This window comes from Neodiprion pinetum, chromosome 7, assembly GCF_021155775.2.
Source record: "Neodiprion pinetum isolate iyNeoPine1 chromosome 7, iyNeoPine1.2, whole genome shotgun sequence".
Lineage (NCBI taxonomy): Eukaryota > Metazoa > Arthropoda > Insecta > Hymenoptera > Diprionidae > Neodiprion > Neodiprion pinetum.
In genome coordinates this window covers 11,930,283-12,002,371 of record NC_060238.1, presented here as the reverse complement: position 1 = coordinate 12,002,371, position 72,089 = coordinate 11,930,283, and the positions used below count along the sequence as shown (strand labels likewise).

The 72,089-nt window shown below is 38.6% G+C and overlaps 3 protein-coding genes across 3 annotated transcripts; 2 read left to right on the top strand and 1 right to left on the bottom strand.

Annotated features, from left to right (window-relative positions):
* The first annotated feature begins 21,663 nt into the window (after positions 1-21,663).
* On the top strand, positions 21,664-23,820 carry LOC124223665 (uncharacterized). The gene has a single exon (XM_069137935.1). It carries the CDS (start codon positions 21,664-21,666, stop codon positions 23,818-23,820), a length of 2,157 nt encoding a protein of 718 aa, XP_068994036.1.
* A 697-nt stretch (positions 23,821-24,517) lies between these two features.
* LOC138191292 (uncharacterized) lies at positions 24,518-32,240 on the bottom strand. The gene is made up of 3 exons (XM_069137934.1): positions 31,630-32,240; positions 26,666-26,900; positions 24,518-24,640 (listed from the first exon to the last, which is right to left on the bottom strand). Exons 1-3 carry the CDS (start codon positions 32,238-32,240, stop codon positions 24,518-24,520), a joined length of 969 nt encoding a protein of 322 aa, XP_068994035.1.
* A 13,111-nt stretch (positions 32,241-45,351) lies between these two features.
* On the top strand, positions 45,352-46,032 carry LOC138191291 (uncharacterized). Its single transcript, XM_069137933.1, has one exon. It carries the CDS (start codon positions 45,352-45,354, stop codon positions 46,030-46,032), a length of 681 nt encoding a protein of 226 aa, XP_068994034.1.
* The last annotated feature ends 26,057 nt before the right edge of the window (positions 46,033-72,089 follow it).

Sequence of the window (72,089 nt, the reverse complement as noted above, 5' to 3'; positions counted from 1 at the left end):
CACTTTATTGAATTGTTACTTTCGGGTTCTACGTCATTATCGTCATTCATTGTTACAGAATATACTTTATCTTTTACCAGTTAAATCACTTCAAACCATTTATTTTAAACGATGACCTTTTCCCATTTTCATTGTTATAAATTAGCCTCAACCATTTGAACAAGCCTTACAGACCTGTATAGGACTAGGCAACAACGTACCCACATTACCGGCTTATCGAAAGTAGGTCTTTCTTAGTTTTAATTTTTATCTATTGTCGTTACGTGGGAGCATCTTTGATTATGCTCTAATCATTAACTATCAGCGCTCAGTACACTCTCACCCCCACGTAACAAAGTAATGATGATGATGATGATGATGAGTGGTCGATCGTTGATTGGGGTGAGGATGAGGCGGCAGAGGAAGAAATAATTATAGGCTTTTCCGAAGCAGCATGCGAGTTCTCGCTGGAGGAGCTTCGGGAACTAGTTGAGGACGCGCAAGCTGCTCGAGTGGGGCCAAACAGCCTATATTATATAAATTGTGGTGATATATGTATGGAAATAATTATAGAAAAATGGGAAGATGAAACTATCGCAATGATGATGAATGTAGACAATGATAGCGATGATGTTGATGATGATGCTGATGACAGTGATCATGATAATGATGATTATTTTGAGGAATAAAATTGACAATTATTTAACTATTCATCATGTATTTTACCGCAAGTGAAATTTATAATGTTTTCACTTTTTTCATCAGATAAATTTGTATTAAAAGAACAGATAAAACTTATAAAGATATATGCATAATTGTATCAAATGCTAGGATATATATTGTAATAAATTCTAATTCCTAGATGAGTAAATAATTTTATTGAATATTCCATTTTAATTCCATGCGTAAACTATAATATAATTGTAATGAATTTTACTGGTATTCTTGCACGTATTGCGAGCATTTTTACGCAGGCGGTTGCATTCCAGACAGTCTTTTACTAGAGGATTTGGTCCATCCACTATATGGCCATCGGGTTCCGGTGTATAATGCAGGAGACATCTGCGGCAGCTGGTAATCTTGTCATCCATTTTCATATTCTCACACAGTTTATTCCACACATCATCGATGGCGTTTGATGCGAACGTGTAGATGAATTCTTTTGGTAGAAAAGCAATATGCTCAGACATCATTGCCCTTAAACCGTCCAATTCTTTGTACAGACGGAAGGAGTTCTCGAGGGAGCTGGTACACTCCTTAGTCGCTACACATTTTCAAAGGCGCAGTTGTATGCCGGGATGTATTCAGGGTTATCATCATACCAAATTGATCCTTTCTCTACATGCTTCCAGATATTATTCGATGAAAGTATCCATAGTTCAAGTCATGCCAGGGTGCCGCTTCCACATACCTCAATTTTTCCAGTGCAGGGGGTGTAATGTGCAAATCTTCCATATGAATAACCCTCGTTGTACCATCGATGATCTCCGTCGGCCATGCTTTTTTCTCGTCCCCTTTGACGTATACTTAACACGCATTTCCCACCATTTTTCTCACAATCTTCGATACATCCTCGTGAGATTTGTTGCCGGCATTCCATGATATTCCGTGGTGACTGTGTGTCAATCAGACAGTAGTAGCTCTAGTAGCTTTACATTTAAGTGGTAAGCTTGCCAAATCATAGGCCGGCCTGAAAATGATGTAATCCAGACCCTGCCCGTTTACGTTGATGACTGCGACTTCCTTGGGTACAAACTTCATGTTAAGGCCTATAAAACATTGCACGTCTAGGATCATCGCCATCTTAAGGAGTGGGAATGTTGCGCTTGATTTTACCGACAGACGGCATGTGGAAGACTGACTATTCCATCTCCAGCACACCCACTTTTATCCCCTCGTGGATGAATTTTGTAGAAGTAGAGGGGATCGCATGGTTTATTTATGGTACATTACTGCATGAAAATTCAAACTTGTGGAATTCCCCACGAAGGTATTTCATTTGCAGATGATTTTCCCCGGCCATGTTACACATTTCAGTCAGCTGATCGGAATCTTCTTGTAGAACCCTTGCGATTCTTGGTGGTAAAAACACGTTGTATTCTCCATCGATCGTCGCCAGAACACGTACCCCAAATTTCGTTCTGACTAATTTCGAGTTCCGACATCTCCTTGGTTGGCAGATTCTCCAGGTGGCTGATGTGGTTAACTTTTCTTAGATCCATTGCGTTTTAATCAGTTTTTTTTTTTTTTTCACAAGTAAGAACAGTTCACGATGCAAAGCAACGATGAGAACAGAGTGACTATCGAAATAGGCTCACGTTTCATATACCATCTCCCCCCCCACTACAATTTTCCGTCGGACAAGTCTCGACACGCATTTTTTGCGAAGAATTTTTATCGACCCACCCCCCCCCCCCCCCTTTCACCCAGATTGGTTTATTGACAATACCACTCAATGTTTCGTGGAAAAAAAATTTCACGATATATTCAAAAAGCATTCAACCGCTGTTTTGAAACGTTTTATTTCACCCCCACTACCACTTCCGCCCTATAAAAACACCCTATTCCACAGGTCTCGAACTGCATTTTGTGGGAAAAATTTGACGACCTATTTAAAGCATCCAACCGTTATTTTTTTAAACGTTCACCCCCAACCACATGATAAATAAATAAAAAAGTTACCATTTTGCGGTGAGCATTGGAAACATCACGCAGAGTCGAACGATGGAATATTGATGGATTAATAATGCGATGGAGGGGGCGCCACATACGACAAACCTGCGGCAACACCCGCTAACACCAATCTGTCTGTGATCTGTAAGATCGGAGATCACAATTTCGTCGGTAAAATGTTCACCATCTAACAATAAAAAAATTTGAAATGTCTGCTTATCCGACGGTGAAAAAATCAAAATGGCTACTCATCCGACTTAGCAAAAATCAAAATGGCTGCTTATCTGACTGAGTAAATAATTCATTGTCAAACTGTCTGTTGGTAAATTCGGGAAAAAATACTAGTGGCGCCATCTATGTTAACGCTTCAGCCGGTAACAACATCGTGGATAAGGCTCACCATCGCAGTGGTAACATACCAACTATCGGTGAGGTAGGAATCAGGATAATCTGCCGGTACGCCGCCATTTTTCTTTATTCAGAACTCTCATATCCCCACTACTATCGATGCAATTGCAAATTATGATTTTTCAAATATGCATCGTTTTCAGGAAATCAATTCATTTTTTTGCCGTAATCCAATAATTTCTTTATTGTAGCATACAAACTATTAAATGACCGGTAGAGTTCGTAGAAATTGGAACATTGACTTGCATCAACATATTAATTATTTCACTCAATAGTATTGTTATCAAAATGAAACCAGTATTCGAAACAATTCACAAAATCGTAGAAACATCCTTGCTTCCAAACAATGAATATTCAATGATTTTAAAACGTCATCGTATTAGAATAATTGTACGTTTCTTCCAATAGACTTATTTGAACATTGGTGCAAATAAGTGTCATTATTGAAGAGGATGATTTTTTTTCGTCTCAAAAAAATAATTTTTGTTTTGACAGAAATATTTCTTCGGATTAAAGGTCATTTTTCTTCATATCGGAAAATACTTCGTTGCATTCTAATAATGTACAACTTCATTTAAATTATGTAGTTTTCGATTGATGGCACATTTCGTCTTCTTGAAAAAATGTGGCCTTCTCAGACATAAGTAACATATTTCATTGTTTATTCGTTTTGTAGGTTTGAATGAGCGATCGCTATATGTGAATTCATTTTATTATATAAAATGCCATATCGTCTCCGATCAAAAAAATGTCCCATTAAACCTTATAAATATTATTTGAGTGAACAAACAGTTTGTCTGGCATGAAGAATGTAGCGCTTGGATAAAAATATCAAACAATAAAAGCAATTCAGTAAAGTTTGTAGCTTGATGTTTATTTAATTCATTCAAATTATTTTTTATTTGCCTTAAGTACGGAATTGATTGATCAAAAACTACATAAATTGTCGCTTTGAGTAAATGTGCTTTCAGTACTATCCAGACGCATGGATTATTTGGATCAATTAATATTTACTAAATCCCATAACTTTTTTTTCTCCGTATAGTTGTGTCAAATACATATTCTACGTGATAACGGTTAAAAATCGTACCGCTTGCACATTGAGTCAGTGATATCCATGGTGATTAACATATGCATCATTATGTTCTCTAGGCCCAAGCAATGCGACATGAGAGCAATCAATAGCTCCAATAGCGCCTTGAAATGGTTGACGTGCGGTGACAAATTATGATGCTGCTCGTTGCCAGTCTTCCGGAGTTATAGGAAATTGTACCCATAGCCTTAGTAATCGTTCATTAATAGCATTTGTGACATCATGAATGCACCGGCTCACTGATGACTGACTTAATGAGATACCCCACTGGTCTCCTACTGGACGTTGATAACAAACGGTAGCATAAAATCTCACAGCTGTTAAACTTGACACATGAAAATACTAAATATAGTTTACAATAAAATGCAAATGGGTAATTGGCATGCAAACATAATACCTGCATATGTGTTTGGACTGAGAATCCACTGTCCCTCACACTTTGTGAACTAGGCTGTAGAGTGTCAATCAGGTCTGTTGTAAGTTGTGGGTTTATGCGGTATAATTCAATAAACTCTTCATTTGTTGAATCAAATGGGTCTTGCTCTTTTCGCATCAACTTGCGTTATAATGTTCGTTCTGAACGCCTAACTCTATAATCTAAATTTATTATATCTATCGCAAGATTACCCTCTGCCATCCTATGCAAATTTGAATGAATTAAAAATTTAAAACAACTTGTATTATACCTCATAATAAGTTTACACGGATGATGCGTGAACATCGGAATGCTTCATAAACAAACATAACCTATCAGTGATCAGATTTCATTGAATCGATCATTTGACTTAAATGATAAAAACATACATAATACATGAAACTTGGCACTTACCTCAACTATAGTCAATATATTTTAGTATTAATAACCGAATAAATTAATTCACAATGACACAGAACGTTCTTGTGACTCCGTATAATGGCTTCTTACTCTTTTTCTTTAAATAAGGGCGTCTATTGCGCGTAGCTTATGTAGGTAGTACTATAAAACACAACCTTAAAGCCCAAACGAGCGTTCTTCAGCCCTCGTTAAGCTAAGCAACATTCGTCGATAGTTAGGGACGCGGTCGTTCGACAAATATCGACATCACGGCTGTAGAGAATCACTTCAAACGAAAAACGTCGATAGCATTGGTTAACGATAGCGATAATTATCGATAGCGAGTCACAGAATCCGGCTACGGGTCGTTTAGCTTGTGGATTTTGACCTCCAGGACTAGCGCTCCGTAGTTATTGTGCTCAAGGTTCGCTACCTGGTGACACTTTCAGGTGATGAATGGGACAGTATTTTGGTGCTTGCAGACCTTACGGAACTCCGTTAGAAATGAAAAATCCATATGCACGAAATAAAAATACGGTATTAATAAATATACAAGAATAATGATATTCATCGTATTCATTTTTGGTACACTGTAACGTCGTTGTTTATTAGAGTGTTTCAAAAGAATCAACTATTTTTTTTTTTCGAAGAACATTGAAAAATCTTCTGAGTGTCCTTCAGAAATGACCTCGGTAAAATATGAGCTCTTAATATTGATATTTAGAAATATGTAAATTTGACAAACTGGTGAATTTGAAAAATTAACGACGGAGCCAGGAATCGAACTTGGTATCTAGAGACGCTTTACCGGAGACTTACTCCACTAGACCACCTAGCCGCCCTGACTCTGTTGTCGTTAATTTCTCTCATCACCAGTGAGTTCAAATTTGTTTACCTGTGCCCGATTTATGTATGAGTAAGAATTTCTTCTCTGCATGCACGATGTAAGGACACTGTAGTGTGTAGATGTTATGTTTACCCTTTTTGAATCCTTTGCTTCCGATGAGAAGCCCGTAAGACGGCAATGCGGTCTAATAAATGAGATGCTGGTGTGCAAATCATTAATCTACGAGAGAATTTTTGTTCAAATATGTAAATTTGGGCAACTGGTGAATTTGAAAAATTAACGACGGAGCCAGGAATCGAACTTGGTATCTAGAGACGCTTTACCGGAGACTTACTCCACTAGACCACCTAGCCGCCCTGACTCTGTTGTCGTTAATTTCTCTCATCACCAGTGAGTTCAAATTTGTTTACCTGTGCCCGATTTATGTATGAGTAAGAATTTCTTCTCTGCATGCACGATGTAAGGACACTGTAGTGTGTAGATGTTATGTTTACCCTTTTTGAATCCTTTGCTTCCGATGAGAAGCCCGTAAGACGGCAATGCGGTCTAATAAATGAGATGCTGGTGCGCAAATCATCAATCTACGAGAGAATTTTTGTTGAAATATGTAAATTTGACAAACTGGTGAATTTGAAAAATTAACGATGGAGCCAGGAATCGAACCTGAAATCGAACGAGAAATTAACGACAACAGAGTCAGGGCGGCTAGGTGGTCTAGTGGAGTAAGTCTTCGGTAAAGCATCTCTAGATACCAAGTTCGATTCCTGGCTCCGTCGTTAATTTTTCAAATTCACCAGTTGCCCAAATTTACATATTTGAACAAAAATTCTCTCGTAGATTAATGATTTGCACACCAGCATCTCATTTATTAGACGGCATTGCCGTCTTACGGGCTTCTCATCGGAAGCAAAGGATTCAAAAAGGGTAAACATAACATCTACACACTACAGTGTCCTTACATCGTGCATGCAGAGAAGAAACTCTTACTCATTGATATTTAGAGGTGGCGATTCTCAATTTTCTGTTTCCTATTTAAATAACATGGGAAAAATTTTTTTTTAAATTTAGAATTTTATTGCTCAAAAACAATTCAGTGTAAAGATATAAAAAAAAACATATTCTCGTAGGAAATTTTACGCTCTACAAAAAAGATCTCAATAAAGATTTTCGTAAGGTAATTCGTTTCGGAGTTATCAGGCCTCAAACATCAAACCGTTTGAAATAATGATGTTATTAATTTATAAATGCTACAAAACTGACTCATATCGTTGATTAATGAAATTCAATCATCAACATCTCATTGGAAGTCCATAGTTTCAATATTACAATCAATAATATTGTGTATTCAAGTGATATGAGTCAGTTTTGTAGCATTTATAAATTAATAACATCGTTAATTCAAACGGTTCGATGTTTAAGGCCTGATAACTCCGAAACGACTCACCTTACGCAAATCTTCATTCGGACCTTATTTGTAGAGCGTAAAACTTCCTACAAGAATATGTTTTGTTTATATCTTTACACTGATTCGTTTTTGAGCAATAAAATTCTAAATTTTTAAAAAATTTTTTCCCATGTTATTTAAACGGGAAATAGAAAATTGAGAATCGCCACCTCTAAATATCAATATTAAAAGCTCATATTTTACCGAGGTCATTATTGAGGGACACTCGGAAGATTTTTCGATATTCTTCGAAAAAAAAAAATTCTCGGTTTTTTTGAAACACTATTGTTTATGTTATCAAGTCGAATTTTTTTTAATGATTTTTCTCTCTCAGTTTGAGGTCATACCGACTGATGTGATTTGCGATATATAGAATTCATTAAACAGTTCTTACGTATATTCATTGCATCGTCCGAATATTCAAAAACTTGAGGGGAGGCTGCACTCCAAAATTGACTCTAGCTAATATTGGGCATACAGAGCTGTAGATTTATTTACTGGCTATTTTTCTCGATAGAAATAACCACCTGAAACGGTAAATTGATTCCGTCATTTTCAGGCCGTTTTCAACATGTTTATTTTTTAAAAAAATAATACATCGAAAATCCAATACGATTGATTGTTGAGAACCGTCTTCTGAACATGTAAAAAACATTGGCAATTCTTAATCTTCACAATTGTGAGAGGAGATGAATTTTCAAGGAGTTTTTTGTTAAAAAAAAAACTGTAATTTTAAATTTTCATTATACGTGGACGTAAAATAGATTATATAACATCAGAAAAGTAAATTAATAACATCGTAAATGTCATCAAGGATATTTTCCGATAAGGATTAAAAGGCCCCAGCCTCATACGTACCCAGCAAACCAAAATATGTATCATACACGTAAATGGGATATAACGAATGTTACATAATGTGTAACAATCATATGAGAAAGTATCTTACTGGTATAGCTCTATGTCAGCATCATTAGAATGTATCGGGCATGTATCGTATACGTGATGTTAAAATGTAACAGATATGTATCATCGATATCTTAACCCTTCGTACCAGGTGTCTTTCGTATGACAGTCGTGATCCTTGTGATGAGAGAAAATCTCACGCTATTGCGCAAGCGCCAAGAGCGAAATTTCGAATTTGCGCAGGCGCAAAGAGCGAAATTTTAAATTTGATAAACTAATGTGAAGTTATAATTCTAGTATATTTCATTGTGGTATTTCATTTTTCTTAATAAAAAATGATTATTTTTAATGTTACTAAATAAAAAACTATATCATTTCGGGTGAGAAAATAAGAATCACAAAATTTGTTATTCATGCAATAAATTTATTGTATTCAAACAAATTGATAGTAACATACTTTCAAAACATTAGTGATGATTAATTTGGAAGCATTCGCCGTAAGTTAGTTTTTTAATAAATAAATAATTTATTCATTCAAAATAATAATTATTAATGTTTATTAGTTTAAAATTACGCTGAATATTATCAATAATAAATAAATAAATTTTAGTCAGAAGATAAACACAATGTTTCAAACATTGTAACATTTTAAGTATCACGCAATATATTTTTAAAATTAACCATAGCTCTTCAGTAAAAATGACGAAGTTTATGTAATATCACATTTCCATTTACGTACTAAGTTCTAAGTCATCTTTAGAAAAAAAAAATTCCGATGACATAAACAAACAAATAATTTGTCAAAGAAAATTGCGCTCCATAAATAGAAATTGAGTTGACATACAAGTTTTTCTTTATAAATTAAAATTAAATTATAATTTTTATCTATAACTATGATAATATCAGGTTTAAAGTCATATAATTAAAATTTAATTCCAACAGTTTGTCAGAAAATAACCACACTGTTTTAAACATTGTGACATTTCAAGTACTTAGCAATATTCTTTGGTAATTACGTATAATTTTTTGGTGAAAGTGACCAGATTTAAACAATATTGCATTTTTACCTAAAATCTAAATTATAAGTCATCCTTGGAAATCAGATTTGAATCACAATCGGTACAACATCTCACTGTATGTTGATTGCAAAATGGTGTATTGCAAGATGAGCAACTTTTAGTTGTGTAACTGTTAGCTCTGCGTGGACAATAACAGCACAAACGACGACTGGAGTCATGAGTTGGTTTTTCAGGTTTAATGTTACCAATTTTTAAAATCACCAATCGTAATTCTAACTTCAAATTAGGCAACTGACTACGAAGGATCAACTGTGGTTCCACTAGTTGAAAAAATAGCTGTCGTAAATAGTTTCTTCGAACAATTTTCTCACCCACATTTTCTTCGTAAATAATTCGTGAGTTAATCCCAGCAATATTTAAAATTGCGTAAAATACAACCATTGGCCATCGACGCGTGTCACGAGCAACGTCGTAATCTCCTTGAAGCTGATCAACAACATCTACGCCAGCTTTTGTCTTATTATAAAAGGTGATTATCTCCGGCTTCATTTTTTCTCCAGTACTCTTGTCAATACCAGCAGAATTATGCATAGTGGAATACATCAAAACATTCTTTGATTTTTTCGGAATGTACGAAACTAATACGCTACTGTCTGTAAATACAAATTTACTGCTACAAATACTTCGATTTTTAATTTTTAACAATTCCCGTGGGAGTTCACGCTTGTTGCGTCGAATCGTTTCAACAATAGTTGTTTTGTTTTTCAACAAATAATTAGCCAGAGGTACAGAGGTAAAGTAATTATCACATGTGATATTTCTTCCGGTATTAAGTACAGGAGCAGTTAGTCTTTTGACAACATCAATTGCTGAGTTAGATTTTACATATGGACTTGGTGGCTGTTTGCCGCAATAAATTTCCATATTGTACGTGTAAAATCTTTTAGAGTCAGCCATCGAATAAATTTTTATTCCATATCGTGCAGGCTTATTCGCGATATATTGGCGAAATTTACACCTACCACGGAAAGCTTGAAGCATTTCATCAATGGTCAAATAAGCATCTGGAGTATAATTTTGCTGGCAACGCTTGATGAAACTATCCGAGAATTCTCTAATTGGTGCTAAATTGTCCAACTTTTTGCGTAGCTCGCGGTCATTAATATCATCAAATTTTAATGCTGCCAACAAGTTACAGAATCGAGACCTAGACATTACAGCACGATAACAATCAGGAGCTGTCCCATCAGTAGACCAAAGCTCTTTCAAATTAACACGAAAATCTTTGTGAACACCAAGCATATATAACAATCCGATCATAGCATTAATTTCTACGCAAGACGTTGGTTGAATATCAACTTTCTTTTTCTTCGACAAGCGAAATTTTTCCAAAAAAAATGTTGGTATAAACAACAATTTGTTCGATAGTTTCAGCCGGTAAAAATAAATCTCAACAATCTTTTGGTGTTTTTGCATTTTTTGCTAGTTTTGTAGGCCCAGATAAACCAGTAACAATATTTTGTCGTTGAGTCCGAATCTTTGAATTAGGTGGATCACGAAACCACTTAGTACTTTTATCTTTGCCGAGAACATATTTAGTATTAACAGCTTGATTTTTCGCCGTGTAATTGTTGTTGTCATCTGTATCATTGTCATTATCGGAGTCTGCTGCTGATTGTTCTGTATCTGAATTATGCTCACTATGTTCTGAGCCACCATCAGACATAATATCCAGATCGGAAAGACTTTCCTCCTCAGTTAGTTCATCGTTGGATAATCGACTCATGTTTCTTAACTCTGTACCTGTCAATACAAGAAAATTAATTTTTTTAATTTAATGCATGAACTGTATCAATAAATATGAGTATAGAAAATACAAAAATTTTTTATTTGATTTTGATAAAAAGCGAAAACAACTTAATAAATGGTGTTTTTATAGTCCTATAATTGCAGTATTTAATATTTTTTGTACAATAAAATATTTAAAAATTCTTATTATTCATAAAAAATCATAAACATATCTTTGTAGATTACATATGGTTACATGTTTACAAAATAATTCATTAAGATGAAAATATAAATTTAAAAATTTACTTACTTATTTAATACTTAAAGAAGATATTGTCACTCAAAATCAATTTACAACAATACTTAGTGATTACATTTTTTTAATTTTAAAATAATAAAACAATAACTACAACAGCATAGAAAACACGGAGTGACATGGAATATTTATATATCTATATGTAATTTCAAATATGGCGACTGGAAACTACGGAAATAACCGAAGTATAACGAAGCCATCCGAATTGAGGTTTTTCTTATCAACGACTTGACTGAAGTGATGAGAGAAATTCTCACAGCTGTCAATAAATATTTTTTTTTGCTTTATACTTTTGAGTTTTTAAAAAAGTTTTATTGACTATCATGTAAAGCATAAAATTCAGTGAAGGTAAAAAAAATTTCAAATGGTCATTCCATTTAAAATTATAAAGAAAAAAAAGTTTTAAAATGAGCGTGAGAGATTCTCTCTACGCGACGGGTACGAAGGGTTAAAGATGTTACTCTGACGTACCAATACATATTGTTAATAGATCAGACACGTATTACTGATGTGACTGATACGTAATGATGAAAGTAGGTGATACATATGAACAACATATGAGCTACATATAACTGCAGTGACATTAGTGTACTAACAAAGGAAGGTATTCCAAAAATCGCAGAAAATTGCGTATGAATACAAATGATAATTTACGCGTTTTTTGAATTTTCCCGAAAAAAAAATATTGGCTGAGGTAACTAACCCCGAACGCTGTTTATCTTGCGCATATGCAAAAAATCGTCAAATTCGAGTCAAAAATTCTGAAAAAAATATACAATACGTACGAACACGAAGGAAATATTATATATAATTATATTTTCTCGAAAAAAAATATTGGAGGGGTAACTACCCTTGAACACTGTTTATCTTGCGTTTACGCGAGTAAATGGTCAAATTCAAATCTAAAAATCTAAAAAAATATACAATGCATATGAACATGAAATATGACGCATCGTCGGATTTTCTCGAAAACAAATATTGAATGCAACTATCCTTAAACTGCTTTGAATTGTTGAGGTTTTTTTTATTTTCTCACTGTATCATCAAAGGTTCAAAACTGGATCATCGGGAACAAAGACAATGTAATGTTTCGAATGAATTTTAATACGTTTTATTCGTGTTACTTGTCATAACGAAAAATATAAACGCAACATTATTAATTTTCGAATCTTGAACAATAATGATAGTCTTCGAAAATGTGTTTAAAGCACAAGGATTATTTACATCATGAACATCGAATAACAGCAACGCTAGTGCAGCCTTCGATTTCGCAATGGGTCTTACAAGAATCCCCGAAACTGAGATCAATTGAATTTTCGAATTTTTCCGGTTTTTCATCAATGTATCCAGATTTATACCAAGAGTATCTGAAAAGATTAATGTATCGCGTAGAGGATAATTTATTGATTATGGACCAAAGATTGCAGATTTACAATGTTATTTCTTAAACGTAGACTGATTTCATGATTTGTCAGAATGGCGCTGTCTGCAAAGTCTCGCACGAAATTTTTCGAAATTCTAAAACCGTATATATCTAGAGGTTGGATTTTTCCCGTCGTCCCTGTTGGTATTAATTTTAGAATACTTTTTGCTACTACTGCAAGGCAATGACCACTAAATGAATCAATTAGTGATACGCTGCTTTGTCCTACATTTGGAAAACATATTTCCATTAAACAAGTTTCAAAGTGATCTGAAATAAATGAAAAGAAGTGAATGCGGCTTAAGGTATATTATTGTGAGTCGGAATGTGAAATAAAAATTATGTTATATTTATACCTGAAATAAGTTTCCAGATTTTGATGCCGCTATATAAATATTAATGGGTCTGAATAAATTCGCTTCTACAACCGGCCCGAACTTGCCACTTTTATCGTTTAACACCAAAAAGAGAGGTGATAAAAGTTTTCCTTCAGCTGATATCAGCGGTTGTATCGTGTAACTATAGGTTTTAGATGCAACTGACTGGACAAGGCACTGTACTGGTTTTCTTCCTTCGATAGCCAAAGTTCTTCCTGAATGCATCTCCAGCTGGAATCCGCTTTAATCGGAATTGTACACATTTTAAATTCCAGAATTTCACATATATGTAGGAGCGAGACCGGCAAGGACTCGTTCGAGTGTGGAACTCATGTCTATGACTCCTGTGCGTAGTTCAGAGTGCTTGACTCACAGCGGAGACCGCGTACGTCTATCACGACGACCGGCTCACTTCTGATCTACTGAGTCTCATGAGCTCACTCTTATCTATCGTATGACTGACCTGCCATCTGGACTAACCTCTTACGTAACCTTACAAGAGATTTACTTCCACGTGTAACAAAGAATATTACACAAAACTTTATTAAATCTTTCATGAAAGGAAAGAAACCTTTCAAAAATATTTCAAAACAACGTGACTGCAAGTTGAAAATGTCCGCACCAGAAACTTGCAAAAGATTTCTTGAATTGTTATCAAAATCTTTTTTTGAAACTTTATATAACGTTTCACAAAACCTTTCAAGAAATGTTTTAAAAATATTGTCGCAAGAATTATGAAGTGACTTTTCAAATGTAGCTTACTCTGTTTAAAATATTTTAGAAATATTTTTATTGAATTTTTTATGAGACCTTTCAAAAATATTTCAAAAAAAGGTTGCTGCAAGTTGAAAATGTCCGCGCCAGAAACTTACAAAAGATTTCTTGAAATGTTATTAAAATATTATTTGCAATCTTCATAGAATTTGACAAAAACTTTCAAGAAGTGTTTTAAATATATTGCAGCACGAATTTAACACTGATTTTAGAAACTTCATGTAATCTTTTTAAAATGTTTCTGAATAATTTTTTTTTAAATATTTAATGAAACATTTTGACCATATTTCTGAAAATGATTGCTGCAAGTTAAAAACGTCCACGTCAAGAACTTGCAAAAGATTTTTTGAAATGTTTTAGAAATATTTTTTTATTTTTTTATAAAATATGAAATGAAACATTTCCAGAAATGTTTGTAAAATACTGTAGCAAGGATTCTACACCAATGTTCAAAATCATGTGATCTTCCGGAAAATTTCCAGAAAGGTTTCTCAAAATTGTGTTTTTTAAGCCCATCGGAATGACTTAAAAAAGTGACATAATAAATAAATGATTCATACAAAAGTTTATTACACCTCAATAAACGCTTTTATTACAAAAATTTTATAATTTCAAATTAACATTTCATTAACTTTCTAATTAATCTTGCACATAACTCAGGAACATTTGGTATTTAATACCAAAAATTGAAATAATTTTTAGATGAGGTTTAAGTAATCCAATATCTGTACTTGTTAATTAGGTTTTAACCTTAGATTTAGCATCATAAATAAACATTATTCTTCCGCATAACATTTGAAGAACTGTTAACTACGTTTTAAAAATAATCGATAAATTGATAGGAGACAAATATTATTTTGTGATTCTAACCTACACACAGGTATGCGCTAAAATCTTTGTGTAGCTATCACAAACATTCTTATTTGCGTATAATGATCAGGCTTAATTTTCTAGTTTATTTTCAGAATGAGTTATACTTGAATACCAAAATACCTAACTACAATTTTTTTCATATTCTTCTTATAATTCATCATAGCATACTATTAACAGTGTCCATTGAGTTATAAGAAAATAACAGTGAAATAATTTGTAATGATCTGTGAAAAAATATTAATATTCGGCTTAATGCGTTAGTAGTATACGGTCCAAAAAATGGTAATACTATAAAAAAAATTATCGAAATCAGCTAGAAAATTACGCCACATCACTAGAGTACATGCTTAATTATAATATTTGATAATCTTTGCTCTCCTTTTTTTGAACTAATTCTTACTTTAAATTCAAATTGAATAATCCAAATGTTGTATTTGAAATATTTGAAAATTCAGTTGAAAAAATATACATAATAGACCAGGCATAAGAAATTCTTTTTACTACATTTACTCAGTACAAAATTACCAATGAAACAAAACTATTCATTATTATGGTATATAATATGGAATGACCCATATATATATATATATATATATATATATAGTATATATATATATTGTTACAAAGGGTGAAATCACCCGTTTTGCCCCTTTTTAATGATCTAGTAGTCATCATAGATAAAAGACGTTTATGAACCTCTTACGTCTTTCAAAAGATTCAGGTTGCTGCGTCGACCAACATTATTTTAAAAACAGTCTTAAAACGAGAAACACTTATCTTGCAATTGAAGCTTTTTCACGAGATTTAATTTACGCCTCTGATTTTGGCTTGATGATCAAACTCACGGATCCATATTTATTTCCGTAACGTCTGAGAACGTTACACTGGTGTCAGAAGTGGGATCTTGAGTTTCTTTTCAATTGAGTCAATTCGGTGCGTGAAATGAACTATGAGCAACAGTCGTATGACACGTTCTCGTCGTCAGGAAAGTGGCGGAAAAGAACAGTCCATCACGGAAAATCCGCGGGTTCCCGAGACAATGTGTGCACCTTCAGTGGACTCTTTACCTATCCCTGCGATGGTCTCAATCTCACAAATCGACCTACTGAAGATTATGAGCCAACAACAAGAAGCCGCCAAACGACATCAACGGCAGCTTCTGGATGCGGTTAGTCAACAACAACAACAACTTGTCCAGTTGCTTCAAGAGCAACGAGAACAGCGAGAAAGGGAGCTTGCCTCTCAGTTGGAGCACCGGAGGCTGGATAAAGAAGCTCAAGAGCGTTCCGAGACCAGTCTTCATGAACTGTTCCCTCTCCTGTTCCCGTTCCCGCTGCTCAGGAGGTCCAACATCCAGGGCGATCCCAGGATGTTCGTGACTCAAGGTCTGTGCCTTTTATTAGGGGGGTAGATGAATCCCCAATTTGTAGAACAAGAGTAAATAATGAGGTTGGTTTTTCCGAGCCTCTGTCTCAGGTTCAGCCTTGATATTCTCATTCAAGTCAATTGAATAATTCGAGATTTCCTGGGGTTGCTTGTCAGATTAACGAGAAACCCTTTTGTCCTTTGAAACCGCCAATTTTTGATAGAAAAATTCCATGGGCAGAGTATGAGCGTCAATTTAGCACAATAGCAAAGCATAATCAGTGGGACTCCGCCATGAGGGCCCACAGTCTTGCCTCTTGTCTTCGAAAGCCGGCTTTGAATGTTTTAACGGCATTGTCTAAGAAAGAAATTTCCGATTATGAAAAACTCAGCTCCGCGCTTAAATTAAGATACGGAAATGACCATCTGACAAAATTATATACAGCTCAATTACAGACCAGAAGACAAGGACGAGACGAAGACCTCGCGTAACTTAGCCAGGATATTGAACGGCTTTCTCGTGTAGCTTTGCCAGACCACGAGCCGTCTCGCAACTTATTAGCGACCCAAGCTTTTTTGAACGCAATTAGTGATCCGAAAATCAAAATGACCGTTGGCACATCGGGTCTCACTTCTCTGCGAGAGGCAACGGCCAAAGCCCTTGAGGTGAAGGCAATGCGAAAGCAATATTTTGGGATGAACAAGCTTCGTCGGGTTGAGGTGTCCAAAAACACCTCAGAAAGACGAGGTTTTAAGCCGTCGGAAGAGTCAAAGCCTCAAAATTACAGAAGTAAGAATAACAATAATGATTTTAAACAAAAAAATCGTGGTTCTTTTCAAGACCAGAAAAACAAACATGAACTTAAGAACGCGGTCATGACAAATCAAACCGACTTGACTTGAATATTTTGTAAAAAAATAGGACATGACGCCAACCATTGTTTGCTGATTAAAAAAATTAATGGAGAACCGATGCAGAGTTCGAATCCGAATTCTTATAACTAGCGTAAGAAAGATATAGAAATAGGGGAAGCAAATCCTCAGTCGAGCTCTTCAACAGAAACTCGTCCAAGAAACTAATTTCGGATGATTTGTCGGGGCGAAAATTATCACAGATTGTTAACAGTGAGAGCCCTGTTGAGGAACACTTTTTAATTAGAAGTCTACGACAGTCTGGTCTTTACACGCGCGGTACTGTAAATGGCGTCGGTTGTCTTTGGGCAATAGACACCGGCACGGAAGTGACCGTAGTTCGATCAGATCTCTTTGAATCCGATGACCAGATTGTTCCCTCTTTATCCCTGCGAACAGCCACTGGAGAGACGACCCCGGTTTTAAGACAGGTTACTGTCCAAATTAACCTTTTTGTGTGTATCGACTCTCCACATAAGGTTTTTATAGCAGATATAGAGGATGAAGGTATTTTGGGAATGGACTTTCTGACAGCCATAACTGTGTTATCTCGATCAAGAGAATTCACTTGCTTCAAACAATCGCGAAATAACTCTTTGTACGAATAGGAATGGAATTTATTGGTCTCCTCCTAGAATTCGGGAAATAGGACTTTCAGAGGATGATTTTCAACAACACTTTCCTTTACATTTACAGAGCCTTGTTGCGAAATCTTCGATTTCGTTGAATCCAGCTCAGGTAGAATCGTTTGAATCTCTTTTGCTAGAATTTATGGATTCTTTCGCCAAAGATAGTGGTGATAAGGGCCGATGTACTTCTGTCAAGCACAAGATCGACGTCGGAGAGAGTTCAACAATAAAACAAGCTCCTCGGAGACTCGCTCTCAACGCCCGAAAAGAGGTGAAGAAGCTTGTGGAAGACATGTTAATGAACGATGTGATTGAACCATCGTCTAGTCCCTGGGCCTCACCAATCATCCTTGTTAACAAACGATTTTGTATCGATTACAGGAAGCTGAACGATATGACGAAGAAAGATTCTCACCCTCTACCCAGAATCGACGAGACACTCGACCTGATAGCTGGTGCAACTTGGTTCAGCACCATAGATCTTCAGAGCGGATACTGGCAGGTCGAAATGGATCCTCTAGATGAAGAAAAAACAGCTTTCGTTACGGGTTTAGGAGGATTATGGCAGTTCAAGGTTATGCCGTTTGGTTTGAGTGATGACCCGGTTACCTTTGAACGAATGATGGAGGCTGTTCTCCATGGGCTCACTGGCAAAATATGCTTCGTCTATTTAGACGATGTAATCGTTTTTGGCAAGAACTTTAAAGAAGAAGTTCAAAATCTCAGACAAGTCTTCGCTAGGCTGAAGCAAGCAGGCCTAAAAATGAGCCCGAAAAAATGCCATCTGTTCCAGAAAGAAGTAGGCTTCTTCGGACATATCGTCTCAGCACAAGGTGTGAAGACCGACCCATCCAAAATCAAGAAGGTTTCTTCTTGGCCGACGCCTAAGAATAAAGAACAAATTCGAAGCTTTTTAGGCCTTTGTACGTATTACAGAAGATTTGTGAAAGGTTTCGCTAGTATAGCTAAACCCCTCTATCACTCGACCGGAATCAAGATTCCTTTTGACTGGACCGCGGAATGCGAAGAGGATTTCAAGAAATTAGAAGAAAATCTCATTTCTTCGCCGATTTTAGCTTATCCAGAGGTCGAACTTCCTTCTATTTTAGATACGGATGCCTCTCTTTCAGGAATGGGTGGGGTTCTGTCACAAATTCAGGGAGTTCAGGAGAGAGTGATAAGTTATTTCAGCAGAGTTTTGAGTGAAACTGAAAAGAATTATTGTATCACTTGTAGAGAACTTTCAGCTGTTGTTAAGACCGTAGTACATTTTCATCATTATCTGTACGGTCGGAGATTTTTGATCCGTACAAATCATGCTTCTCTTAGGTAGTTACTTTCGTTCAAATCTCCCAAAGGTCAGGTAGCTAGATGGTTAGAAAGGCTTGGACAGTACGATTTTGACATTCGACATCGAACAGGAATTCATCACGGAAACGCCGATGCTCTCTCTCGAAGACCCTGCGAGGAAATGCCAGAGTGTAAACAGTGTGCACGATTAGAGAAGAACCGAGATCCCTCTTTTATAATACGGAAGATTTCTCTTGAAAATAACTTGCAGAAATGGAAAAAATCACAACAAGAGGACGACACTTTGACTCAAATTGAGTCCTGGAAGAAAGCGGAAACTCGCCCGGAATGGCAGGATACGAGTTCCGGAGATTCTGGCTCTTTATCATGATTCTCCTGCAGGCGGACACTTCGCTTCAAATAAAACTCTGGGCAGAATTCGCAACTTCTACTTTCAGCCCCGTTGCTGGACGGACGTTGAAGATTGGTGTCAAAGATGTCGAATCTGCACGGCAAAGAAAGGATCTCGAGCGAAAGGACAAAGCTCTCTTTAAATTTGGAACGTGGGAGCTCCATTTGAAAGGATAGCGATGGACAGTCTCGGACCTCTTCCGATAACCCATTCTGGAAATGAATATGCTCTGGTTATTGCTGATTATTTTACTAAGTGGCCTGAAGTAGTCCCTCTTGCTAATCAAGAAGCCTCCACTGTAGCACAGGCATTCGTTAAAGAGTTTATTTGGAGACACGGAGTTCCTCTAGAACTTCATACTGATCAAGGCCAAAATTTTGAGTCAACCTTCATGAAAGAGGTTACTCAGATTTTAGGGGTTAGAAAAACTCGTACGACTCCTTTGCATCCGCAATCTGACGGCATGATAGAGCGTCTGAATCGAACCTTGCTACAGTATTTGTGGTCGATTATTGTTATTCTTTGATGTGAAGGTCACAACTCAAAACACTTTTTATAGTGTTTACGTTTCGGCCCTGATGGGGGCCCTCCTCAGAACAATTCATTTAAACATTGTGACGGGTTTTGAGTCCGCACGAATAATGTGGGGGGGGGAAGAGACAATTAGAGACGGGGCGGATGTGAAAGGTAAAACTTGGTGTGTGTATTTGTGCAAAAGGGGTCGACTTAAACTAAGAGGTACAAAAGGGTTGTAGACTTGAGCGGGGGCTGATCACGCCTCAGCCCTTAGCGTTGCTTAATACTAACTTACAGGTACGCGCGGCGGGGGGGGGGGGGGGGGGGAGTGTGGGAGGTGACGGGGAATGTGAGGTCGGAAGGGTTGGTATTGCGAGGGGAGGGTGGTCTAGTGTGACGGGGAGTGTGAGGTAGAAAGGGTTGGTGTTGCGAGGGGAGGAGCAGATCGGCTGTAGAATGCAGGCTAACCTGGTGTCGTCGGCGTGTGTGTGTGTGTGTCTCGAGGTGTGGTGGAGTGTGGCTGGGTCTCGCTGGTTCCTGGAGTCGTCGGCGTGCGTGTAGCGGGGTGTGTCGGTGTGAGTGTGGTGGTTTCTCTCGTTCTTTCTTTCTCTCTCTCTTTCGCTCGTAGCCTAGGCTGCTCTGGTCTTGTTGCTGTCACGGCCGTGATCGTACTGCTCTTCGCGCTCGGCTCTGCCGAGCGTCGGGGGGCTTCGGTTATGTTCGGGCCTTTCCCGACGGGACAGGACTCACCCGTTCGGCTCTTCCCCGCGGGTTTGGGGTTTGTTGTGACTTGCACTCCAGGTGCAACGTCACAACATCTGTCACGAACAAAAATGAAATAATGTACAACTAGGTTTTAACAAAATTAGACATAGTGGTATAGATAATATGCAAGGATGTTTGAGCAAGTGTAGAAGAGAGGAATTACCTAGTATGGGATGACACTTCTAATTACATCGAATGCGTGTTGGTAATTAATGAATTAATAGAAACAATAAAAACGATGAAAAATAAAAACCGAAACACACTGCGTTCGCGACAAGTAGTTCCCTAGAATTCATATTTTTTGTTAATTTTGATGAAATAAAATAAAACACACAGCCGTTATAGGTTGAATCCAGAGCACATTTGCACAAGTGGAACGTCCAGTGTGTAGTGGGGGGAGGTCGATATCGAAAGTTATCAGAGCAAACGCAGAGTCAACGGGTTAAAAGGAAACCAAAATTTTTTTGTTAAGGAGGTAAAATCGAGAGCAAGCTCAGTCGGTAATGGATAATTACAATGGTCGTATCACAGAGGTGTAAATATTACTCAGATGTTCTATGTCTTGTTTCCGGTTGACAGAATTGGGATGTGCAACAATATTGCACATTTCTAACAATAGCCTATTATAATACAACGGTTCAACGTCAATAATGCTGGCTTGAGAATAATTGAAGGAGTGGTCGAAATCGATAGCATGTCTCGTCAGTGCAGTATAATTATCCTCGTGTTCATGGATATTGCGTTTATGGGAAGACTTTCTCTTGCATATGGGAAGACTTTGGCGGGGAAGCTGCGACGTGAGGCCACCATACCCGAGTCTCTGTTGAAGCTTAAAAAACCACCGCATCTTTCTTCTAAGCTGCAAGAAACCATCGATTTTACCTACCCATTTGAAATTCCCTAAGCTTATCTCAAACGGTATTAGTTTTGAACTGTCTGAGTCGCGTACTGTTTACCAACATGATGTACACAAATTTCAAAGGTCGTTACTTAATCTCGAGATCAGTGACGCTCACGCGACCATCATCAAATATTAAAATATTATGTTGTCGCTTGAGAACGATATTTTAATTGAATTACCTGTTGAAGTGTCAAAAAAATTCTTCGACACACAACACCTGAAATTGGAACCGGCTTTCAATGCTGACAAGGCGGCTAACATCAACAAGTTAGCTAATCTGATTAATAACAAGAAACGTCCCACTTCTAATCCAATTGACTCGACCTTTGAAAATTGGACTGTGAACCTTAGCAATACGGAAATTCCTGTCAATGTTACTGACGTGCTAAAAATGGGACCCAAATATGGCATTCCTTTCAAGCCTCACTGCGTCCCAACCAACAAACTTATCTCTGATTTCGAATCAAAGATTTCCTTCATTCCTTCTGATCGCCGTAATACGGCCCGCCAAGATTTTACCAACACCATAAAAAAGTTCATCAACACCCCTTCTTCCCTTCACGCTGACAAGAATATCCTTCATAAAATTAAAGAAACTAAGATCTTTCAAAATAACAACCAGGACTTACTTTTCTTGAAGGCAGACAAGAGAAACACGACTGTTGTGATGAACAAACAAATGTACGAGGATAAAATGTTGCAACAACTCTCCAACAACAACTCTTACAAAGTTGTTAGATACGATCTTACCTGTACCTTGCAACAGGAAGTCAAAAAACTAACAACGGATTGGTCTCAAAGCAAACTCATCTCTGATCAACTTAGACGTCAAATCGCAAAAACTGATTGCCTACCACCTGGAGCCTACGGGCTACCAAAAATTCACAAACCGGATACACCGGTTAGAATCATAGTTTCGTTCACTGATAGTCCGACTATCAATCTGGCTCGCTTCCTCAGTCAATGTATAGGTAACAACATCGTACCTCCCTTGTCACGTGTAAGAGATAGTTTTGCTCTGGTTAATGCTATTAGGGACTTTCGTCTCCCACCTGATCATATTTTAGTTTCGCTGGATGTTGTGTCTTTGTTTACAAATGTTCCACAAGATCTTGCAATCAACGCTGTTAAACAGCGTTCGCATCAGTTGGTGGACAAAATTCCGGCCCCACTTAACGAACTCTCAAAAGCATTGCACACATGTTTTAAGGCTGGCATATTCAAATTTAATCAGAACATATATGCTCAAACTTATGGTTTACCGATGGGCTCACCGCTCTCTCCAATTTTGTCGCATTTGGTTTTGGATGATCTTGAACAATATTGTCTCAACAAACTGGACTTCAAGCCTTCATTCTATTTCAGATATGTAGATGACATAATTACAGCTGTCCCTTCGGATAAAGTTGCAGAAATGCTATCTGTCTTCCACAGTTCTTATCCGAGACTACAATTTACCTCTGAATTAGAGTCTAATCACCGAATTAGCTTTTTAGATGTCCTGATCATCAATGATAACCAGCTCATCAAAACTGATTGGTATCATAAGGCTACTTGGTCACAAAGGTATTTAAATTACCATTCTCACCATCCCAGATCCTACAAAATTGGAACGATTAATTGCTTGGTTGACAGAGCGATCCTACTCTCAAGTATGGAATTTCATAACAAAAATTTGTCCTTGATTCAGCAGGTATTAAGTAAAAATGACTATCCACCTCGCCTGCTCAACAAACATATTCGGTTCAAATACGATTCCATCTTGTCATCGACCAGCCCTAACAATAATATCGATGCAACTACTGCACAAACCAATCAAAAAAACTATATTTCCATCCCATACGTTGCGGGGTTGTTTGAGTCACTCAACAGAACATTCTTTAAGTACAAAATTCAATTTGTGGGTGAATGTGCACATGATCTATCCTCGATGTTTGATTCGGGTGAGGACCCCTTACCCCCGGGTATGCGCTCTGGTGTAGTTTACAAAATACCCTGCAACCAATGCAACATGTCCTACATAGGCCAAACTAGTAGGCAACTACACACCAGGATAACCGAGCATAAACGCAATATCCATGAACACGAGGATAATTATACTGCACTGACGAGACATGTCATCGATTTCGACCACTCCTTCAATTATTCTCAAGCCAGCATTATTGACGTTGAACCGTTGTATTATAATACGCTATTGTTAGAAATGTGCAATATTGTTGCACATCCCAATTCCGTCAACCGAAAACAAGATATAGAACATCTAAGTAATATTTACACCTCTGTGATACGACCATTGTAATTATCCATTACCGACTGAGCTTGCTCTCGATTTTACCTCCTTAACAAAATTTTGATTTCCTTCCAACCCGTTGACTCTGCGTTTATTCTGATAACTATCGACATCGACCTCCCCCTCACTACACATTGGACGTTCCACTTGTGCAAATGTGCTCTGGATTCAACCTATAACGGCTGTGTGTTTTATTTTATTTCATCAAAATTAACAACAAATATGAATTCTAGGGAACTACGTGTCGCAAACGCAGTGTGTTTCGGTTTTTGTTTTTTATTGTTTTTATTGTTTCTATTCATTCATTAATTAATGGGAAGTGTCATCCCATACTAGGTAATTCCTCTATTTTATACTTGCTTAAACATCCTTGCATATTATCTATACCACTATGTCTAATTTTTTTAAAACCTAGTTGTACATTATTTTATTTTTGTTCGTGACAGATGTTTAAATAAATTGTTCTGAGGAGGGCCCCCATCAGGGCCGAAACGTAAACACTATGAAAAGTGTTTTGAGTTGTGACCTTCATATCCAAGATTAACATTAATCAACAAATCATCAAGGTCAAGATAAATCGTCTTGATCAGTATTTGTCGTCCTTCGTAGAGCAGAATCAGAGACTGGGACTTCTGGATCCCTTTCTTCCTTTTATCTTACAGATCTGCGATTCATGAGACGACGAAGCAGACGCCAGCCCTCATGCTTACTGGAGGAAATCTTCCACTTCCGTCAGATTTAGAGAAAGGCCCTTTTCCTGTGCAAAGACAGCATCAAACAGATTATGCCTTTTTATCACAACAACGTTTAGAAGAAATTCATCACGTTCCTAGGAGTAGAATTTCTATGGCTTCAGATAAATTAAAAACTCGTTATGATATTCGAGCCAGAGTTTTAAAATTCAATCCTGGAGATTCTGTCTGGCTCTTTCAACCCCGAAGACAGAAAGGATGATGTCCAAAACTACAAAGAAATTCGAAGGCCCTTACTTAGTGGTTAATCGGATAAATGATGTTGTTTATAGAAACCGAAGATCTCCTCATTCGCGTCAGAAAGTGGTACACTTGGATCGTCTTGCTTTATTTGAAGAAGATCAACCTGGAACAGTCTCTTCAAGACCAAGAACATCCTTCGAGGTTAGATCTTCAGACGTACACCTTCGACGACTGTGATCGACTTGACCTTCTTCACAGTCGGTCATCGATTGGGAGAAGAATCTGCCTTTTGGAATTCATTTGAGTAAAACTCGATCACTTACGATCATTATTGAAGGGAATATCGGATGCGGAAAAATAACTTTCACCAAGAGGTTTTTAGCAGATCGCCAGGTCTGTACACTTCTAGAACTTCTTGACGAATATCGAGACGTAGCTGGAATTAATCTCTTAAATTTGATGTATCAGGACGCAGATCGTTATTGCTATTATTTTCAGCATTTCGCTCAGATGGTTATATTGGATAGACATCTTCAGACGACTTCATTGACTGTAAAGGTGATGGAAAGATCGATATTCAGTAGCAATTGTTTCGTAGAAGCTCGTCGAAGGTTAGGTAATTTTCGCGACTTCGAATCTCATTTATTGATGAAAAATTTCGATCTTCTCATTCGCTCGTCTGAGCTCAGAGTAGATTTGATTGTTCATTTGCGAGTTTCCCCCGAAACTTGTTTTGCTTGAGTAAGTTCCCGTTCTCGTGGGGAGGAATCGAGCATTTCTTCAGAGCTACTCAGAATTATTCATGAGGTTCATGAAGATTGGCTAGTAAAACAAACCTTTTCTCATTTATCGGCTCCTGTTTTGGTTATCAATGCAGAATCCACAGCCGATCAAGTTTATTCTAGCTTCTGTCTTGCAAGGACACACGGACAAAGTTAAACCTCTGAATTTAATTTTTATTCAGAAAAATTTTTTAAATCAAATATTTACATTCACATAAATATTTAAACTAAGTGATTGGGAAATAAAAGGTAGTTTCAATAATTGTTTTTAGTTCAGCTTTCACATCCTCGCATTTCTGACATCCTTCGGTTCGCTTCTCGATAAAGATTAAACTTTCTTTGCAACCTCTACAAGACGTGTTATCCTTAAGAAAGGTCACATTTAGGTCTACTTCATCACACAGATGTTCGGGACTGGAATTTTTAAAGATTTCCAAAAATTAAAAAAAAAAAAAAAAATTAATCAATAAGGAAGGGTCGTTTCTTGTGTTTGTTTTTCATTTACCTGTGGGTGAAACATGATGAGCAGAGGAAACCAATTCTTCCTTTTTCAATTTTTCCTTCGAAAAACCCGCAAGAAAACTCTTTCCATTTTTCTCGAAATTTGCTCTCCAACTCTTCCTCCAATAAGTTTCTGAAACTTGAAAAATCGAAAGTTTGAGCCAAAATTCCGGCGTTAATCGAATTATGAATTTGGGACATGTTTCTTCTAATAAAGATAACTCGATAATGATTTGTTATTTCTGGGTTATTAATCAACTCAAAATTTGTTTTCTTCGGTTGTTTTTTTCTAGAACCTTCTTCTCTGGAATCGAGTTTTGTGTCGGATAGGCTTTGGTTTCTTTTGAAATGTGAATAGAGCCACGATTATTTTTCGAGGTCAATGAGCGATTGCTTAATTTTCACATTTTATTAACCTTGAGTGTCAGTTTTGGTGTGCACTTTTTCAGGTTATTTGACACAGCCTTTTCCTTCCAATCTTTCCCGATTCCTGAGGATTACTGGTGGCCTTATTTTGAAGAGATACACAAAAATGATTCAGATAATATCGCTTCTTTTGAATACATATTCAATTTATTTTATTCGTGCATTTTCCCAAATTTACTGAGTGAATTTAGTTATTATATCACCACTCACATTTGTCCTCTCAAACTCTATGGTGTGCTGTTTCTGAAGAAGACTAGGATCAGTCACCCATCTATTTCCCTGTTTGCTGTGTGAATTTTCAAAAAGGAATCTGCCTTTATCCTGTTTGGTCCTGGAATTTTTGGTTCCTGCCTCGATGTTTTCACCCGAACCTGTTTCGTTCGAACAATCCTTGATGAAGAGGATTCGATTTCTTTTCGACATCGATCTGGACCGTTGCTGATGACTTCAAATTCATGAAGCTACATAACACTTAACAACACTTACCGTTATAAAACAAGGCACATAAATTTTTGAAATTATCTAACGCTCAAATATCTGCTCAAGGCTTTCTGTGATTTACCTTGAGACTGTGGGCAAATGCCACATAGTAAAAAAGGGAGTCTTTGAATTTTTAGAGCCACAGCTCCAACTCACCTTAAGCACTGACTGCTAGATCACTTTTATAATTGTTTCATCTTTTCCTAATCGGGACGACTCTTTTTCTCTGGGGGGAGTAGTGTTACAAAGGGTAAAATCACCCGTTTTGCCCCTTTTTAATGATCTAGTAGTCATCATAGATAAAAGACGTTTATAAACCTCTCATGTCTTTCAAAAGAATAAGGTTGCTGCGTCAACCAACATTGGTTTAAAAACAGTCTTGTTTCAAACTTAAAACGAGAAACACATATCTTGCAATTACAGCTTTTTTACGACATTTTATTTACGCCTTTGATTTTAGCTTGATAATCAAACTCACGGATCCATATTTATTTCCGTAACGTCTAAGGACGTTACAATATATATATGGGTCATTCCATGTCAATTCGACCAATCGCTGGAATCGACCACCTCGATTAGGCCGAATTTTAGTCAGGAGTCTTCTTTTATCCTATTACGAAGTTCTGCCGAAGGAAAAAAATTTGAGAAATTTTCCTCAAAAGATATAAAGAATTCAAAATTTCACAATTTTTCGTATTTTTAAACTTATATTTTAAATATCTTGAAAAGTATTGCAAATTAATGAATGATCAATGGTTAATTCCAAACAGGAAACTTAGGGCTGTGAAAAGAAAAAATCTCGAAAAAAAATTTTGAAATTTTGTGAAATTTTGAATTTTTAAAAGTTCTCAAAATTGACGCTCAACAATAAATTTTTGAGTCAAATTTTTTTGTATATTACCTTGAACCAATCTTTAGAGATCCTGAAATTTTTGAAACAGTATTTTTTGATTTTTCCAAAATATGAATTTTTGTATTCTATTAAAAAAATTATTTTCTTGCAGAAGGTTTTTTCTCATTTTTATTTCAAATGTGTTTAGTAAATCGTGTGAGTTTGTAATTTTGAACCATTAAAACTTTATTTAGGGGCATAATGATGAGCAATAAAAACATTGATGATATTTTAGTGATCAATTTGGAAATCATACTCTTTGAGAAGATGACTGTGACACCTGTAATATCATTTGATGTTAATAGTAATGAATAGAAGTGGTGACATCTTTGGATCAACGTATGAACCTCTGAATATAAACGAAGTTAATCTTTCAAACTTCCAATAATAAAAGAGTTATCATTCACAATAACAGTTCAAAAAAATTTCTCTTCAAATCCTGGACTGACAATAATTATTTAATCAAGACTTAAATTGGAGGCTATTATTTACCCAATATTTTAAGTGAGGAACTATTAAAAAATGAGTGATAGAAAGTACAAAATGTTCAATTGGATTATTCAAAAACGAAACATGTTCTGAGGAAAAATTTATAAATTGTAAAAATTTTTCTGATGAAGATCGGATTGCTCTAACTTTGAGAAGTGGTACAGACGTTAGTTTTATTTGTTCTAAACATGACAAACGGTATCGTATTAATTATACTTCAAACCAGAAAGCTTGTGCTGATCCCTCCAAATTTCATGACAGTACAGTTTGTAGATCTTCAAAACCAGTTAGTTTTAAGTTGTTTTAACAGTGTAAGGGTAGTGTACCTTCTGTTATACCCGGAAGTAAGCTATGTATTTCATGTACAAAGCAAGTTTATAGCAAATTACCAAAACCTCAAAGTAAAGTTTAAACATTTGAACAGACTGTTGTCCAATCATCGAAACTATCTCAAACACCGGACCAAAAAGGAACTCCACTACTCACTCAAAACTTCATGAAAGAAAAAATGTCTTCTAATTTATCTGAAAATCTGCAGTTATCACATGTTACGACTTCAACATCTGAAATATGCAGCTCAACCAGTGAAACTTTTACACCTACTGAAATGCATCTCGATCGCCTCAATTTCCCTGCCAAAATCTTCAATTTGTCTCCTATTAAAAGGAAAGATCTAGATCGATCACATACATATGCTGAACGGAAATATCATGATATAACATCAAAACTGGAATCATACTTTGAACATCTTGTAAGAAACGATTCTGATAGTATGAGGAATAAACAATTGAACATTGACGATAATCCTGCATTAACTGGAAAAAAAAATGATAATGCAGTTGAAAGAAAAATATAATAACTGCATGAAAGCAAGTGGAAAATTACAGAGTTTATCTTTTTCTCTTTCAAGTTGGTCAACAAAGAAAATTGTCAAAATTTTCGAAGCATCTACATACATGGAGAGAAAAGTAAAACAAAAAGTGAATGAAGACGGTATTTTATTCACTCCACAAATAAACAAAGGTCACTCTTTATCAAAAAGTACTTAAGAAAAAATTCAACAATCTTATCGAAACCAAGATGTAAGTAGAAAGTTAGTGGTATAGCAATGGGGGTTCTACTTACAGATTCCTGTTACCGACACTTACTGACATTCTCCCCAGACTCAAACCCTTTTCCGCGATGACGTCACAGTCTGCCGCACCGACTCGAGGTCAAAACCATGCAACCTTACCGACAGTTGTATCGGTCGACGGTGAAATTCGCACTGCTTTATCAACAATTCTTATCGGCCGAAGGTCAAAATCGAGCTGTTCTACCGACAATCTTACCGACCGAAGGTCAAAGTCTTTATGCAGTGCTCGTCTGCCAACGGTAGAGGGTGCAGCGGGGGCGAGAACTTTTTTACCGTCCCGCATTCTTTTCCCACGATAGGACTGCTCATGTGTGACATTGACCACTCCAAATTCCTTTCCCACGGTAGGACTGCTGATGTGTCACATCAACCACCCCCACATTCTTTTCCAACGTTATCAACCACGTGACATTCCAAAATAATTGTTCCGAAAATTGTTTTTTATCCACTCGGATATCGCTGATGTGTAACATCAACACCTTACATTCCTTTCCCACGTTATCAACCACGGGACATTCCAAAATTGATGGTTCTGAGAATTGTTTTTCACTTACTCGGATGCCTGTTTGACATCAACCACGTGACATTCTTTTTGGCTTGTAACTGTCATGTGAACTCAACGATGAATTTTGAACGGGTTCGGTCAAGACCAGAGTGCAAGGTCGACCGATAGCCGCGGTACATTCAGAGCCATGCATCTGCGGTGTTGGGTGACTATCGCTCTAAGAATGCGAAACATAACTCGGTTTGAGTACAGCTCGGTCAGGGATGGAGAGCAAGGTTGAATTTTACATAAGCTTCGTATTGAAAAAAATTCTCTCTTGAGAGCAAAGGTGAAGGTGAAGGTTTAAGATTACTTCACGAATATTCTTCAAAAAACAGTTTTATTGAGTAGAATTCTTAGGGTACAGATGACAATTACTTCACAACGATAGTACAATAATTCTATTCAACAGTATCATAACCAGAATGATATATTCGCCAGAAATGCGGGACCGTTCTTCGAGATGCTTCTGCGCAGTAACACAAATCGTACACCCTCGCTATCCGAACGGTATGATGATTTTGTAGCCAATTTTGAAGTATCAAAACGTTTTGTGCTGCACAAATTGCGTTAGGTATTGTATGAACGTCGCATCGCAGAGACACAGCTAAAGCTTTTTGCAAGGTTTAAAGCGACGGACAGTCATATTCCAGGATGTCGATGATTCGAACCTTCGGGAAAATTTTCAGCAACCAATCTCGTTTTTCATCTCCTTTTACGTACACGGTTTTAGCTTTGCACAGCCTGTCTTTAATGGTCCACTCAACTTCCTCGAACGGTATGGCTCCGAGGTGAACCGCAAAAATCGCGTTCTAACCAAGAATTTTGGCTTTTGTATTTGATGTCCAGACAATCCCTTTCGTGAGGTGGCTTGAAGAAAAACATTGATGGAAATGCTCCCGAGTAGATTGAAATTGTAGCCAATTCTTTCAATGTGAAGGTATTGTTGAAAGGTCTACGAAAGCCTTGTATATCAACGATGAGCTCCATCTTTGAACTGTGTTAAATGGTGGGAACGGGTCAGCTTTTATACCAACTTTTTGACCACACCACTGAGCGGGTTGTATCCGACAATACGATCGTGAACAATCAAGCGGTACGCCAATGTTTCAGCAGATAAGTTGGCTTCAGCTTCAAATTCAAGACGGATGTCGACAGGTCCGTACTTCAAAGATTCGTTTTGTTTTGAACAGTCGATAACGAATCAGGGGACGTCTCGAAGGAATTCACTCTTTGTCAGCAACGGCTCGGGGTTTTTGTCGTAGTAGGTAGCTTGGAAGTTTGCGTACATTTCGTACAGGAGCGCGTACAGATTATGACTCATGTTGAGGTTCAGGTTACCGTACGGATAAGATTGAGAGTTTAAAAATAGCTTGACGTCCGTGATATTCCGATGATCGAAATGACTTGCGTTCTTGCCGGTCTTGTTCTTTCTACTTGTTTGGAGACCCAAAATGACGTACCGAGATTTTTCAAGCTGAGTGGAAGTATTCACAGTCCAAACGTGTTTCGATGTTGTGGGAAGTAAGGGATATTCGTACAATTCCCAACTGCGGAAGCTCATCGAAATAGGCGGATCTCTCTGAATAAAATTTAGTAGGTCAACTTTTTTCTGATCCGCGAGTTTCAAGTACGGTATTAGCCGTTTCACCGCATTGATCGTGATTTTGAATTCCTCCTCATGAGTCTGCATGATTGCGTTGACGTCAGTTTTTGATCCCGTCAGAATTAACTCATGTTCAGCGTTGACAACGATCTTGCGGTAGTCTTCGGTGAAACCCAGTATCATGCTGAGCGGTATCAGTACGTCAAAATTACCCTCGGCATCGGTTGCTTTTTTCCTCTTTTCTACATCAAGCCATCCAGTGTTCTCCATCAGACAAGTCTGACCAGGGTGCAGGGAAGCGTAACCCTTCATGAGACTTGTCAAGCCAACGTTCTTGCTTCTATCAATCTCAACTGCATTAATTTCGCAGCGAATTCTTTCAAACACATAACAGATCGCGTTGTTCACAAGCTGTGTGTTCACAGTAGCTGTACCATCAGGTTTGAGGAGTAGTCCATGGATATGAACTGAACTATCGCTGGGTAATATGCATAAATCCTGATACTGAACGGTGATTCGAATTTCATCGCTCTTGTTGAAAGTTGACGAGGCGTAAGGCTTGTGAGCGTGAATCTCGTAATGCGCAATGGATTCGTCAAGGACGACTGGTGTTTGAATGTTTAAGATTTCTTCCTCCATGGTACGTAGCAGATGATGGAACAGCAAAATCGGATTTTGAGTTGTCGGAAATTCCTCTTCCAATAGTGGTCAGTTTTAGACCCAGAGCTATCAGGAACTCCACGTTTTGAGGTATGAACGGTTCGAGAATCGATCGATGACTGACTTGATCGGGGCATGCCGACTTACTAATATACCTACTCTTTGACAGTCTGTTATATACAATTCCCATCGTTTATTGCGATTTGATATATAGTCTTACAGTAATAACCTCTCCACAAAAATCAACCAGGTCTCCGTCTTGATCCACTAACCGAAGCTGAACGTGATCTATGGTCCTGACGGTGATCGTAAGGTAAATGACGTGCGACGGTCCTTCCACGATCTTATATCCTGGTGGGACAGTCTAGAAAAACTCGTGAATAGTGTGTACTTTGTGTCCATTGACCCAGGCGCCCATCGTCATGCTACATTCGACTTGCAACGCTTTGACCTTGAGTATAGCTACAGGCACGTCTGATTCGTAAATTTTATCGACTTCCGATACACGTGGTGTGAATCCCAAAAGTTTAGCAATGCAATCATTCGGCTCAAAGTTAATCGTGTGGTTGCATGTGATTTCGCTGCGAGATGTGTTATTGTTGGGTTTGATGGCGAGCCTGATATCTGTATTTCTTAGCACGTTTTGAAGATACTTCTCTTTGTCCTCAATCTCGTAACTGCCGGTAGGTATGGTGATCATTTTATCAGCTACGTAAATCTAATTGTGACCACCATCAAAATTGGGAATCGAATCAAAGGTTAACAATTCGACCTAGACAAGAGCATAACTTTTATCTCGAGCAATTTCGATCGGTGGGAAATATTGTGCCCCAAGAATAGAAGAAGTTCCCGAAATCGTGAACGTTAACGAATCATCCATGACTGCGAGTGGTAGACTGACTTTGATGAATCACACACCATGTTTTTATAGCTCACCACTCAGAAATTTCAGACACAAGTGTCCGCATACAAATGTATCATAATCCTAGTACCTTTCATGATTGTATTTAACACTACCAACGCCGAGGTATTTTATGAGGTCTGAGGGTGGTTGAAGTTTGCCGAAACTGTCAAAGTAATCGATATTATTGTCGCGTTTCTTGCATGCAACCCAGTGTGTTCCCAGACCGTCTTTATCGTCAAGGTTGATTATAGCTGACTCGTTTTTTTGTGGACTGTTTTCGAGCATTTCGTTTCTCATGAAAACACCGCGGAAATGCGGAACCTCAAAAATTTTTGCATATTTTAACGAGTCCCAATCAGTAAACGCTCGACGTGGTAGCATCGCGTCCAGTTTTTTGAAAGATGAAGAACAAGACCTGTTTTGTACGGATTCATATAAAGCCTTTTGCCCAACGCGATAGCTTCCATAGTTTTGTTGTGTCGCTTGCTCTCTCCCAGTTCTCGTCCAGCAGCACTTGCATCGTTCACAGCTTTCGCCATACCTGCTGCACCACCGGCTAACGCGCCTGTAGCACTAAGTCCAGCGAGAATAGGAATCAGAAACGGTAAAAAACTACCGACTTTGGAAGGTACTGGTAGGATGCAAGGTGTTCGCACTTCACATTTATCACCCGCTTCTTTAACGGCGTTCTCAGCTCCCTTTAGCGCCGATTATATAGCTACTTTTGCTTTGTGCTTGGAACCATAGAACATTTTGCAGTATTTATAATTTTTTTCAAGGTCACATTTTTTGATTTTCGATATCCCATTTCGAGTTTTGATTTTACTTTCATTGCATTAGCTGTTGCCCAAGCGGCTGCCTTCTCACTTAAATTCACGTGACTTGCGAGAACCGATCTCCAAGTTCTTTCAGCCAACACCCTGTTAGCCTCGATTTTAACTTCAAGATTTCGAGGATTCTGCGAGTAAGCAATGTCGTGGTCCTTGCAAGCTGCGTCAAGAATATTGATTCCCGGATCACCCCGCGCAAGTCTCATCGTCAATTTTGTACCAGGCCCACACTACTGATAACAAAGTACATGCAATTCGACTGGAAGGCTGTTGATGATTTTATTCACCGGACCCTTGCCACGGTGTTGCCGCCTACTGCTTCGTTCACCGCTGTACGCAATCATGTTCGTGCGTTAACTGAAGAAAAGTGCTTTAAAACGAGATATTAATAGCAAATCCGATCAGTCATTTCCGAGATGCGGTTCGAGAAACAACCTACTAAGCTTCCCGTAATGAATTTTGACAAACTTTAGGAGCAAAATGCCAAATAGCACGAACGGCATTGTGAATTTCTCCCGAATAGTGTACGTGCAATATTCTGTGGACCGTCGAATTGTGGTGAAACTAATGCGTTGCTCACACTTTCAACCCATCCCAACGGACTCAGATTTGAAAATATCGACATCTACTCGAAATCTCTCAACCAACCTAAATACCAATTGTTGAAGCAATTGTTGGACTATGTTGAGAATACGGAGTATTTTGCGTTTACCGAGCGTGAGCACGTGATTACACTGGGAGAAGCACGGCCCAACTCAATAATGATATTTGACGATGTAGCGTGCGAGAAGCAGGACAATATGCGAGCTCACTTTTGCATGGGTAGACATCACGACGTTGACTGTTTCTATCTTTGTCAGACGTACGCGCGTATTCCCAAACATCTCGTGCGCGACAACGTGAACTTACTCGTGTTATCCAAACAAGACGATATGAACCTCACACACGTATACAACGACCATGTCAACACCGACATGTCTTACACAGAGTTCAAAAGTGTGTGCTCTGCATGCAGGAACGGTGAGAAGTTCGGGTTTCTGGTGATCGACAGAGACAGTGAGCTCAACGGAGGACGATACAGGAGGGGATTCGATTCTTTTGTTAGCCTGGAGTAGAGATGAAATATAACGTTTTCGAGCGAGAGACGCAGTAGCGTGCAGACTTAGTCGCGTCAAAATGCAAAGCTCTGAAATTTCCAAGCAAAAAGATGTCCTACATCAGATCGCTCAAGTAAGTGCTGCGATTCGACGAAAACACAGATTGCTCAAGTCGAGCAAGTAATCTACGACTCTGAAATTAAGTGACGTTTTCAAACCAGTAGTGACTCCGCTGCAAGAACTGGTGAATGGTACGAAAAATTTTGATCCTGTGAAACAAAAGGTGGAAGAAATTGAAGATGAAATAAAGCAGATGAGAAATGAAACGAAAATGGAACTGTCTCGGAAATGGACGATTCCTTTGCTTCGGCAGGAGATGACACAAACGTAGAAACACCGGTCGAGAAAATCGAGGATGAGTATTTTGCACTGATGAGAGATGCGAAGACAAAAGGTGAATTGGACAACGTGTACGGTGTATGCAACCTCTCTGACGGACTGATGATTGGTGGTTCGTTGATATCTTTTGAGAGTGACTACATTCGTATTGGCGATACGCTTTACCCGAAAATGAAGGGTTTGCTGGAACTTTTGTTCAAAAAGAAGCCCGACGGTTCTTCTGTGAGTGCCGGAGATCGGAAAAATTTTAAAAACATAATCCTCGCAACGAACGCACATAAAAAGTATTACTCATCTGATGGGGCTGTTCGAAACGATAACAGTTACAAATTTCAAAATGTCATTGTCGAATTAATGGATTATTCCCCATCACCTCGCCGAAGGAGTGAAGGTCTACTTCCGCAAGCTATGATCACTCGACAAGGTGTCGAAACGGAATACGTTTTTCAGGATGATCCAAACGAGTTAGTGGAGCGTCTTTGTTTACTCCTGGCATCTCAGGCAGCGTAAAATCGAGTCACAATAACGAAATAATCTCCATTATCAAAGAGCCACGCGAAGCAGGAATCATTTATTAGGCAGTTCCCATCGTTTTTGCATTCATTACCGAGATAAGCATTGACGTGTTTTGACGGCATCTGGATGAAAACACGGCAGCGAGCACTCGCGGTCCTCCGGGTGTCGGATTCCAAATAACAGCGATTGGGCATTACGATATATGGAACAAGAGACTGTGCAACGTCGCAGATTCCGCAGAGCCGAACAATGCTGTAACGTTAAAAATCTTGAGACGAAAATTCAACGTGCTACAGAAATAAATCGACAACCTCGATCAAATGATCAAAGCTTTAGAGCTCACCACGGAGAAAGCCTTGGATACCTTTTACACAGACTTTCAAACAGGCAGAGGTCTGCCGATTCAAAACGCTGGTAACATTTCTCAATTGGACACCTGAATAAGAGCGTTGGAATATGAACGAGGAAAAGCAAACACTGGTGACAGAACTGCACAAGTCTGCACGCCGGAATTACCCGCGTCAACGTGTAGACGTGCGCGGCATCGACAAGACCTGGCAGGCGGATCTTGTTGATATGACGTCATACGCAGGACAAAACAAAGGCTATAAATACATGCTCACAGTCATTGATATCTTTTCAAAGTATGCGTGGGCTATACCGATAAAGAGCAAGTCTGGAGATGATGTTACGAAGGCAATGGAATCTGTTTTTGTTCAAGGACGGGTGCCGAAAAATTTACACGTCGATAGCGGAACGGAATTTCACAACTTGAAATTTGAATCGCTTATGACACGCTACGGAATCAAACCTTACTCCACGTACAGTAATTTAAAGGCTTCGATCTGTGAACGTTTTAATCGGACGCTGAAAGGTAAAATGTGGACAAGGTTCAACATGCAAGGAAGTCACAAGTGGCTCGATATCTTATCTGATTTGGTTTTGGCTTACAACAACGCCAAACACCGAACCATAAGAATGAAACCGTCGGATGTCACCGTTGCAAAAAAGAGGCTGTTATTACGTCAGGCGTACGGAGGGCTTCAAGCGATACCTCCCATATCGGCAAAATTCAAATCCGGTGACAAAGTTCGAATCAGCAAATTCAAAAATGTCTCCGAGAAAAGTTACACTCACAATTGGACGACTGAAATATTTACGATAAGTCGAGTGGAAAATACTCATCCTGTGACGTACAAGCTCAAAGACCACCGGGATCAACCCATCGGTGGTGGTTTCTAAGAACAAGAGCTCCTCAAGGTTGAACATCTGGATATCTATCTGGTGGAGAAGGTGCTCAAGAAGCGTAGAAAAAAAATATACGTCAAATGGTTAGGTTTTGACAATACACACAATAGTTGGATAAACGAATCGGACATGTAACATTTGAATAAATGAATTTTTTTGTAAAATGCGTATGTGTCTCTTGATTCTATACCCGACGCATAACAATTATGCATCTTTATTTTTTAGACAATCGACAGACATATGCATCTTTTTACAAATTTATATATTCCGGAGCGTTCTTATTCACTATCCTACATAATAATATTTCATACATCATGGTACAGTTATAAATTACAAAGCTAAGGTGCAGGCCTGTAGCCCCACGGAAGCATGTCGGTTATGTTTCGAAACACGATCCGCTTGTCGTCATTCCAGCTCAGCGCCACTTTCTGCTGTTCTACGGTGTATACCTCGTGCTTTCAACTTAATATCAAATGCTGATTTGTAGACAAATTTTCACGGTCCAAAACAAATTTCAAATAATTGTTGAAAGTCATTTCTCTCAACGCTGATCACTTGACACCTTTGGCACGTTTACAGTCTTTCTCATCTTTCAAGACTCGGAATGCGTACAATTTAGCTCATCATCCTAGAAATTCTAGCATTATTTTTTCGTTATTTTCATCTTTCATCAAACCGAGAACTTTTATGTTCCCTAGAGGCAATCCATAAACGTTGCCAAGCGGATAATCAGCGTATCAAATTTATGCAAGTCCTCCTTTATATGTTCGTATATGTCGGGGACGGTAAAATTGTAAATCAAACTGTCGGTATCCGTGTACATTAATTCTGCTTGGTTGCCAAATTTCTGTTTAATATAATCATAATGAAAATCGTAGATATATGTTTTAGCCAGATCCATGATGGAGAAACCTGCATTCAGCGGTTTATTCAACTTGACTTCCGTCTTACTCATTTCGACGATAATTATATCTTTGTCGAAAACGGTGCAGCTGTGAAAATTGAGTCTGGCTATAGTAGCTCTAGCACCGTATCTTCCATCCCATTTCGTGGTCAGCCTGACATCTCCATACTTCCTAACATTTTCCATTGTTTAGCCAAAAACTGCGTTGTTCATCAGTATATAAAAATTTTTCTCGAATTCGTTGTGAGATTTTTTGCGCAAATCGGTATTCAAATCTATTATTTTTTGATCCACCGGGTCTGTCTCAATTTGAGAACTCTGTGAATTTTGAGTAATTTTAAGCCTAATTGTGAGCATTGTTTCAAAGCGCTACAGTGAACGACGTATTTTTTCCTGAAAAGTATTGTGGGCGTCAATTTCGGTTGCTTACTATTCGAGATCGGAGGTTTATAGTGCTCCAGACACAGTGGTAAATCCTTATGAATTTCAAGTAGTTCCTCAGGATATTCCAAATCCACCTCCAGTGTGTAACCAAACTCCGCATCGTCCGTGATGGTAAGAACGTCGCATTATCTGAAGTCTGATACCCATTCGAAGGAACTGTATGGCAGAGCAAAGCTCAACGTCAAAGTACATGAGATAAGATTCTTCGACCTCAGGATCGAATGCCTCCCCCATGTACCTGTTGTCAGCCTTTGCGTATCTGTTAGAGCACTGTGACACACCACCACAAATACCTTTTTCGATAAACATAACCATATTCATGTCGGTGAGAAACTCAAGCTCGATGTCGGTACACTTTAACATCGCATCAAACGGCAGACCGGGCGCGGTGTAATAATGTAACGACTGGCTGGCGTACCGACACCGAGAGTTCGGCGCGTGCCCCCAAATATTGTGCTTGGTGGTGACAAGCCCAAATCTCACTACCCACTCGATAACCCCACCACATACCGGTAATCCAATCAAATCGCACGATTTACCGTACCCCTTCTTCAGGGGACGCGACCAATATATTTATATATATATATATATATAAATATGTACATATATATAAATATATATATATGTAAGTAGCAATTCAAGGAGAATTCTTCTTACAGATTCCTCTTACCAAAATTCACCGATATCCTCTCCGGATTTAAACCCTTCTCCGCGATGACGTCACAGTCTGCCGTACCGACTTGAGGTCAAAAACGTGCAACCTTACCGACAATTGTATCGGTCGACGGTGATAATCGCACTGCTTCACCGACGATTCTCATCGATCGAAGGTCAAAATCATGCTGCCTTACCGCCAGTCTTACCGACCGAAGGTCAAAGTCTTCACGTCGTGCTCGCCTGCCAACGGTAGAGGCCAAACAATCTCAAATCTATGAATTCACCTAAAATTATTGAATAATATAAAAAAAAACAATATTGCTAGAATTTATCGGTTCTGCTCCTGGTTATTCTCACGGGTCAAATTTTCTAATCTAATGGCTCTTATGGAATATTCCCTGTTGCTCTGGACATCCCGTGCTATCGTGGATTCCATCCACTTATATGACTTTAAATAGAAATTAAGCGCTTTGCTTGAAATCCCTTATCACAATCTATTGAAGCTCAATCCGACAAAGCCCTCCGGACGAAGAACACTTTGTTATCAAAAACCTGAGTGCGAAAGTTCAGCGCTTTGCCGGACAACTGCCCTTTCTATACAAAATCTACCCTGTACTGTGAGTCAGTTAGGCGCCGTGCCGGATAACTGCTCTTCTACAAAATCTATCCGTGAACAGTGCGTCAGTTAGGCGCTGTGCCGGTCAACTGCTGGCGATGCTCCCTGCGGTTCTCCTATTTATACTCGTTTCCGAGTTCTCGTCCCGCTACATTCCCGTCGTCTCCTCCCCATCCACGACCTTCGAGTCAGGTCAACGAGGCGTCGGTCATCATCCGTGGTTGTTGTGATTTTTTGTACGTTATGGGAACTGCTGATGTCGATGGCGGTCTCAATCAGCTGTCTGTTATAGTTGTTGTTGTGCTTTTGTGTATGTTACGGGCGATCTTGATCAGCTGTACGTTACACTATTGCAAATTAAAAACTCAACTGAATCAACTTACAAAATATTTTGAGCAAACACGAATTAACACTGACGATCATAGACTTCTCAAAACTGAACGAAATCGCGCGGCTGGAGACGTTTCTGCCGTTGAAAAAAGTTTCGAACCTTGAAGCCTACTTCGAATACAGGGTCAGCGGTGTTCGTCGGGTTTAAACGAAATTTGGTAATGAAATCGTTTTGGATTGGAGGACTAGTTTAAGAGTTAAGTTTAAGATAAGAGTTCTCCAAGAAGATGATGATATATTCCAGATGATGGTGACAGACCGCAACTAACGACATTCGGTTGAGTCCACGCTATCTGGGTGGGCCATATAATCAACTCGAATTTGTTTATGTGTAATCTGAGTATCATATTCACATATTTTATACCACTCAATAGTAGGACGTTCAATATTGAACAAAAAATATCAAAAATTATATGTATTTGTCACTCAGCGCTAAGCCATCCTATTCACCTTCAACCCTAAAAATTTTTGTGATAGTAATTCAAATTGAGTTTCACAATCTAAGAAAGTGCTATTCTGAACACTAATAAGCTACGACGAAGGTTTTTAGGCTGCGTTTGAACCTCGTAACTGTAGCGTGAACTCTATGGTGAGGTTTCAGCGGACTCAGTCAAGGATAGAGTGCAAGGTTGAGACACAGTTAGGATTTCATTTGATAAGTCTTTATTTATTTTATATAATGTAACTATTCTAGTGCGTACCGCTCCACGAACACTGACAGCTTCACGCGCATACCCAAACATATGTATAGCTGCCGTATAAAAAGGACGTTCATCACTGCAAATGATAATTCAGTATCAACTCATCAAGTATACGTGAGGAAAAAGCTAAGGATGGAATTCACGAAGTGTTTGAGATTGATGGATATTATGGAAACGGCGTACAAAATCTTAGGCAAATCATCATAAACAGCAGAAATTCAAAAATGGATAAAATGCGGAAGTCAAAATATTTGGCTTCTCAACAAAATTTTGTGAAAGGCTTCATCGATTGGAGAAAATATCAGAATTATCACAACGATCGGACTCTTAAAAGCGCTCACGGAAAATTTCAAACGTCTTCAGAAAACGAGTGGAGGTACGCAGAAAGAAAGAAGAAGCGATCGAGTTCACTGTGAAGTTTTGGAATCAGCTTCACGGGGAGAATTCGAACTATATCCATCGTCAATTTGAAGCATGAAGATGTAGAGAGATTTATAGAAGACGCAAAGGTATGAGCCGTGACAAGACTAAAAAACGCTTTGAAGAAAAACGGGAGCTTGAAAGCCAACGTTATCCTGGCTCGTAAATGTAAAGTTGAAAAGGATGATCACACGGTGGAAGAGATCAAATTTGTTGATACGAGGAATGAAATCATTCTCCAGACAACGGATATTAACGAATGGTTCATCGAAAAAGCGACAGGGCATTTGTTGAAAAAAGTGGAAGATTTCCAGGAAAAGGATTCAGGCCGGTTGTTACTTGAGATTATAAATCTTGCCGTCAACATTAACAAGTATACACCACTACGAGGTGGTCTGTATACCCACACCCCGTTACCTAAGCATATCAGTAATAAGAAGGCTGTGGTAAACATCAGAAACAACGACTCTTACTGCTTTCTTTGGTCGGTCAGCACAGCTCTGTTCCCAGCGGACAACAACAATCCCAACGCGACCAGCTCATACCCGCATTTCAGCTCAGTGCTACGGTATGATGGTATAACATTTCCTATGTCTCTAGACAAAAACACTATTTCAAAATTTGAGATACCTAATGGACTTTCCATCAACGTTCACGGTATAGACCAAGGTGATCGGGAAAAAAGTGAAATAGTACTGATTCACCTGAGTCAGAATGAGTCTGATAAACCTGTAATTCATCCTTTGGCGATAGAAACTGGAATCACTGACGATGACGTTAATATGGAAAATTATGAGAAAAAAAGAATCTTTGATTTCACTTGTATTCGAAATCGGTCTCGATTAACAAGTTCTCCAATTTCTAACTGTAATGGTCGTACTTGGTTATGTGATACATGTTTGTCTCATTTTTAATCTGAAAGATGTTAAAAAAAGCACAAAGTTTATTGCATGAGTTTGAACGAGACCAAAGTTGAATTACACACAGAGGGGGAAAGTTTACTGATATTCAAAAATTTTAAGCACAAAGAAACCGTTCTGTTCTGCATTCATGCGGATCTTAAATGTTTGCTGCAACCTACTTATATTCAACTGTAAAAAGACAGAACAATTCACCAGAACTATGTTCCGTACAGCGTAGCGTATTACTTCCATTGCGCCTTCGTCAATTCCATCTCAATGTTCAAAATAAACCGTGAAGAGACTTGCATCCAATAGTTTGTGAATGAGTTGGAGAAATTGGCACATTCGTTACGTGCATATTTCAAAACTGTTGTAGCCATCCAACCGCTTAATTGCAATCAGCTTAACGAATTTAATTTATCAACGGTGTGTCACATTTGCGAGAAACCGTTCACGCTCGAAGACGTCAAGCATCGTGATCACAGTCATTACTCTGGAAAGTACCGTGGTGCTGCTCATCGAGGCTGTGATCTAAATTGTAGGAACTCACATACTATCCCGGTGATATTCCATAATCTGTCAGGTTAAGATTCGCATTTTCTGATTAAAGTATTAGCGACAACTTTTAAGGATACTATTCAGCTTCTACCGGTTAATAAAAAAAAGTATCTTTCGTTTATAAAATTTGTTGAAGCAACGGACCTACAGTTTAGATATATAGATTCGTATGGTTTTATGCTCAGCAGCCTCGAAAAATTGGCAACGTATTTGAATGATAACCAACAGACAATCATACGTAAGTTTTTCACTAGCTCCGACAAACTTGAGTTATTGAATAGGAAAGGTATTTTCCCGTATGAGTACATGGATGGTTGTAGAAGCTTAAGGACGTTTAGTTACCGACCAATGAAAAATTTTATTAAAAATTGAACAACCAAGATATTTTGGATGAAAATTACGGGCACGCATGCAAAGTTCGGCACGCTTTTACGATTGAAACGTTGGGAGAGTACTGAGACTAATGTTTGCGGACTGACGTTTTTATATTGGCGAACGTTTTTGAAAACTTGCGGCAGAGTTGTTGGGCAACGTACAACCTGGACCCGTTACATTATGGGGAGGTTCTCGTCCAGAGGCCCGAAAATGTGCGTAATTTCATGATTTTTTTTTTTTGAGAGTATATACGTATTTTTTTCAAAAAACTTTTGTGGCATTTATTTGTCTATATTTCGAAAAGTTTACAAAATTTTTTCAAGTAAAAATAATACAAAATGGCAGCTCCAGCCCTTACTGACGACGGTCGTGCGCGGCGGTGGACAGTGTGCGCGGGGCACTCTACAACCTTGCCAAGTGATCTGAAACGAAAAAATCAAAAAAAATCTTGAAGTAGATGAAATTTGGGGGGCCTCATGAAACTCCAATTTTTAAAAAACCCTTTTTAGAAAAAATGGGGACCCTTTGAAAAAAAAAACACCCTTTTTGCCTCTTTTTATTTGTTTTAACGTTTAAAAAAACAATACTAAACATTTTTGTTCGACAAAAAACGCTTCCTGAAGGCCCCCTAAATTTAATAAGCTTTGATTTGAGCCGCCAAACGTCGAAATCGGTGTAGTCGTTGAAGCAGAATTGCACTCCGCGCGCAAAAAAGAGTCGTTTCGAGAAAAACGCGTTTAAAGTTTGACGAAGAAAAAATCGTATGTGATGTTTTTTTTTTGACACTTACATCTAAACAGCTATTCCTGCACCATACGGGATTCCTTCCTCATCTTCAAAAAGCATGATTTGCTGAACTTTGGTGCTGATTTTGTCAATTCTGGCCTTTTTCGCCAGCACTGATAGATTCGCCTCCGCTAATGTGATGCGTTTATCGTCCGTCTTCGCAGCAAAGTTTTTACTATTTATTCCTTTGACGATCCCCAATGTCTTCATGGTTGTTAATATTTTCCAGACCTTGAGGATGAAAATAAAGCACTACAAAAAATGAGTTTTTTTTTGTCGATTTTGACTAGAACCTCCCCTTATTACACCGCACCCGGGCTGTTGTTTGACGCAATGCTGAAGTGTATCGACATCGAGTTCGAGCTTCTCACCGACGTAGATATGACTATGTTCATAGAAAAAGGAATTCGAGGTGGTGTGTCCCAATGCTCTACTCGGTATGCAGAAGCGAATAATAGGCACATGGGAGATGCTTTTAATCCAGAGCTATAGGAGTCGTACCTCATGTACTTTGACGTCAACAACTTGTACGGTGCTGCCATGAGCTCTGCTCTACCGTACAATTCCTTTGAATGGATCTCAAATTTCGAGCGATTTGATGTTTTTACCATCTCGGACAAAGCCTAGTTTGGCTACATATTGGAGGTAGGCGTGGAATATCCCGAGGAACTGTACAAAATGCACAAAGATTTGCCACTTTGCCCGGAGCACTACATACCTCCGACCTCGAGTGGCAAGGAACCGAAATTGATGACCACGCTACTCTCCAAGCAAAACCACGTTACTCATTATCGCGTTTTAAAACAATGTTTGGAGTGAGGTTTATAATTAGTTGAAATATATCGAGTTCTCGAGTTCAGACAATCAGCGTGGTTTAAAAAATCAATAGATTTGAATACAGATTTGAGAGAAAAAATTAAACAATGAATTTAAGAAAAATTTTTATGAATTAATGGATAACGCTGTTTTTGGCAAGACAATGGAGAACAGGGCACAGGAAAACAAATTTGAACTCACTGGTGATGAGAGAAATTAACGACAACAGAGTCAGGGCGGTTAGGTGGTCTAGTGGAGTAAGTCTCCGGTGAAGCATCTCTAGATACCAGGTTCGATTCCTGGCTCCGTCGTTAATTTTTCAAATTCACCAGTTTGTCAAATTTACATATTTCAACAAAAATTCTCTCGTAGATTATTGATTTGCGCACCAGCATCTCATTTATTAGACGGCATTGCCGTCTTACGGGCTTCTCATCGGAAGCAAAGGATTCAAAAAGGGTAAACATAACATCTACACACTACAGTCTCCTTACATCGTGCATGCAGAGAAGAAATTCTCACTCACAATGGAGAACGTTCGGAATTACAGAGATATTGGACTGATTATGAAATGGGGTGGAAGTTGCGGTGCTAGAGCTACTATAGCCAAACCAAATTTCCACAGCTGTACAATCTTTAATAAAAAAATGATAATCGTTGGAATGCGTAAAAGGAGAGTCGAACTCAACGAACCAATGTATGCAGGCTACTCCATTTTAGATCTTTCAAAATCTTCTATCTACGATTTCCATTATAATTATGTTAAAACGAAATTTGGACATCAGGCTAAATTAATGCATACCGACACGGATAGTTTAATATACCACTTCACTGTCCCCGATATTTACGGATGCATGAAACAGGACTTGGATAAATTCGATACTTCCAATTATCAACCTGACAATGTTCACGGAATGCTACTAGTTGACAAAAATGTCCTCAGCTTGATGAAAGACGAGTGTAACGAAAAAATAATGACAGAATTTATTGGTTTGAGGACGAAATCGTATTGGTTAGGACTCATGGGGAAGGATGAGGACAAAAAACGAGCTGAGGGTGTAAAAGGATCGCTATTAAAAAATCTAACTTTGAATGATTATTTGAAGTATGCTTCAGAACACAAAAATTTAGTCGATCATCAGAGTCTGATACATAGTCAGAAGCATCAGGTCTATACCATAGAACAGAAGAACGTAGCACTCAGCTGAAACGACGGAGAGCGAATCGTATTTACAAACACGACCGATACGCTGCCGTAGGGCTACAAGACCTGCAGTTATACTGCGCATTGGTGTGAATTGTATCTTTCAGGTGCAAAAATAAAGGCACACATTTGAAAAATAATCTCGGTTATTCAATGTTACATATCACATTCATCCATCCAACTGTTGTGTGTATTGTCAAAACCTAACCACTTGGCGTATAATTTTTTTCCGCGTTTCTTGAGCACCTTCTTCACGAGATAGATTTCCGAATATTGAACCTTGAGGAACTCCTGTTCGAAGAAACCACCAACGATGGGTAGATCTTGATAGTCTTTGAGCTTGTACGTCACAGGATAAGTATTTTTCACTTGGCTTATTGTGATTATCTCCCTCGTCCAATTGGGAGTGTAACCTTTCTCAAAGACGTTTGTGAATTTGCTGATTCAAACTTTGTCACCAGTTTTGAACTTAGCCAGTTTGGTAGGTTTCGCTCGAAGCTCTCCGTACGCCTGACGTAATACCATTCTTTGGTTCTCAATCGTGATATCAGTTGGTTCTTATGGTTCGGTGTTTGGCGTTGTTGTAAGCCGGAACCAAATCGGATGAGATATCGAGCCACTTGTAGCTTCCTTGCATACTGAACCGTTTCCACATTTGACTTTTGAGCGTGCGATTGAAGCGTTCGCAGATCAAAGCCTTCAAATTACTGTACGTGGAGTGAAGTTTAATTCCATAGTGTGACATAAGTGATTCAAATTTCGAGTTGTAAAATTCCGTTCCTCTGTCGATATGTAATTTTTTCGGTACCCGTCCTTGGACAAGCACAGATTCCATTGCCTTCGTAACATCATCTCCAGACTTGCTCTTTATCGGTTTAGCCTACACGTACTTTGGAAAGATATCAATAACTGTAAGCATGTACTTGCAGCCTTTGTTTTGTTCAGCGTATGATATCATATTCACAAGATCCGCCTGCCAGGTCTCGTCGATGCCGCGAACGTCTATACGTCGACGCAGGTAATTCCAGCGTGCAGGCTTATGCAGTTCCGTCACCAGTGCTTGCTTTTCCTCGTTCATATTCCGACGCTCTTAGTCTGGTGTTCAATTTAGAAATGATTTTAGCGTTTCGAATCGACAGGTCTCTGCCTGTTTTCAAAGCAGGTGTTCAAGGCTTTCTCTGTGGTGATCTGCAAAGCTTTGATAATTTATTTGAGGTTGTTGATTTGTTTCTGCAGCACGTTGAATTTTCGTCTCAAGATTTTTAAAGTTACAGCATTCTTCGGCTCTGCAGGATCTGCGACTGTTCCGGCGTCCGCGGAGCTTACGACGCTGGGACGGGGTGAGTGAGACGGCACATTACAGGTCGACACGATAGCTTTCCCCCTTCTATTCCTTTCTTTGTTAATCGTCCTCTACCTCAATCAAATAAGCAACCTCTCCCTTCTGATCAAATAAACAGCCTTTCATTCTTAATCAAAATGAACAATTTCTCTGTGGTAATTGAGACAAGCAGCCGAATACTCTGGGCGAAGTGACACCTCAAGACTGAGGCATTGATATTCAAGAGATAAAGAGAGGGATTCCCGAGAGCTATCAACGCCGCCGTGGGCTCGAGACAAGTGAGTGACTGTTCTCCCGGCTGGCCCGTCCTCATCTTGCAGCAGCAGCGCCGCCTATCGGGTGGAACGCCGTGGGACGGGGACCTCGTCGGGATAAACGTACTCTCGAGGGCGGCGGTAGTGCCGTGATCTGACAGTGACATTGCATAGTCTCATGTTCTGTATATCGTAATGCTCGTCCGCTGTTATTTGAAATCCGACACCCGGAGGACCGCGAGTGCTCGCAGCCGTGTTTTTATCTAGATGCCGTCCAAACACGTCGATCTTCATCTCGATAATGAATGCAAAAACGATGGGAGCTGCTTAATAAATGATTCCTGCTTCGCGTAGTTCTTCGATAATGGAGATTATTTTGTTATTGTGACTCAGATTCCCCGCTGCCTGAGATGCCAGGTATAAGCGAAGACGTTCCACTAACTCGTTTGGATCATCCCAGAAAACGTATTCCGTTTCAAAACCTTGTCGAGTGACCATAGCTTGCGGAAGTAGACCTTTACCTCTTCGGCAAGGTGATGGGGAATAATCCATCAATTCGGCAATGACATTATTGAATTTGTAACTGTTATCGTTTCCAACACCCCCATCCGAAGAGTAATACTTTTTATGTATCGGTGCGAGGATTATGTTTTTAAGATTTTCCCGATCTCCGGCGGTCACAGATTAACCGTCAGGCTTCTTTTTGAACAAAAGTTTCAGCAAACCCTTTGTTTTCGGGTGAAGCGTATCGCCAATACGAATGTAGTCACTCTCAAAAGATATCAACGAATCACCAATCATTAGTCTGTTTCGGAGGTTGCGTACACCGTACACGTTGTCCAATTCACTTTTCCTCTTTGCATCTCTCACCAGTACAAAATGCTCATCCTTGATTTTCTCGGCAGATGTTTCTATGATTGTTTTATCTCCTGCCGAAGCAAAGGAATCGTCCATTTCCGAGACTGTTTTATTCTTCCTGAATTTCTTTCACCTCTTGTTTTACAGGTTTAGTATCTTTTGTAACATTCACCGGTTCTTGCAACGGAGTCACTACTGGTTTGAAAACGTCGCTCGATTTCTGAGCCAGAGATTCTTTGCCCGACTTGAGCAATCTGTGTTTTCGATGAATCGCAGCACTTGCTTGAGCGACCTGGTGTAGGAGATCTTTTTGCTTGGAAATTTCAGAGCTCTGCATGTTGACGCAACTGAGTCTGCAACGCTACCGCGTCTCTCGTTTAAAAACGGTAGATTTTATTTATTTTCCAGGCCAACAAAAGAATCGAATCCCTTCCTGTATCGTCCTTTGTTAAGCTCACTGTCTTTGTCGATCACCAGAAACCCGTACTTCTCATCGTTCCAGCGTGCAGGGCACACACTTTCGAACTCTGTGTAAGACACATCGGTGTTCACATGGTCGTTGCATACATGTCTCAGGTTCACGTCGTCTTGTTTGAATACATGAATAACTTCACGTTATCGCGCACGAAATGGTTGGGAATACGCGCGTACGTTTGACAGAGATAGAAACAGTCAACGTTGTGATATCTGTCAATGCAAAAGTAGGCTTCGATATTGTCCTGCTTCTCGCACGCTACATCGTCAAATATGATTATTGAGTTGGGCCGTGCTTCTTCTGGTGTAATCACTTGCTCACGCTCGGTAAACGCGAAATACTTCATATTCTCGACATTGTCCAACAATTCGTTCAACAATCCGTATTCCGGTTGATTGAGAGTTTTTGAGTAGATATAGATATTCTCAAATCTCAGTCCGTAAGGATGGGTTATGAGTGTGAGCAACGCATTAGTTTTACCAATATTTGACAGTTCACAGAATATTGCACGTATACTGTTTGAGAGTAATTCACCATGCCGTTTGTGTCTTTTGACATTTTGCATTGAAAGTTTGTCAAGATAGGTTGTTTCTCAAACCGCATCTCAGACATGATTGATCGGATTTGCTATGAATGTCCCGTTTCAAAGCACTTCCTTTCGGTGAACACACGGACATGATCATGTGCAGAGGTAAACGCAGCAGCAGGCGCCAACATCGTGGCAAGGGTTTGGTAAATGAAGTCATTAACAGCCTTCCAGTCAAATTGCATGTACCTGGTTATTAGTACTGTGGGCCTAGTACGAAGTTAACGGAGAGACTCGCGCAGGGCGATCCAGGAATCAATCTTCTCGACGCAGCTTGCAAGGACCACGACATTGCTTACTCGCAGAATCGTGAAACTCTTGAAGTTAGAAACGAGGCTGATAGGGTGTTGACTGAGAAAGCTTGGAAACGGATTTTCGCTCCGGACGCTAATTTAGGTGAGAATGCAATGGCTTGGGCAATAGCTAATACAATAAAAGTGAAATCAAAAATTTGGAATGGGAATTCAAAAATTTGAAAATATGAACTTGAGAAAAATTATAAATGCTGCAAAACGTTCTATGGTTCCAAGCAACGATGCAGAAATAGCTATCGAATATGCGCTGAAGGGAGCTGAAAACGCCGTTCAAAAAGCGGTGGTTGAATGTAAAGTGCGAATACCTCGCGTTCCACCATTACCTTCAAAGGTCAGTGGTTTTTCACAGTTTCAGATCTCTATTTTCGCTGAATTTAGTGCTACAGGCGCGTAAACCGGTAGTGCGGCAGGTAAAGCAATAGCTGTGAACGGTGCAAGTGCTGCTAAACGAGAACTGGAAGAGAGCAAACGATACAACAAAACTGTGGAAGCTATCGCGTTGAGCAAAGGGCTCCATATGAAACTGTATACAACAGGTCTGGGTCTCCATCTTTCAAAAAACTAGATGCGATGCTACCACGTCGAGCGTTGACTGATAAGGACATGTTGAAATATGCGAAAATCTTGAAGGTTTCCCATTTCCACGGTGTTTTCATGCGAAACGAAATTCCTAAAAACGGTCCACGAAAAAACGAGTCAGCCGTAATCAACCTTGACAACAAAGACGGTCCGGGAAAACACTGGGTTGCATACAAAAAACGCGACAATACTATGGATTACCTTGACAGTTTCGGCAACCTTCAACCACCCTCAGACCTCATGAAATAACTCGGCGTTGGTAGTGTTAAATACAATCATGAAAGGTACCAGGATTATGATACATTTGAATGCGGACGCTTGTGTCTAAAATTTCTGAATGGTGAGCTATATAAACGTGGTGCATGATTTATCAAAGTCAGTATATCACTCGCAATCATGGATGATTCATTAACGTCAACGATTTCAGGAATTTCTTCGATTCTACAGGCACAATATTTCCCACTGATCGAACTTGCTTGTAATAAAAGTTAAACTCTTGGCTTGGTAGAATTCTAACCTTCAATTGGATTCCCGACGTTGATCGTGGTCGCAATCAAATTGACGTAGTTGATATATTGATCACCATACCTACCGGCTGCTCCAAGATCGAGGACATAGAAAAGTATCTCCAAAACGTGCTAAGAAATACAGATATCCGGCTCAACATCAAACCCAAAAATAAAACGTTACGCAGCAAAATCACATGCAACCGCACGATCAACTTTAGGCTGAATGATTCCATTGTTCAACATTTGGGATTCACACCACGTGTATTGAAGGTTGATAAAACTCACGAATCAGACGTGCCTGTAACTATACGCAAGGTCAACGCGTAGCGAGTTGAGGGCAGCATTACAACGGGCGCCTGGGTCAATGGACATAAAGTACACACTATTTACGAGTTTTTCCCGACTGTCCCACCAGGATATAAGATCGTGGAAGTACCAGCGCATGTCATTTATCTTCCGATCACCCTAAGGGTCATAGATCACGTTTAGCTCCGGTTGGTGAATCAAGACGGAGACCTATTCAATTTTCGTGAATATGTTATTACCGTGAGACTATATATCACATCGCAATCAACGATAGGAATTGTATTCAACAGACTGTCAAAGAGTAGGTATATCAGTAAGTCGGCATGCCCCGATCAAGTCAGTCAACGATCGATTCTCGAACCGTCAACACCTCGAAACGTGAAGTTTCTGATAGCTCTGGGTCGAAAACTGACAACTCTTGAAAGAGGAATTTCCGACAACTAAAAATCCGATTTTGCTGTTTCATCATCTGCTACGTACCATGGAAGAAGAAATCTAGAACATTTGAGAACCAGTCGTCTTTGACGAATCTGTTGCGCATTACAAGATTCACGCTTACAAACCTTACGGGTCGTCAACTTTCAACAACAGCTATGAAATTCAAATCACCGTTCAGCATCAGGATTGAAGCATATTAACTAGCCGAAGTTCAGTACATATCCATGGACGTTCCCTCAAATCTGATGGTACAGCTACTGTGAACACACAGCTCGTAAACAACGCGATCTGTCATTTATGTGAAGAACTTCGCTATAAAATTAATGCAGTTGAGATTGATAGAAGCAAGAACGTTGGCTTGACAAGTTTCATGAAGGGTTACGTTTCCCTGCACCCTGGTCAGATTTGGCTGATGGAGAGCGTTGGATGGCTTGATGTCGACGAGAAGAAAAAATCAACCGATGCCGAGGGTAATTTTGACGCATCAATACCGCTCAGCATGATATTGGGTTTCGTTGAAGACTACCGCAAGATCGTTGTCAACGTTAAACATGAATCGATTTTGATGAGATCAAAAACTAACGTCAATGCTATCATGCAGACTCAAGAGGAGGAATTCAAAATCATGATAAATGCCGTGGAGTGGCTAACACCGTATTTGAATCTGGCCGATCAGAAAAAAGTTCAACTACTCAATTTCATTCAGAAAGATCCACCTATTTCAATGAGCTTTTGCAGTTGGGAATTGTACGAATATCCCTTACTTCCGACAACATCGAAACACGTTTGTACTGTGAAAACTTCCACTCGGCTTGAAAAACCTCGATACGTCATTTTGGGTTTCCAAACAAGTCAAAAAAACAAGACCGGCAAGAACGCAAGTCATTTCGATCATCGCAATATCACGGACGTCAAGCTATTTTTAAACTCTTAATCTTATCCGTACGGTAACCTGAACCTCAACATGAGTCGTAATCTGTGCGCGCTCCTGTACGAGATGTACGCAAACTGACAAGCTACCTACGACGACAAGAACCCCGAGCCGTTGCTGACAAAGAGTGAATCTCTTCGAGACGTCCCCTTATTCGTTGTCAACTGTTCAAAACAAAACGAATCTTTGAAGTACGGACCTGTCGACATCCGTCTTGAATTTGAAGCTAAAGCCAACTTTTCCGCTGAAACATCAGCGATCTGCTTGATTTTTCACGATCGAATTGTCGAATACAACCCGCTTAGTGGTGGAGTGAAAAAGTTGGTATAAAAGTTGACCCGTTTCCACCATCTCGCACAGTTCAAAGATGGAGCTCATCGTTGATATACAAGGCTTTTGTAGACCTTTTAACAATAACTTCACATTGGAAGAATTGGCTATAATTTCAATCTACTCGGAAGCATCTCCATCAATGTTTTTCTTCAAGGCACCTCACGAATAGGATTGTGCGGACGTCAAATAGAAAAGCCAAAATTCTTGGTTGAAAGGCGATTTTCATGGTTCACCTTAGAGCTGTGGGAGCATATCGTTTGAGGAAGTTGAATGGACCATTGAAGACAGGCTGTGCAAAGCTGAAATTATGTACGTGAAAGGAAAAAAAAAAACAAGGTAGGTTCCTTAAAATTGTCTCCAAAGTTCAAATCATCGATTTGCTGGACTTCGGCTGTACGTCGCTTCAAACCTTGTAAAAAACTTCAGCTGTGTCTTCAACATGCGACATGCATATAATTCCCAACGCAATCTGTGCAGCACAAAACGTTCTGTTACTTCAAAATTAGATACAAAATCATCATACTTTTCGGATGTCGAGGGTGTACGATTTGTGTTACTGCGCAGAAGCATCTTTAAGAACGGTTACGCATTCCTGGCGAATATATTATTCTGGTTATGATACTGTTGAATAAAATTATTGGACTATTGTTGTGAAGTGATTGTCAACTGTACCCTAAAAATTGTAGGCAGTAAAACTGGACTTTGAAGAATATTCATAAATCAATATAACACCTCTACCTTAGCTCTCAAGAGAGAATTTTTTTTTCCAATACAAATCTCACGTAATACTCAACCTTGCTCTTCATCCTTGACCGAGCTGTACTTGAACCGAGTTATGTTTTGCATTCCTAGAGCGACAGTCACCCAACACCGCAGATCCATAGCTCTGAATGTATACTACTGCAGCTATCGGTCGACCTTGCACTCTGGCCTTGACTGAACCCGTTTAAAGTTTATCGTAGAGTTCGCATTACAGTTACAAGCCAAAAAGAATGTGACGTTGATGATAAAGTATCGACACCGAGTGGGTAAAAAACAATTCTCAGAACCATTAATTTTGGAATGTCGCGTGGCTGGTGACGTGGGAAAAGAATGTGAGGTGGTTAATGTTACACATCAGCAATTCTACCATGGAAAAAGAATCTGAGGTGGTTGATGTTACTCATCAGCGATATCCGAGTGGATAAAAAACAATGATCCTTTTTCCCGAGAATAGTTCAGCGAACGTGTCACGAGAGGCAGCACTAGTAGTAGGGACAAACATAAAATATTTAGATTCAACGCAGTGTTATTTACGTGATATAAATTTAGGATTTAAAAATATAAATGAAACACAAAAAATTTTTTTTTTAACAATTACAATGCCAACAAAGCATTGCAGTTTTGCGAAGTGTACTTTGGATAACCGCTATCCGGAGGAAAAGGTGTTTTTTATACCATTCATAAAACCTCATATTGATAGGGTTAGATGTAATGAATGGATACATGCATCGAGGAGAGTGGATTTAACAGTAGAAAAAATAAATAAATATTCATATGTGTGCTCTCAACATTTTATTGGTGGAAAATGTCCTACTGAGGAAAATCCAGATCCTGTTTCTACAACGATTAGTAAAGTAAGTAATAATAAATTTTTTTAAACTAATTATGTTAGCGATTGGAGTTAAAAAATTGGTATTGAAATATTAATCATTATAGACGTAGTAGACATGAAAAAATTTAACTTAAGTAAAAAAAAGTTTAAAAATACTATTCATAAAAAATGCACATACCGATCTAGTAATTTTCTACATGTAAATTTTTTTATTCTAAAATTTTAGCCATTTTATAGACTGATTTGCTACTGGAGAAAATTAATTAATGTCTGCTAGAGTCGAAGTCATAAATAATTGACAAATTTATTACTAAAGTTATGAGTAAATAAATAATTCTATTACCTGTTTAAAAAATTATTCTTAGTAATAAACTTATGATTTTTATAGATCCCAAAAGCACGAAGCAAACGTCCTTCAACATCAACGATCGACTCTTTGTGCAGTCCGCTCCAAAAATCGAAAAAAGGGAAAGATGTTAACTCAGAGTTCTCAAATCCAATTCAGCAAAACGATACTCAAGATATTCCATTAGATAACTATTCAACTCCTCAATTCACTGAATTACCACTAAGTTACGAAGAGCACATCAATGAATCTGTAGCTCATGCAGAAAGTCTAACTTGTATGGAAGTTGAAAGTATTTTTGTAATAAAATCACAAAAAGGGATTGAAAAACTTACGAAAAAGTTAAGTACATCTACTGTTAATTATGAATTATGCATGAATGATCGTAAAAGGTTTAAGTTTCATACAGGCTTAACCCTTTCGGCCCGATCGGTGACTATTGTCACCTAACGCCCGACGCTCGCTCTGTCCGAGCGGTGACTATAGTCACCCAACGCCTAACGCTCGCTCCATACGAACGGTGTTCCGCAAGTACGGACGCTTGCCGCGACTGCTCGGTCAGCAGGGACGGCGCGACGTCCGTACCGAAAGGGTTAATGCCAGAAGATTTTGATATTCTGTGGAATTTCTCAGGTCCGCCAACTGAATCATCACTGATGATCTGGCATTGACGATCTGATACTAATAAACGCATAACGATAAAACAATTTAAAGCATTATCGTTAAAAAATCAATTATTTTTAACTCTTGTGAGATTACGATGTGGCTTTTTATTGTATGATTTGAATTGCCGGTTTGGTGTCAGTATGGGATATATTTCTAAAATAACAACAACCTGGATACAACTAATGTATTGTAAATTCAAACAACTAAGTAATTTTCCATCAGCTAAAGATATCAATAAAAACTTACCTCAAGCCTTTAAGAAATTTGAAAATGTACGAGTAATTATTGATTGCTTTGAATGGAACATGGAAAAGCCAAAAAATTTTAGTCAACAAGGAAATACGTATTCGAGTTACAAATCTTATAACACAGTGAAGTTTTTGATTGGAATCATACCTACTGGAGGGTGTTGCTTTCTTTCAGAAGGTTTCGAAGGACGCATAACTGATAGAAGTATCACCGAGATAAGTGGATTTCTTGAATATTTGGAGAAAGGTGACTTAATATTGGCAGATCGTGGTTTTAACATAGAAGATTTATGTAATAAGTATAAATGCACAGTATTAACGCCACCGTTACTGAAATCAAGAAAAAAATTTACAAAAAATTAAGTTAAAAGAGCAAGAGAAATTGCTTCGGCTCGAATACACGTGGAACGATTCATTGGTCGAATGAAACAGTTCAGAATAATGCAAAGAATTATGCCCAAAACTTTATTGCCTATTGTATCACAAATTGTGTTTGTAATTGCAATGTTAGTAAATTTTCAAGAGCCACTTGTTACTTGAATATTTCGATACTATTTATGAGAATAATTATAATACTATTACTATTTTGTTATATCTGATTAGTTCAGTAAGTGGAGTATTATTAGTCATAAGATTTAAAATATTTTTTAACAAAAAACAATCATAAAACATTTATAGTAATAACATACACATATCTCATGCTATTATTAAAAATAAGTTAACTGTAGTTTTTACTGCACTAATATGTCCATCACAAGTAGTAGTAACTTTCGTGGTAGTCTCATCTCAAAAAATTCCATAGCTAAGACATTATGGACTTTGCATAATTTAGTTGTTGTAGCATTTATAAAATTTTCGCCTCGAGAAATCTTCTCGACTACAAAACCATTCTTAGGCGTCCACACAATAAAGTCACAATATTGTAATTCCAAAATAGCTACTGTCAGCTGAATTTGGTAGTAATAAGCATGATTTCTTTTCAAAGTAATTTGATCATTTTCAACCGTATAGCACAGATTACTTTGATCTTTGATTTCAGCTAAATTAAGAGGTGAGAAATTTTTCAATTTGTAAGGACACTTTACTTCAATACAGTAGAGCAGTTCATTGTTTTCCACAATAAAGCCATCTGGGCTGCAACCAAGTCCTGGGAAGCGATTATTAACAATCAATCCTGGTTTTTTAATCTGAGTCTTATTAATAGACGTAAGGTAATCTTGGATTGCAGTTGATTCATTTTCTCGACCGTAAGCGATCGCAGGCAAGTGACTAATATCTTTTGTTTTTTTGTCATAACTTTGTATTCATTAAATTTGTTAAATCTTTGCTTGTATAAAATGACTTACAATCTGATGCAGTAATTCGGTATCTTCGTGCATTGAGCCATGCCGAACTATTTTGTTCTACCTGAAGCTCAAATGGACCAAGCGTTGATGAGCTTAAATTAGTTTGAAACTCTGCAATTTTTAATTTTAATATTAACTTTTGATCACAGTCCAAATCATAATCATCATACTGTATTTGCAGTAAGTCGATCCACATTGATTTTTCAATTTCATGTTGTAAGCGTTGAATCAAATCAGTTGTCATTATATCAGCACTCACAGAACTGCTTAGATTCGACTGCGCACTAAAATCAATTACTTTTTTTCTATTAGCTTCATTACAATTTTTTTTACGCTCTTCACTTGAATTTTTCGTTGATTCAACTTTTTTATACTCAGCAGTGATGATACTTGATGGATTATTTCCAGTTTTGCGACCTTGATTCCATTCTTTTATTTTAGAAGTACAAGTAAGCGGTTCAAAACCATGTTGAAGCGTATATTCTTCCAGTTTAAAAAGTAATGCTACAATATGTGAGCAATTAAAAGATTCAGACGGTGGACATTGACATGCAGCATTCATTACGTTTCCATCGTCATCAAGACCTATTACCACATCGTAAATCGTAGTTTTAAAGGATGATTGGATTTTTGCCCTTAGATAATAAATATTGTTACAACTATTATCTTGTAAATCTTTTATACGATTACTAATACAGTACAATCTACCTCTCTGAATGGCTTTAGAATTACCAGAGACAGGCATTAAATCGTCGTCCATTTCTTGATCATCGTCATCGCTTTCCTGTGAATTTTTACCTTCTGTAATGTACTCATGTATAATACCGTAACAAAATGAATGAGGAACCTGTTTAGATGGAAATGTTTGCCAATTATCATTAGGATAGAAAGTAGTATGGATGGGTAATGTTGTAGATGAATCTGATGTCACTGTTGATCCAGATGTAGATGCCAATGAGACTGTTAAAGATGCTTGCAAGCGTTGTTTCTTCTTCACTAACCATATTCCTTTGTCGACACCTTCAAAAATAACTCCTTCTCTTTCGTTATTTATACAATCGTTGACCCTAATGCGTACCAATAAAAGATTATTAAATTATTAAATTTTAACTAACTGATAAACTCATCACTGAGAGTCATCATTTATATATGTTTTCAAAATTATTAAAAAAAAAAATTGGATGAATAAAAAATGAATAGTTAATTTTTTCACTAATAATTACCATTGACTAGAATTACATATAACCTCTATCTGTTACTAAATCATATTCGTTTATTTAATTTTTTTTCATTACCATCTATATTTGATTCATATTTCACTCTGAAATAAATCTGAAATTTATTATTATTTTCAATTTCTCTTATTACACTTTGAATCTCCCGCTATTTTTTCACTACAGTCTGTATACAAACCTGTCAATTAATTCTTTTTTTTTTTGGTAACTTTCAAATTACGGCACGCAAGCCAACGTTTTAGTGTTACTACATTGTTGTCTTTTACGGTTGCAAATTTAAGTTTTGCTCCAGGAACGTCGTCTTCTGTTAAAAACATTTTTCTTTCAGTGCACTTTACTGTGTGTTTATATGGGGGTTAGACACTGTTTGTCCATACCGAACTACTAGCGCTGCAAGTGAGTAATTTTTCGTACTTCAGGAAAAAGGCTCATTCTTAGAACCAATAATTTTGAAATATCGCGTGACTGATGACGTGTGAAAGGAATGTTAAGTAGTTGACGTTACACATCAGCAGTCCGACCGTCGGAAAATAATTTGAGGTGATTAATGTCACACATCAGCAGTTTCATCGTCGGAAGAGAATGCGGGACGGTAACCGGCATCCAGGTCGGTAAAAATTTCACGCCCCCCGCTGCACCCTCTGCCGTTGGCAGGCGAGAACAACATAGAGACTTTGACCTTCGGTCGGTAAGATTGTTGGTAAAGCAGCTCGATTTTGACTTTGGACCGATAATAATTGTCGGTAAAGCAGTGCGATTTCGACCGTGAACAGATACAATTGTCGGTAACGTTGCACGTTTTTGACCGCAAGTCGGTACGTCATCGCGGGAGAGGGTTTGAGTCTGGGGAGGATGTCGGTAAGTTTTGGTAACAGGAATCTGTATGTAGAACTCTCCTTGAATTGCTACTTATATATATATGTATATATATTGCAACGTACCGGTTACCCGACATACTTGTACAGGTAACCAAGTACACGAATGATAGATCAACATGAGTAGGATAACCTCTACACACGACGTGGCAACAACATCGGGATTATAATCGGGGTATATGAGAACCACGCTGTGTAGCACCGAGTAGCAGTGTTCCAGCAAAGAGCGGACCTGACCCATAATATTTAGACAGAAGATAGGAGCAGTGTTCCAGCATAGAGCGGACTTGTCTCGATAGCTAGGTAATAGGAGCAGTTTCGAGCATAGCGCCACCTGACTCAAACCGGAGGTATAGGGACAGACGAGGCAAAACGCCCGCCTGATTCAAAAAGGGGAAGAGGGTAGAAGGCGATAGTAGATAGCTAGAACAAATCTATTCAAAACATAGATTCTAGTAAAACAGAAGTTATTTTGTGTTATTTTTTTTTTTTTGTACTAGTTTTGTTTTCGACACAACTCATTATTATTATTATTTCATAAAATGTATATTTATTGTGCATTCGGTGCGTTACAATATAACCACGGTTGTTTCCTCAATTGATAAGTAGTATCTCGGATAGTTTAGGGATTCAGCGACGGTGACACTACCTCACACTTGGCATCGTTGTGACAACCATGACCTAGTCGTAATATTGTGGATCCCGAGCCCAATTGAAAGCCACGGCAATCCACCCTGGACTGTACCGCATCTCGATAAAATGAAGAGCAGGAACGGTGAGCACGGTAAATTCAAACGTTGCATCGTTGGAGGGACTACGGCAACGACATCAGCGTTCGAGATCTTGGAGTCGGTTATTACACAAACAACGGCTGTATTCCAGTCCTAGTTGTGTAAATAGACGGCGAAGGTGACCCCTCCGCACGTCAAGGTTAAACCAAAGTAGCATAGGGTTTTTTTTTTTGAATAGGCAATACCTATCTTTCTTATCCCTATTCCCTTGAGATGGCCCGAATTTAATATCAATATCATTTATAACATCTTTCTGCAGTGACCTCACAACCGATGCGCTTTCCACGAGCAGAGCAGCTCTTGAGAAAGGCCGCAAACGTTACAACATATTGTTACGGAGGAACCTTTTCACCCCGTAGGAGTAAACAAGGGAATATTATGAACAAATGAATTACTTGGTAGCTGCGTCAACCACTATTATTGTAAAAACAGTCTTGTGCTAAACACAGATCTGAATTCACGTGTTTCTCTTAAATACACTATTTTACTAAGATTTCCTCACGAGTTTTCACCACTCTGGAGCCCGTACATTTTAACAGTCACATTTGTTACATTAGTGTCCGAAGTGTTCCGATTTGAGTCGTTCTCAGTGAGAATTTGAGAATATTTTGAAAATCTCCATTCCAAAGAGAGATATAGATTCAAAGATGCCTTGTACAAGATCTTCTTATCGACTTGCGGAAACGGCTCTCCATCCTCAACATACACAGCATCAATCAACTCAGGTTTTGAGTTTAATGCAAGAAATTCTTCAAAATCAACATGAGGAACGTCTTGAACGAGAGGGAATGATGGTACAAATTAATAACTTGAAGAATCAGATCCAAGAAAATTATTCTCTCAGGAATAGATCTCCTTCCCCTGTTGTTTTGAGAGATTTTCCAATAAATCAGAATCAGGTAACAAATTTTACACAAAGGTCAGTGCTATTTTGCCCTTCTTTCAATAGAGCTTCAGTAGAAAATAGAGTGTGTGAGAACAGAAATCTGCATAGATTTGAACTCCCAGAATCCTTACACGCTCTAAATTATCATCATGCGATGAACGCTAGATCATGCCAAAATTTTGTAGAGAACATTGAAAGAGACAGTATTCTTCATTCTGCCTCTAATAAAAATCTCAAACTTGTAACTTTTGACGGTTTGACTTCCTGGACTGATTATGAACGTCTGTTCCAGATCATTGCTCGAATAAATAATCGGGAGCCTGCCATTAAAGCTGCTAATTCAACCAATTCTTTAAAAGGTCTAGCTTTGGCTATTGTGTCTTCTCTATCGAATTCCGATTAAGAAGATTATGATAAAATCTATTTTTCTTTAAGACTCAGATTTGGATATGAACATTTATCTGAATTTTATTATACACAATTAGAAAATAGACGTCAGGGTCGAGACGAAGATCTTGCTACCCTGGGTCATAATATTGAAGGATTAATCCGAAATGCTAGATTTATCAATGCTTCATCTGATCAAAATCTTCAACAAACTTGAGGATTGGCTGCTCCCACTTCACTTTATCAAGCAATGATTAAAGGCTTAGAAATAGAAGCGATGAAAGAACAGAGTCTCAGTTCCAAACGTATTCGTCGAATTGAAACTCATGAACCAATAAATGAAATAACAGAACAATCCATTGAATATCAAAATAGAAATGTTTCTTTTTCAAATGATGATTCTCAGTCACAAAATTATATAAATAATGATTCTAGAAAGCTTGAGAGGGAACGTCTTTTCTGTGAAAAGAAAGGACATACTTTTGAATTTAGTTTTTTATTATATAAATCATTTGAACAAAGAAAACTAGAAAAATTGAAAAGGGAAAATAGTAATAATAATAATAATAATCAAACCCGGAGAAATTCAAATTCACAAAATAAGTCTAAATATGAATCTGTTATTCGTAGAGGTATTAATTCTGGTCTCCATGCTGGAGGAAACATTAATGGAATTGATTGTGTATGGGTTATTGATACTGGAGCTGAGACATCTGTTATTCGTTCAGATTTAGTAAGAAATTTCCCTTTGAGTGCGCCTTCTTCAATTTCACGCATGACAATGGGACAAACTTCCAAGGTCCTTGGCAAAATTTTTGCCTATATTGATATTGAGAAATATTCTCAAATTTCTCATGAATTTTTTGTTGCTGATATTGAGGATGAGGGAATTTTAGGAATGGATTTTCTTTCGAAACATAATTGTAATTTGAATATACAGAGTCTTACTATCACGTATAAAGTAATAATTATTCCACTTCTTCCAGTCAAACCTGCAAATTCTAATCAATAAATTCAGGACTCTGCTTCTTTAATAAGAGGAATAAAAGAGATTCCAGACTTTCTCAACGACCTTTACGAAAAATCTTCAGAAAAATCAGATTCAATTCAAGAAAATCAATTGAAAGATTCACACTTAGAATTTCGTGAAGCATTTGCTAACGGTAAAAATAATTTGGGACAGTGTTCGTTGGCCGAACATAAGATCAATGTTGAAAATAATATTCCTATTAAACAAGCAGCTCGAAGAATTCCTATCAATAATAGAGACGAAGTCGGAAAATTGGTTCATGATATGATTTCGAGTAATGTTATTGAACCCTCTTCAAGTCCTTCGGGATCTCCAATAGTCCTTGTAAAAAGAAAAAAAAATGGATTTAAAAGATTTTGCATTAATTATAGGAAATTGAGTGATATTATTCAAAAAGATTCTTATCCCATTCCTAGAATTGAGGATACTTTAGACTTGATACCAGGAACTCATTGTTTTTCTACTATTGACTTACAAAGTCGATATTAGCAAGTTCAAATGCATCCTGAGGATAGAGAAAAGACGGCATTTGTGACTGGGCTTGGAGGACTTTGGCAATTTAAATTTATGCTTTTTGGTTTATGTAATGCTCCTGCTACTTTTGAAAGATTAATGGAAATAGTTCTTGAAGATTTAACAGGTAAAATTTGTTTAGTTTATATTGATGATATTATAGTTTTTGGTGAAACTTTTGAAGAAGAATTATCTCATTTAGAGATAGTTTTTGATAGAATTATTGAAGGGGGATTAAGAACGAGTCCAAAAAAATGTAAGATTTTTTCAAGAGAAGTTAATTTTCTTGGACATGGTGTAAGTAGTGACGGAATAAAAACTGACCCAGATGGAATCAAAAGTATTAAAGAATGGCCTATACCTTCGAATAAGGTTGATGTGCAAAGTTTTATTGAACCATGCACATATTACAGAGGATTTGTAAAAAATTTTGCATCTATTGCTAAACCCCTCCATTCTTTCACTGGAGAGAAAATCAAATTTAATTGGACAACTTATTCTGAAGAAGCTTTCACCAAATTAAAAATGCATTTGATTTCTCCACCTATTTTAGCCTTTCCAATTCTCAATGTTCGGTTTATTTTGGACACGGATGCATCTGTAAAAGGTATAGGAGACTGTTATCTTAAATTTAAAATACCGAAGAACGAGTGATTGGTTATCTTAGTAGGGTTTTGAGTAAAACGGAAAGGAATTATTGTGTAACTAGAAGACAGCTGCTAGCTATTGTGGAAACAATCTCTCATTTTTATCATTATCTTTATGGTAGACAATTTTTGATTCGTACGGATCATGCTTCTTTGAAATGGCTATTATCATGCAAAGCCCCTGAGGGTCAAGTAGCCAGATGATCAGAAACATTAGGAACTTACGATTTTGAAATTAGACATAGAACTGGCATACTACATGAAAATGCAGATGCTCTTTCATGAAGACCTTGCGAAGAATTGGGGGATTGCTCTCAATGCTCTCGTTTAGAGAAACAATGAAATGATTCAATACAGTTCAGAATTCTTTTTCTTCAAGATGAATCCAGAGAATGGAAATTACTCCAGGATCAGGATGAGGTTCTAAAAAAAATTCAAGAGTGGAAGATGGTAGGATCTCGTCCGGAATGGCAGAATATTTCAATAAGTAATCAAACTCTGAAAGTCTATTGGACACACTGGGATTCAATATTTTTGTTGGATGATTTGTTATACAGGAAATGGGAATCCCATGATGGAAAGGATATTAAATGGCAATTAATTGTGCCTAGACAAAAAGTTTCAGACATTCTGAATGAATATCATGATTCACCTTATGGTGGCCATTTTGCTGTCAATAAAACGTTGAATAGAATTAGAGATGTCGTTCTGATGTTGAAGATTGGTGTTCTACTTGTGATGTATGTACTTCTAGGAAAGGTCTTCAATTTAAGAGAATGAACCCATTGCAAATTTATAACGTTGGAGTTCCTTTTGAAAGAGTTGCTATGAATATTTTAGGTCCATTTTCTGTATCGAAGTCAGGTAATAGATATGCTTTAGTAATTTCTGATTATTTTACAAAATGGCCTGAGAATATAGCAATTCCAAATCAGAAAGCTATCACTATAGCAAAAGTTTTCGTCATAGAATTCATTTGCAGATATGGTTCTCCTATTGAATTACATACAGATAGAGGAACTAATTTTGAATCAATTTTCATGAATTAAGTTTTGAAGATTATGGGAATGAAGAAAACTATAACTACAACTTTACATCCTCAATCAGATGGTATGATAGAGAGATTGAATGAAACATTACTCAAATATTTGTCCAATTTTATAGATAAAAATCGAAGAGATTGGGACAAGTGGATTCATTCATTCCTTGTGTCTTATCGTTCTGCAATTCATGAGGCGACGGGCCAGACTCCAGCTAGAATGCTTTTTGCTTAAAATCTTTGGCTTCCTTTGGATTTAAAAAAGGGATCACTTCCTTCCGACGAGTTTCATCAATCAGATTTTCTTAATGGTTTTCAAAATAGGTTGGATGAGATTCATAATTTTGCTAGAAATAAAATTCAAATGGCTTCAGATAGAATGAAAAATCGTTATGATTTAAAAGCTGGAGATTTACATGTTAAAACTGGAGATTTAGTTTGATTATCTCAATCGATTTTTACAAGATAAGTTTATTCTTACCCTTTTAGAACCTTCAGAAGCTTATCGTAACGTTGCTGGTGTGAATTTATGGGAGAAGATTTATGAGAATCCATCTCGTCATAGTTTTCATTTTCAACATCATGCAATAATAGCAATGCGAAAAAGGCACCTTAAGAAAACGTCTTTACCTATCGAAATCATGGAAAGATCTATTTTCAGTTGTAATTGTTTCGTAGAAAGTAGGAGAAAACTAAAAGGTTTTGAAGATTTTAAAGCTTACTTATGAGAATAAAATAATAGAATTTTAGTTGAAAGTTCTAGAGATCTTGAGGTTGATTTGATTGTTTACCTCAGGTTATCTACGAAAACTTCTTTCAATCGGATTATTTTACGAGCTGGAGAGGAAGAAATTGGAATTTCTTTGTATTTTATCGGAACAGTGCCTATAGTACATGAAAATTGGTTAGACAATGGAAAATGTTCTTCTCTACTAGCTCCTGTTTTTATTCTTAATGCTGAAGCTTCAGCTCACGATGTATATAGGGAGTTTTCTGACGTTATGACGGGTTAACGATGTTTATAACCTGAAATGGATGATACTGTTACAGCTCTACACTTCTCTCTATTTTTCCTACTCGCTAACTCTCCCACAGTTCTTACATGAATCTCATGGTCTCTGTCCTGTCCTCTTATCTCCCCGTAGTCTCACGCTATTCACTATCGCGCTTACTCATCAAATTCTATTCCCTACCTTTAGCATCTTTACACCTTTTCTGCACCCGTACGTTTCAAGTCTCTAGCTACACTCCTATTCTAACTCTCGACAACTCCACATCTGGACTTCTTATATATCTTTTGCACAGCACAATTCATTCCTACCGGTATCTCAACTTCTACGCAATAAACATATGATCGATGTATCAAACATACTCAAGTTTATTTAATCCTCATGCTGATTTCGGGTTGACCTAAAACGTAAAAGCAAAGCCAACCAGTCTACTCCTACCGCTCAGGAGTAAATTCTACTCACGGACTTAACATTGGTGGCAGCGGTGGCCTTCGCGTTCCGGAAATCCAATGATACAATTTTACGTGTGTGCTACGCATGAAAAGCCATCTAATGGACCGATTCCAAAGTGTGCAAGCTCAGTAATGTTAATACAAAAATAATACCACTGTGTGATAGTGTTGAAGACACTCCGAAAGTCATATTCTACGTTTAACGCAATCAACGATCTCTGATTCACACAAACGTCTTGAACAAATCCGTATCTCCAAATTGATGTTGCTGAAAAACTATTTCCTGCTGCTACTACAACGACATCTTCATTCTTTACGAATTCTAGTACAACACAACGCACATCGACGTCATCACCGCCGACAGACACGAAATCGCTAGACCAACATCCTCACGGAAGAATGCAACATTTTCTCCCATTCCTTCTCTTCATCTTTTCTTTGTAAGTCGACAAATCTCAGATTGAAATTTACAACATGACTACCGAAAGCGCTTTTCCGCACCTGCCTCTTAAAGATGCATTGGCCGTGATTCCCACATTGAATTGCACTAATATGCCCGTATGCGAATTCATAACTATAGTAGAATGCGCAAAACAAGCTGTTTTAGCCGGAGAACTGAATTTATTCTCCACACTCATTCGCACGAAAATCGAAGGCGACGCGAGTAAATATGTAGAGTCAGATAACCCGGATTCTCTTGGAGATTTGCTGAACTGCCTAAAACAGGCCTACGCATCTAAACAACATCTCCCAGATATCCAGCTAGACCTCGCACAATCAGCACAGAGGCGAAACCAATCAATCAAATCAATAGATGCCTCAGAATCTATCAGTGATGTTCAAGTGCTGAAGAAAAATATCAAAGAAACTGCAACACTAAGATTTATGAAAGGTTGACTAGACGAATAAGAAATAAGAGTAGCTCTTGAGAATCCATAAACCCCACAAATGGCTATAGACACGGCCACCAAGACTGAAAAACTATTATCGGATAGACTTAATTAGCCTGGTACCGTAATACTAACTACGAAACTCGAAACCATATGAAATTTAGTATATGTGAATAAACCGATCACATTAATAAATATTGTCCTGAACAACCCTTCGTATTAGAAGTTTGTAGATACTGAAAAAAGGTAGGTCATAGTATAGAAGAGTGCAGAACAAGGCAGCGCAACGACACAACTTGCACGCAGTGTGATCGCAAAGGCCACACAAACGATAAGTGCCGCTCAAATCGGTCTCAATATCCCCAGAATCCGAAAATCCACCAAGATTTAAGAGTTTTCCAAAATAACACTAATCGTCAACAACAAAACAATCACAACACCCAATATCGAGCAAGAGACCCGACAAACCAACCTTCAGACCAGACCCGAAATGACAGTCAACGCTCACAACAGTATAATACAACAAATCCTTCACAATCAGATTTTAGGGTTAATTATGTGACACAAGACTACTTGAACGAGAATCGCGATGCAGGCGTCCACCCGGGAGTTTCATGCGAAGCAGAGCAACATCACGAATATTCAGGCAACGCAAGCTATTTAAACGAGTTCAGGGACGGCTGCGCTGACACATCGATCTCCCCCAAACCAGAGCAGCGTCCAAACCAAACGTTAGCTCCGTACAAATGGAATCTGGCCCTTTACAGATTCGAACACAATGCCCGCATTCTTCGAATGGGTCCGTGACACTAATAATAGATACTGGCGCTAATATTAATTTGTTGAAAATCGATAAAATTGACCCAAGAGTCCACGTCACAAAGACAGACATTCGGCAGATTTCAGGGATAACGGAAGAATCCATCAGAACAATAGGAAGTCTCTACATCGAGTTAGCTAATACACGCCGCGAATCCCATCTTGTCGATAACTCCTTTCCGATCATCGAAGACGGTATACTGAGTTCAGACTTCTGACGTTTGGAAAAGGCGACTATCTGTTTCGAAAACAACTACCTCATCTCTCGCGGAACCGGCGTTATTCCCTTTAACAAGCATAGAACCAAACAAAAGCACCACCGCGTATCCTCACAACATCAGTCATACAAACACCGAAGGATCGAATAACCACCGGTGAAGTCACACGACAAACCCAGCACATTTATAGTTAACACCCGTGCTGATGTGAACATAATTAAACTCGGAGCAATACATCCGGATGTTCCGTATAAATTATTCGAAGGTCAGATCCACGTTACCAGTGCTATACATGAGCCAATGAAAGTATTAGAAACAAGTAGCATTCGAATCGGTGACAACCTTCATATATTCCATATAGTCGACGATCTGTTCCCGATACAAGAAGAAGGAATCTTAGGATCGATGTTTTTACGGAACGAAAATGTAACGATATCTTTCAATGCAGAAAAAATAATCTCGAACACTACTAGCAAACCATTTTACCTCCTGAAGGAAGACTACATATTGATACCACCACGAACGGCTCAGGTGATTGCACTAAAAATTTTGAATCCCTCTGTAAAAACGGGATTCATAGAACAGTTAGAAGTAGGCGCTAACATATTCCTGGGACATGCCCTGGTTACCAACCAACAAGGGTTTGCTTACGTTTATGCAATAAATTCCAACGAATCAGCTGTGGAAATAAGAAGACCAGTCGTAACACTAGAAGAAGTCAATGAACTCGCGAGCACCGCCACGCTCAGTGCAAAAACACACCCAACGCATACAAGTACTGCAAGCAGCGGACAGGTCTTACTAGCACAGGTCTTACACGAAAAAAAAAAGGATCGAGAATCGCGTTCTTCTCACATCCCCAAATTATGATTCGAGACGCCTTGAGATTTTGAAAGGAAACTTACGATTGGATCATTTGAACGACAAAGAAAAACAATTAATAGTTAATCTTGCTATCGAATTCAACCATTTATTTTTCCTCCCGGGTGACACCCTGGGACATACAAACTTAATCAGCCATACGATCCCTACTACCAATGACGCACCAATTCATACCAAACAATACAGACACCCAAGAGTACACATAGATGAAATACAAAAACAAGTGGTCAAACTCCTTGATCAAAACATTGTCACACATTCTTCATCTCCTGACAGTTCTCCGGTCTGGATAATCCCCAAGAAATCAGATGCTAGCGGCGAAATGAAGTGGCGAATGGTCATTGACTCCCGAAAACTGAACGAAAAAACCGTCAGGGACGCTTACCCGCTACCAAATATCGTCGATATCCTAGGTCAGCTGGGCTCCGCAAAATATTTCTCAACCTTTGAACTGGCTTCCGGGTTCCACCAAATTGCAATGCATCTCGATCACAGCGCAAAGACCGCTTTTTTGACTCCTTACGGCCATTTCGAGTATACCAGAATGCCATTTGGCTCAAGAAATGCCCCATCCACCTTTCAACGTCTGATAGATTGGATTCTATCGGGATCACAGGGTAATGATATGTTTGTCTATTTGGTTGACAAAGTTATTTACTCCCGATCCTTGGAGGAGCACGGAACCAAATTTCGGAAACTCATGACGAGATTGTCTGATGCGGGACTAACCCTCCAGCCAGATGAATGTGAATTTCCGCGTTAAGAAGTAGCAAACCTAGGTCACATCATCACTCAAAACAGATTGAAACCTAATCCGGAGAAGATATCAGCGATAAAAAACTACCCAGTTGACAAGAATCCTCAACAGATTAAACAATTTTGAGGTTTATAGGCCACTACCGCAGATTCATTCCTAACGTTTTAAAAATTGCTAAACGTATTAATAATTTGCTAAAGAAGAATAGCCCTTTCTTATGGACAGCAGAAGATTAATTTGCATTTGGAAATCTACGCGATAGTCTGTGTCGAGAACCGATACTGCAGTATCGCGACTTCGAAAAACCCTCCGTCCTCACAACCGATGCTTCAAAGTATGCAATAGGAGCAATACTCAGTGAAGACAAAGGTGGCGAGGATTTACCAATCGCGTATGCATCGAAGGTGTTCGCTAGTTGTTGCTAGCTTTTTTCGACCGAGCCGCTTGGAAGGTGTGATCGCTCTGAAGTCAACGATGAGATTTTGTGTTGTTTATAATATTGCTGTTTTATTCCAAATTACATATATACACAAGGTTATTTAATATTTGGGGTCCACGTGATGGAAGGAGTAGTCGTGGTCCCCTGGTATCTTGGTGAAGGCTGCAGTGAGGAGGATGGGCGACTGATTGGTGCGGAGCTTGGTGGCGGCGTATAGTGGCTCTTCGGTGATCCAAAAAAGCGTCTTGCTGTCGACTGACTGTAACGTATTGGTGGTGCAACTTGATTGTAGCTGAATGAGGATGAGACCGAAGTTTTCCTGACGATCGGTGAGATCGGTGGTCTCTTATCCCAGCCGTGGCTACACCTTAACAGCGGCAAACCACGCGAGCTGATTGCGGGACGCACGCGTCTGCGTGGGTGACGTCGGCGGCGCGTGTGACGTAGTGGGTGCTGTTCACTGTGGCGCACGACTGGAAAGTGTGTGATGCTTGTTGCGGCGCGTGACTTGTGCGGCGCGCGACAGGAGAGTTGGTCTTCACAAGGTGGTTGTGAACAAGGGTGTTACAAAAGGCTGAAATCAATTACTCGATGTCCGAGAAAGAATTCTTAGCAGTCGCTCATGCCGTCGAACATTTTCGCCCTTACCTTTACGGTAGAACCTTGACCCTGGTTACAGACCACGAATCGCTCAAGTGGATCAAAAACGTACGAGACCCGACTTCTCGATTATTGCACTGGAGACTGAAGTTTCAAGAATATTCCTACGTCACAAAACATGAGAAAGGAATAGCGAACTCCAACGCAGACGCGCTCTCCAGAAATGCACCTATCGATTCTTTCCGAATTCTACCTATTACCTCAAAACGGCTACGACCCGATACAGAATGCTCATCTACTGACGCCCACAAGCACGCCAAGTAGCTCACCATCACCCAACACGTGCTTGCGAACCAGATACGCTATTTTCATCTACTGGCGCCCACAAGCTGATGAAACACTCAGAACAGCACCCAATACAAGCGTGTGGATCTGCACACGAATCTAACAGCCCTTCCCCACGGAGACGAACCAAAGCATTACAAGACACCTTGATTTCCACTGTTACCTATGACTCAAGTGCCAGTATGACTGACAATAGCAGCGCAACGGAGGCACCGATCGTAAGCGATAAAACGATTAAGCAAACTACGGAACGAGATCAACCACTCACCTCATCTAAATCTAACCAAAACTCCGGTGAGCCCCAGGGTCGTAGTATTGAAATACGTGAAGAACAGTCCGACACACTAAATCCGCCGCACCTGAAGCCACTACCAGTAAAGGACGAAATTACGCCCCTCGATTCACGGAATTCGTAACAGATCTTAACCACCGACCATTGACGCATAGTGAATTCATTCAAGAGATACGCGCCGATCTCCTCGACAGACAAGATAACCCACTGCATTTCGGCAGACTGCAAGACATCACAAGGAGTCGCGGGACAACTGATCAATAGGAAAATAATCACCCGAGATCAACTAGAACAACTAGACCCTGAAGTAACGAACGTATTGACACTGCCACATGGTAACCGCCTCATGTACAATCTAGTAACCAAACAATACCACTACCAGAAACCAACTGAAGAAATACTGTTCAACGCCCTAGTGAATCTAAAGAATTGCTTAGAACAAGACAAAGTCAAATCGCTCTCGATTCCAAGACTAGGCTGCGGCTTCGATAAGTTAGACTGGAACCTTGTTAATCAGATGATCCATTACATATTTAAAGACTCCGACATAACGATCACCATTTGTAATTATCAAAACCCGACTTATGACTCGACATCTTCTGAATCTGAAGATGACGCATCAACACCCAGAATCCCTGCTCCCCCTTTAACTCGTCGGCCAATGCGTCGGACCGGCACTAGGTCAGCTCCTAGACATGCTCCGGTTTTTACTCCCTCGCGCTACCCAACTGATATCTCCGAGAGTGACTCCGTGACACATGATCCGGAGTCAGCTGCTGATGACACGGATAGCGATGCCTCCGTTGTACCTACGGCAATGCTACCACCT

Excerpts from the sequence above, each read along its gene's own strand:
- LOC124223665 (XM_069137935.1), top strand. The coding sequence starts at position 21,664 with ATGTTGTCGCTTGAGAACGATATTTTAATTGAATTACCTGTTGAAGTG.
- LOC138191291 (XM_069137933.1), top strand. The coding sequence starts at position 45,352 with ATGGAGAACGTTCGGAATTACAGAGATATTGGACTGATTATGAAATGG.
- LOC138191292 (XM_069137934.1), bottom strand. The coding sequence starts at position 32,240 with ATGGAGGAAGAAATCTTAAACATTCAAACACCAGTCGTCCTTGACGAA. Across the intron at positions 26,901-31,629 it reads GCGGTGAAACGGCTAATACC|TCATCAGCAACGGTCCAGAT; the intron begins GTACTTGAAACT and ends ATGAATTTGAAG. Across the intron at positions 24,641-26,665 it reads TAGAGTTTGAGAGGACAAAT|GAACGTGATGAATTTCTTCT; the intron begins GTGAGTGGTGAT and ends TTCTACTCCTAG.